Source organism: Medicago sativa, chromosome 6, assembly GCF_051527215.1.
Source record: "Medicago sativa cultivar Bolivia chromosome 6, Bolivia_mono, whole genome shotgun sequence".
Taxonomy (NCBI): domain Eukaryota; kingdom Viridiplantae; phylum Streptophyta; class Magnoliopsida; order Fabales; family Fabaceae; genus Medicago; species Medicago sativa.
Genome location: NC_140754.1, coordinates 73,729,809 through 73,801,897, shown reverse-complemented (window position 1 = coordinate 73,801,897; position 72,089 = coordinate 73,729,809). Strand labels below are relative to the sequence as shown.

Sequence of the window (72,089 nt, the reverse complement as noted above, 5' to 3'; positions counted from 1 at the left end):
CTTCCACCACAACCTTGTGACACTCACTCTTCATCTGAACCAATTTCCTATGAGACTCATGTGCTTTCTCAACAAGATCACCACACTTAAGATCAAACTTCTCAAATGAAACTTGATTTGAGACCAAGAAATCATCTAAAATATTCTGAAGTTGAGTATTGTAATCGATGTTGATCACCTCTTTCTTCCCTTCACCATCACTACCTGGTTGATTCGCCTCATAATGACCACAACTCGAGATTTTGTTGTCCAAAATTTTGATCTTAAAAGATAACATATATTTTTCATACTGCAACTTAGCAATCTCTTATGTGTCATAGAGGAGTACCCTGTCTATCATAGCTGCAAAACTTGGATAAACTTTTCAGTAGCACAGTACAATGAGAAGAAAACAAAGAGCATAATATTTTTTTTATTTTTTTAATATATATATACAAAAATATAAAAGACAGAAATCCTAAATAATAACGTAATTGCCTTGTTGAAATAATTCAACAGTCCCCGGCAACGGCGCCAAAAACTTGATAGGCGATTGGCAAGTGCACCAAATACTATCGAAGTAGTAAAAATATCGATCCCACGAGGACTGTTTTTAACTTCAATAATTCAACTGCGTTATAAAAATAGGATGTATAAAAGTTTATTTTGTTTTGCCACTAGGCAGTAGATTTGGTTTGATTTTAATTAAATCAAGTAACAAAAAATAGAGATTTGATTAAGAAAATAGGAGAGAAAGATGAGATCAGATCCGTCGAATCCTCTAAGTTCCCCTAATTGGTCTACTGCACCTATTTGTTATGAATCCTCTTCTAATTTACGATGATTAACAAAATAGCCCTAATCAATCCCTTGAGTTAGGACCCTCTTCTTAAACTACAGCCCCTAATTCCTTAGGTGGTCTAATAATTCTTGAAGGTTTTACCGAACGTTAACCTATTATCACTAACAAACGATTATCTATTGCTAGACTAACCCTGTTTATTAGAACAATTCAATTAGGTCTAAGTCGAAAGTCATGGTCAGTGGTCATTCGTTCTCACAAAATCAAGTTATATGTGATCAAGATATAAAAAGCATTAAGAACAATTGAATTGAATAAACTAGAATTGAATTCATAAACAAAATAAAGTTTCACAGCAACATGTGTCAATTAGGGTTACAAAGATTCATCTCGGATCTAATCTCTAAGAGATTTAGCTACTCATAATCGAGTTTACAAATAGCATAATCAATGAAATAATTAAAACATACATGAATTGGTAAAAGGTTGAAGAAATCGCCCTTCTAGCCGTCTCCGATGTCTCAAAATCGCACTTTGCTCTCCAAAATCGTCACTCCTTTTCTTCTGGCTGAGTGCAGTATTTATAGAGATTTTGGGCATGACCTAATCAAAATCGCGCCGCGCAGTTGTAATTGGCGCGCCGCGATTTCCCTCAAACAGGGACATATGCAAATGTGTCTCAAAAATCGCGGCAAGGCTGTATTTTGGCGTGGCGCGATTTGGTCTGGCAGAACTTCATTTTTCATCTTTTTGCACCCCGGAATAGTGAAAATTGCATGAGAACTCTAATAAAATGTAACAATAAGTCCTAAAAATTACGTAATGACAGCATGTCATCAGTATCTATTCAGTAAAGAAGGAGAAATGTTTTTTTTTGGTACCAATAGAAAATGATAAAATATAATGATGCAAATAAAGGAAGACAAGTCAACAAATAGATGTGGAGAAAATATAATGATGCAATGAGCAATGTTTTTTTTGGTACCAGTAGAAAATGATAAAATATAATGATGCAAATAAAGGAAGACAAGTCAACAAATATAATGATGCAAATATAATGTTGCAATTACATTAGGACATGTGGACACAAGTTTTATGCGGATAGGTACACATCAAGGAGAAATTCTAACATGGTCGCAGGACCAAAGAAAAAGTGTTTGGTCACACACACATAAAAAAATATTTTTTTATTGATAAGGAGAAAATTGATAAAAAAGATGATTGAATATTTTGAAGAGAATCTTTTTATGTGTGCGTGACCAAACACTTTTTATTTGGTCATGTGACCATGGAAGAATACCTCTGAAAAAGAATACTCAGCTCATCAATTAAATGAAAAAAAAAACTAAATTAAAAATACTGGCACGTGACCTTGACGGTTGAGAGAACCTTTGACTATTCTGATTCACATTAAGGGTTTTCACTCATTCTCATTCAATCACGCTCCCTGCTATCGTTCCAATTGATTTACATTGAGAGAACCAAAAAACTAACAATTTTAGAATTCATCAAAGTTAAAATAGATTACAATTCGGTCGTTACATTTGAAGAACGTGGTTGATAAAACATTGGGTTCTCGATTTTTTGATGAAGAAGAAGGGTTTAGAAGTGGAACGTGATTTAGAAAAGAAGACATTAGGCTTTTTAATGTCCAATAGGGCACAAGCCAATTCTAAATCTAGAAGTCCTAGTTTATGCATAGAGCAATGAACTATCTTGCGTGAAAAGGTCCTTGTTTCCTCATTACCTACTTTCCATTCTGCGAATTACTTTTGAGTCTTTCAGTTGATGTTTCAAATGAAGATCGATTTTAATGAGGTAACTCAGAGAATCTGAGAAAACAATAAGCATCTCAAACACTAGATGCATAAAGAGACTTTAAAATGTAATCAGAAAGTACTTTTCTAGAGAGAAAGAAGCTGTTGGTTAATTTAATGCTTCACTGGTTGTGTGAAAGTACTTTTCTCATAATCTCATTTACTTTGCTCGTTTGTTTTGATGTCAACTATACATGAAAAATTGTATAGCACTGGTCATGAGAGACCGAGAAACAAAAATAAATAATTATTAGCATTATCAGATCAGATATAGAGAAGTAATAGAGATGCACCTTTTCCCTTAATTTCCATTGTATAATAATAACTGTTTGGTTTGTATTTCAAAACTGAACCTGTAAAACATATGCAAGTCACTATAAAGATGACTATGGACAAGCAATAAAAAGTCACTATTTAGTTTCCATCGCTATTTTTACTTTGCCAAAGAAAACAAAACGACGAGCACCAATGAAAATCCCACATCAATAAACACAAAGAGCATCACACTGTTTATATATTCAAAGTGCTTAATTTCAATCTCTGACTATTGTTATTAAATCATCATCATTCAAGCAATTTTTTTTGTCTCCATCACGATTTTTTATCCGTTTTAGAATATTTCTGTGAGTAAACTTTAAAGAAAAAAAAATACAGTCATATTTTTGTTTTTTGCGAAAAAAATGAGTCGTTTAAAAAAATTTCAGTCATGTTTAGTATATTATTGAAATCTTTTTTGCAAAAGTTTACATTTTGAAAACTTAAAAGTTCATATTTTGTTTCAAAATTTTAAATCTTTGTTAGAGAGATTGTTATAATATTATAAATATCTTTGTAAACCTAAATTCTACCATGCCATTTTATGCACTAGGTGATTTCTTTGCATTTTATCATTTTTCTTCAGTAATGGCTATTGTTAATTGCTTGGTTTCATTAATATATAATCTGGCATGAATGATTAGAATCTTAGTCTTAAATTAATTGTTGTGTCACAATATGTGTTAACTATATGTTGTTGTTATTGTTTGGTTTTTTGGCTTATTTGATCCATTGGTCCCCTAAATAATTTCAAGTTTTCAATTTGGTCCCACAATTAATAAAACGTACGTTTAAGTCCCTCATGTTTCCCTCCGTTTGCCAAATATATCCCGGTTGTTAAGTTTAACTCCAAATGTCTACGGTAGACCTTATTAATTTTGTTAATTTTAGCCATTCGATCTATTTATCATTAAAGAGACCGTTAGATCTTCATAAAAAACAACTGATTACCAAACTGCCCTTGTCATATCTCCATCTTCTTGTTCATGATCTTCATAAAAAATCCATGATCTTCATAAAAAATCCAGCAACAACATAGCAACTCAGATTAAACAATAGCAGCAACAACAGCATCACCATCAATTCAACAGCAACACGTTACCCAAAATTCGGAATCATCATCAATTCAACAACAACATCTATCAAAATAATTCATTTGCACTTCTATCTTTTTTATTCTTTCTTTCTTTTCAATTTGTTCTTTTTCACACGTAAAACTAAAATATGCAGCATACATGGAAAGATTATACTACATGGAAAGATTATACAAAGGGATAAGAAAGGTATTTACAACATTAAAATACATTACTACCATGTAATTATTCTTAAAAATGGTGGTTGGGCCAAACAGAACCCCACAAAACCAGCTTGTGAGGTGAGGATTGCCCCCACTTATAAACAAATTGTCAGGCCAACTCCTAACAGATGTGGGACTCTTAACAATTATTTAAAAGCAAGACTGCAAAATATAAGAAACAAAGTTAAAATAAAAAAGAACCCATTTATTCACACACCAAGAACCACCCCTGCAGAAGGTAACTGATCTATCCTTCCACAAATTGGAACATTAACAACAACCTTGATTTTAAATCATTCATGAATGAACACAAACTTAAATTTCCAAAAACTTAAATTCCCCAGCTTCAATAAAAAAAATCTGAAACTGTTATTTTCCGGTGCGGCGGAGTCATTTTCCGGCGCGGTGGTTGCTGGAGCAAATTCATCCTATCATGGTTTTTCTTTGTGGGTTTTGTAGAGAATATGAAGGAGAGTATTTTTATGGTGGTGGTTTGTCACGAAACAATTTGTGGTGGTCTAGATCTAAAATGAAAGTGACGGTTTTAAGATCTTCATCTTCTCTCTTCTTTTGCCTCAGATCTTCATCAATATCCTCTTTTCTTATGTGAATTGAAAGGATTGTGTGATAAAGAGAAGAAAAACGCGAGAACAAAGTTGAGTTTTTTTAGATGATGAGAGACTTTGGAGAAGGGATGAAGATGAAGGTTTTTTAGTTTATGGAAGGGATTACGTGATTGGCTTTGAAGAGTTTATGAGATCTAGTTTTTTTAAAAAAATAAAGTTGAGTTTTTAATATTTAATTTTCTGGGTTTTATATGGATGAAGATGAAGGTGTATGAAGATAACCATGAAGATGAAGAATAAGAAGAGGAGGAAGATGAAGAAAACGAAAAAAAGTTAAGTGTTGATGGTTCAACGTAAGATAAAATACACCTACGTGATCCAATGGTCCTCCTTTTAAAAAAAAAATCAAACGGTTTAAATTAAAATAATTAATAAGATCTATGGTGAACCACTTCTAAGGTTGGTCCACAATAGACATCATTTTAGTTAAACATAGCTGTGAGGATTTATTTGGCAAACGGAGGAAAAAGTGATGGACCAAAAGGTATGTTTTATTAATTGTGGGACCAAAATGATAACTTGAAATTATTTGAGGGACCATTGAATCAAATAAGTCTTGTTTTTTCCACTTTTCAAGAATTGTTTAATTCATAGTTTAGTGACTGTATTTGTTCCCATTATATGTGGTTCAAATTGGATTATATGTCAGTGTTCGAACATCGTTGGTGAACAATTTGTCAGCACCTCTACAAGCGCGCTCTGAACTTATGTGTTCTGATTTTGGTGAGCCTACGGATCCCAATTTCAGTAAACTTTGGTTTTTCAAATAAGTATGAATTTTAAGAATCAGTACTCTACAATTTTGTATACTTGAGGATGAAATCTATCAAAGTAGAAATGGTATTGTTGAGGATTTCACTTGGAGAACTGAATACATGCCTGCTTAATGCTCTCCAGTTGTATATCTTTGTACTAACCTGATTGATTTCTTATTTCTCATTTGCAAGTTTTTGTTGTCAATTATGGAACCAATCTCTATCTGATTTTGGTTTTCTTGATCAGTTTCTAGTCGGTTATAGCATTTGTTGTAAAAGACCTATGAGTATGAACAAGAGGTTGTAGAAAGAAATAACTTGTTGAGTGATTGGTTTGTTTGATGTTTCATCTAGTTGAGTGAAAGTACTTCAGTTGCATATATATATGACATATTGATTTGAAATTGTAACACCCACACTAAACGTATCTAGAAAGTTTAGCATGTGCGTTAAGTTTAGTAGTGGATACATTAAAATTTACAACAATAAAACTTCGAATGAAATTTCTTATACAACAATACGCGTTCGTACAATATAAATACAACATATCTTGTCTAAAATGTAATAAATGCATGCTTGAAATCCATAATCGTCCCACTGTGCGTATGAACGAGCACTTGCTGAAATATCCATCTGTTTACTACCTTGACGTCCAACTTGTTTATCTGAAACAAATAAGGATTGGGAAGAGACATAATGTCTCAGTGAGTTCTACCTAATCTTAGGCTATAGGTAACCTCGGGGGAAAACCTACGGTCACCACGTGTCTACAATACAACCTGACGATTGATTATACGTGTGTGGTCATGCTTTCCTAGACGGTCGCGCATACTAAACCCGTCATAGGTACTTCTTAACCTGTACTTGTCTAATAACATCTCGTGCTCTAGACCATTATCATAGTCGTACATGAATTCATTCTTTCATAAACATAATCATAGTCATATCATACATAATCGTGTGTAAGTTCATTCATTATGTTAGAGTTGAACAAACATTCATTATCTTGATTCATTTTACGGAGAGCCCCGGGTGGAGTAACCCCGTGTACAATCCCATACATGACCGATGAAAACCTAGCTAAGGCACATCGGACTCCCTCAGTGTCGTGCGGGTCCCTTATGGCTTGAATCGTTCCCCTTGGAGAACCTCTCGTATCCCCCTGACGTGGATAAAAAGAGACACGAACACCTACATCTTGATTACTCAGTGACGTGCGGGTCCCTTGCGGCTTGAACCATTCTCATCATGAGAACCCCTTGTATCCCCCTAGCGTGGATAGCAAGAGACATGACACCTACGTTATATATATTAGTCTTGGTCTTATGATTCATGAAGGTTAAACCTATTCATGCTTGCGTGTTTACCTCGGAACCTTGATCGATCCGATTAGCGGTAACTTCATACTTATTCATTCATGTACATTCTTAATCATAGTGGAGAGAAATTAACTTATCAATCCACAGCTTAACATAATTGTTCACGTAATTGGCATACTTGGGAATTCATGCTATCTTTTTTACCTCGGATCCTTAATCGATCCTTTAGAGGTAAACTATATGTTTGCTTAACTTCCTATGTGGATAGATATCTAATCGTTCACATCTTAGCATATATAAACTCATGCATATCTATCTAGTTCTCGACAAGCTATGCCGAGGCTCTATGTTCAATCCCTTCTTGAATATATCACTACCCGGACATACTGCATATCATATCACTCTTACGTTTCATTTATGAACAACCATTGTTATTGATTTGCCATGCCTTTCCCTTGTTTAAAACCTTGTTTAAATTGTGCTTTAGGCACTTGGAATTGAGGGATTCTTATTTCATTAAAAGATTGCAAGAAACGGGGCTTGAACGACATTTTTGGACCAACGGAACATTTCGGAACATTTTCAAAAAAATGTTGTCTAAAGCTGGGAACATTTCAGAACATTTTCAAAAAAGTGCTGTCTAAGGCTGTTCTGTGGCTGTTCGCTTAAGCGAACGCTAAGAGAACCTGTAAGCGAACCTTTTCGCTTAAGCGAACCCTAAGCGAACCTGTAAGCGAACAGCTCTGGTGGTTCTGCCACTCCTTCGCTTAAGCGAACATTCATCAGTCCAGAAGTGAAGAAATGGTATTTTTGACATAGAAACCTCAATTTCAAGTGTCCTAGCCCATCCTAATCATCCAGAACATCATAAAAACAGTCTATATCATATGCATGATATCAATTAACAATACTTGATCATAAATAATACAAAGGGGTTCTATAACCCTATTTTCATAAACTAGTATAATTCGTGATTTCTTCACAAGATTATACAAACCAAAAGGTAGGTAATCTATCTATGGAACTCACCTAAGCAAGATTCTTGCATTAGCATCAATTCCAAGCTTAACTCCTTCTTGCCCAAACTCAAACCCTAGTCCTTGAATCTTCTCATGAGGAAGGGATTGGTTATACACTTGTCCTAGCTCCCAAAACATCTCCTTGATCTTGGAGAAACATTGCTTGACCTTGATCTTGATTAGAAAAGGCTTAGAAAGGATATGAGAAGAGAGGGAGGCGATGAAGTCTAGAGAGAAGGAGGAGAAATCCCAAACTCTCAAACCTAGAGAGAGAATGACAAGTGAAGAATGAATATTTTGGGTCCAAACATGCTTATATACTCCTTGCGTGTGAATACCCAAAATGCCCTTCGTCTTAACCGTGTTTAATACGACACTGATACTTTATCTTTATTAAGCTGACATCTCATAAATAACTATTTCCGTCATACTTTCTTTCCGAAATATTAATCCTCTGGCACGATCGACTGGTAATATTCCGATACTGACACGCGGGATATTACAGAAATACTCTTTTTTCTTTACTTGGCTCATTTGTTTTGATGTCAATTATGTATGAAAAGGTGTATTGCACTTTGCTTGAGAGATTGAGAAACAAAATTAAACATATGTAATTCCATATAAAGATTACTATGGACAAGAGATAAGTCAACTCATGAGAATGGTTAGTTTGCTTCAAGACAAGGAACAAAATCTCGAGGTTTGACAAAAGAGAATTGTGACTTAACACAAACATTGGATTCTATGGAAAGTAATAAGATTAAAATGAATAAGAAAGTCCCACATCGACCAAAACAAATAGTGTGACAATATTTATATATTTCAAAGAGCTTCAATCAATTGTTTGATCAAGTGGAGGTGAAAGTGATCTTCAAATATCACATCACCCTTCTTCTTTGATCATTTTTTATTTTTGCGTTGGAAATAAAAGAAAAACATTTTAATTGTATGAACCATGAATTTACAAAAGAGACCAAACAACGAGGTAGACATGAGCCGTAGAGTTTATAATATTACCGGTGAGATGACCTATAAATCATCAATATTCTTAAGATTAATATTTATTTACTTCATATGAGTCACCTATCAATCCTTAAACTACATTCCAATTATATGCAACATTTAATTCCCAAATTAGTGTAGTCTAGTCTAGAAAAACTGGAAAGAAAATTAGTCGGCTATCAAACCTTGAAATACATTCACACACTCCAAATTTAATGTTGCGTACCAAACTCCAGCCTGACCCTTTTTTATGGCATGAAATTATATATGATAACAAAATAGATGAATCATATTACTTGCTATTTGAACTAGATCCAGGATAATACTTGGGTGACATTGTCGTTGGTGACATTGATGACATTGGCCAACCACAATGTCACAAGTGTACAAAGAAACAAAAAATATTGTGAAAGAGAAAGAAGAAAGACACTTGTCATGAAGTCTGTTATTTGTTAGAAGAAAGATACTTGCTAAAAAATTGTTGGTCCTATTGGTTTTGTCATGAAGTCTGTTATTTGTTCATTTCTGGAGATTGGAAGTAGCCTTAGTATGCCTTTCTTAAGATCTGGAAAACCAAACAGCTTCTTGGCACACCATGATAATAGTGATGATCCTAGAAAAAAAACAAAACCTGATGTTGATAGTGTCAACACATCCTGCTTAATCTGTATCTGCATATCCTAGAATTTGTAATTTTGAATTTATTGTGATAAAAAGGCCTAATCAAGGATTTTGCTTCAAGTATCAGATGACTCTTCAGGCAGCATTGTATTGTACCATAGTATAAGCATGTAGAAATTTACTTAGTCGTTGAGTGTCTAATGTTATATAAGGTCTAGTAGCGTTTGTTATATCCTAATTTTGGACCTAAAAATATTTGCTCAAAATGTTTTTATCTCTGATATGTGTCTTTGACCTTTGAGAAGATTTACCAATTTGCTACTGTTTACCCTGATATTTTACTCTGCTGTATCTGCATATTTCTACTGTCTGTGTTTGAAAGTATTTTCAATTGTGATTTTGTCTGTGTTTTTTCTGCATTTGAAACCATCCAAAAGGTTTTTTCTTGCATTCCAAGTTATTTGAAATTGCCTCTGAGTAATTGCATATTTTTTCCACATTTTATTTCAATGTTATTTGCAAAAATCATGAAAAAGGGTATTTTAGTCATTTCCTGCATTCAAACTCATTTTAGTCCCTGTAAATTGTCTCTGAGTCTTTCCAGTTAGTTTACATAAATCTTGTTTTAATTCCATGTTAAAATACCATTCAAAAATCGCATTTGAGTCATTTTGGATCAATTTAGTCCCTAGGGGCATTTTGGTCATTTCACCCAAAATTTTGATAGAGATATATTTTAAAATACCTCATTTTGTATTTGTTTCATTTTAGTCCTTTTGTTGATTTTATTTCTTTGGTTTCACTTTACGTTTATTACAAATTACTTTGTTAAAACCAATTTTATTAAAATTTTTTGCATTTTAGTCCTCAAGTTTTAATAATTGCATTTTTAAGCCCTTTTCTCCATTTGCAGATTAGTCCTTCAGTTTTCTTATTTTGCAGAAAGGTCCTCAAGTCCAATAAATCCAAAGCCGAGTCACTCAAGTCCAGGGATAGGTGGCGCACTCCTATTGGCTCAAAAAATCACAGTTGTCCTATAAATACCGTCCATCTCATCACATGTGTCAGAGGGAGAACCCATTAGTCACACGCCACATCACAAACACTTCCCATTTTCTCTCTCCATTCGGTTAAGATCAAAACCCAGAGAAACACCAAGAACGTGAAGAACAATCCAAAACCCTAAAATTCCAGAATGCAAGTTCAAGATCAAATGCAACGAATTCGTGATGATTCTCAGTGATTCATTGAAGAATCTTCATCATCGAATCATCTTCTCTGCAATTCAAGTGCGAATCCACCACTGTTAGTGGCGAACTCAAGCACGATCACAGAAAATAATCAGAGAAGAAGAAGAAGAAGAGGGATCGAAGGTGAAAGATCTAACCAGAGAAGAAGAAGAAGAGGAATCACCGATTTATTTTCGGTTCAAGCACTTACCAGAAGATTTCGAAGCTTTTCTAAGGATCTTTCGATTCAAATCTCCGATTAAAATCAGGTAATCACAAAGAACCTCTTTATTTTCATCGCAAAAGCTCAACGAAGGTTCGTGAGAACAAATAAACGGTGAATCGAAGCAGATAAACGAGCTTCAGAACTTGTTCTTTCGAAAAACTTTGAAAAAGATTGAAAAGATCTGAAACCGAATTTCCAGATGTAGATCTACAACGTTTCACCGTTTATTTTCCAGTTTTGAGTTCATATTTGTGTTCGTAATGAAAAATAAGTGGATTAGGGTTTAGAATTAAGAAGATCCGAGTTGTTTGAGGTGGTGCCGGAAACTGGAAATCATGCCGGAGAGGATGAAGATTCCGGCGGACCTATGAAGATCCCGGCCGATCTTCATCTTCCCCGGCCGTTTCTTTCCAGAAACCGGCGAAGGGGAGAGAACCGGTGAGAAGAAAGAAGTGAGAGCTTCTCTCACTAGAAAATGCTAGAGAGAGAAAGGGAAGAGAAAAGTGAGGAGACCGGTGTGGAGAGGGTTTTATAAACCTCTCCTTCGCCTCTCAACCGTTAGATCTAGGTTGGAGTGGATCTGGATCAATCCAATGGCTGAGAGCTTTCCCAGTGATCCAGATCCATTATGTTTGGGCTTGGGCTTAGTCTTCTACTGGATCTCGTTGCCTTCTCTGTTTTCTTGCTATTTACACTCTGGATCTTGCTTGTTACACCTTCTGCATGTCAAAACTTTGCACAAAAATTCCTAATAAATTCCTATGAATTCTTGATAATTTTCTTGGTGTTTGTATGATATTTTTGCATGATAAAATTTGATAAAAAAATATGTGTATTGATTCTTGTTACTTGTTTACTTTTTTGTTAATTTTTTGAGAAATTTTGCTATGTCTTTGACCGTGATACCTTAATGCATGATATTGGTACTTGATATGTGATTTTGAGATGTGTTTATCACTGTTTTTTGTTTTCACTCCACTGTTTTGGAATTGACTTGGTAGCTTCTTGTTTTACAAGTCATGTGAACTTTTTCTTTTATGTGAAAATAAAATGTAAATGTGCCTAAAATGAGTCATAATTTTTTTTTGGCTTGATATTGCTTTAATGATTTTTATGTCATGGCTGAAAAAGAACCTTTGAAAATTGCTATGGTATGAAAATTATAGGTCATGTGCTTGTGTGAAATTTATGATCAATTTTAGGCATACATTGTCATTTGTTGTTAGTATTTTTTTTGCCATTATTTAGTGCTATTTCACTTGCCAATGCTCTCTACCGTATTATGCCATACGATGCACTAACCATTTCATGCATTTTCTCATAGCATTTCATCTTCAATTGTGATAACTTTAGGTTTCTTGCACTTTAAATCTTCTTGCAAAATTTAGAATGTAAAATTAGGGCTTTGTAATTTTTTTATTTTTTTTTACTTCCATGTCTTTAAATTCTTGCAAGACTTTAGCTTGTACTTAGGGCCAATGTAACTCCAAAAAGAAATAGTGAAAATGCACCGACACAAGCACCGACACAATGCACACACGGTGTATGGATTTTTTGCCGCTTTACGACGTAGTTGTTTAGGAAGCGTGAAACTTAGAAAAATTCCTATTTTCAAGAAAACAAATAAGCATCACTCAAATTCTTTTCCAAAGAAACTTTGGGATCAAAATCCCATTGTATTTCCTTTCCAATTTTCTTAATCAAAAATCCAAATGAATCTTAATCTCTACTTTGATTAATTCTTTTGCAAATAATTGAACCAACCTCACTATTTTCCAATCACAAGCCTTAAGGCCTCTTTTCTCTTCTTCAAACTTGTATTTTTAAAAAGTAAAATCAATCATAACCCACCAAAAACAATCTTTGAGAATGAACTACGATTGGTTTTGATCCCTTAAAAGGGTACGTAGGCAAGGAGCCAATACTCCTCCAAATCAAATAAAACAAAAATCCAAACACATTCTTCTCCCTCCAATTCTTAACCTAGCAAACCTTTAGGTGTGAATAGCATTTTCAAATAAATAGCATTTAAAAGTAAAGCGTTAGATGTAGAAAGTAAAGACGGTTCCTATAGGATACTATAGTCGTTATGGGTGCCTAACACCTTCCTATAACGAAAACAACTCCCGAACCTCGTTTCTCAAGGGTTTTCTCCTCATTTTGCCCTTCCCAAGAAAAAATGGAGATATCAAAGGTTAAAAAGGTCCAAGCTTAATCAATGCTTGACACCCGAAAACCAAGATAAAACAGCGTTAATATATAGGAGCTTTCCTATTAGTTTTCTATATAAAGTGATGTCTACATGTGGATCACTATTATCTTGGTGTAGTTTTACTGAATGATCAAGATGAGTATTCAATGGTTTAGTTCCTAAAAGATCAGTATCTTCTTATAGGTCTAAGCAATACTATCTTTGTGACATTGTAATGCTTAGGGTGGAATGAGCTACTTCTAATCCCAGGAAATACTTTTACTAACCAAGATCTTTAACTTTGAAATCGATGTATAGTATATGCTTTATCATGATAATCTCAATCATGGATGTTCTTGCAATTATGAAATCATCTACATATACCAATAATGTTGTGAATCCATTTTCAATTTCCAAAATGAAAAGAGAATTATCTGCACTAGACTGATGATAACCTTCCTGTAATAGTAGAGAAGTTAGCTTTTCATACCACTTTCTGTTTGATTGCTTCAGTACACATAGACTTTTGTAAAGCTTGCATACATTATTTAGTTTGGTAAAAGTTACTCCTTCGGGAACATCCAAGTAAATATCCTCTTGTAGATCACCTTGCAGGAAAGCATTATTTACATCCATGTGTTGCAAATGCAAGATATGAACAGAAGCCAAAGCACGAAAAATTATGACTGTTGTTAATTTTGCAACTGGTGAGAATGTGTCGAAGAAATCAAAGCCTTCAATTTGATTGTATCTCTCAATAGTACCATCAACTCTGTGATTGATCTTATGGACCCATTTGCTTCCAATGTGTTTGACATTTGATGGCAAATCAACAAGTATCCAGGTGCCATTTTTACCAAGTGCCTCAAATTTAGCATTCATAGGATTACACCAATCTTAAGATTTGCAAGCTTCTTGATAGGTTTTAGGCTCAATAGTTTGAGTAATAGAGATGGGAATAGCTTTATGTGAAGTGGATAAATTTGAAAAAGAATGAAAAGAAGAAACCGATTCAGTTGAATGAGTAGAGGAAGTATCGCATACATAGACTTTCAAGTAGGATGGTGCATTTTTATGTCGGGTAGGTTTTTGAGGTAAAGATGGATCAAGTGAGGAAGAATTATCAATATTATCATATGAAAGAATGTTACCTGATGGTTATTTTCAGATGTTTTATCAAAATTTTGATTTTCTTAAAGAGAATTAGTGTGTTTAAATTTTCATTTCAAATTGTGGAATAATAATAATTACAAGTTAGAGTTTTACCAAAAGGTTGATAGGGAAAAATGGATTCATGGTAGTGTCTCTAGACACCATAAATTTCTTAGTATTGATGTCAAATAAGACTGATCTTTTCATAAATGCCTTATAGCCAAGAAAGACACAGTTCATTGCTTAAGAAACAAGTATAGTTATGTGATTTTGTAAAGTTGAAACAAAGCCTAATGAACCAAAAACTTTCAAATCAATTAAATTTGGTAAATTTGTATGAATGAGAAAATAAGGTGACTTATTATCAAGAATAGGAGAATCAAATCTATTACTGATAAAGACAACATATGACCAAATTTGGTAAATATAGCGCTTCCTATAAAACAAGGATAAAACACAGTTTATACCGGAAACAAAGAAAATGAGAATAGAAAAAAGCCTTAACCTTGTTCTTGGAAGCTTTTTAAACACAAGACTTAATGTTAAAACAACTAACAACCATGTTAATCCCTGAAAGAATTGTAGAAACCACAAATCAAAGAGGTAATGCAGTTTAACCTTGTTGCAAATTATTTGAATATCTTGACCGATGAATAAGACCTTGACATGGTTTAATAAATAGTATGCATAGCAACACATCAAAGCCATGCATATCTCAACAATGATAAATTGTTCCAAAATGTATCTAAAAATGTAATATTCTAAAATGTCAGAACATAACAATAGGATCCAAAATTAATTAAAACCAGTAACAGTTGCATGACGCTCAGAGTTTGGCAGCTGGGGAAGATTCGACAGTGTAGTTCATCTCAATTCGCCATTGACATTGTAAATAGACCAATAGTTCAGCTCAAAGCCCATGTATAAGCTCTTCAAAGTATCGCATCTCTATATTGGTTTTTCGTTGTCTATATTTTGGATGGTTTAAATAGTGTGTTGAAAGATCCAATGAGGCATTTGTTTGATAAAATAAAAGAGGCTATTATGAAACCATGAGTAGGCTATGAAACACTGACACAAACACCGAGCAGGACACTAACACAAAAACATGACACCAGTAAAAATTTAAACAAAATGAATTAATTAAACTAATCACATCTGTTGATGTCATGTCAGTGTCCGACACGTCTTCCATAAAAAGTGTAGGTGAGTAGGTCATCGTGCACTTCTATTTCTATTTGAATTGTGGTTTGAAACAATCATAGAACAAATGGAATTGAAGTACTAACTCTTATTATGAGAGAAGGAATGAATCAATAATATTCTCATTAATTGAAGAAAGAGTGAAGAGTACAACTTATATAGAAGCTAGGTGGTACATTAGAATACAATGAGGAAGAGCATGGAGTATTAGAACTCTGCTAACTAACTGTAACTAACTAAAACTAGTTAACTTGCTACACAAGTTAATACACTAACTACTCCTTATTCTTGTGTTTCTCTTCATGATGTGCTAACTCTTATTACAATGAAACTTTCTATTACAATAATGGTAACATGTTTGACCATTTATCTCATTTACTTCCAGATTTTTATGTATTCTTTCAAATATTTGATACAGGAGAATTGTATTGCACTGGTTTGTATTGCACTGGTTTATAGGGATTAAAAAAATAAAATCAAAAATTATTATCATTATCAGATACAATTACATGATAAAAAAAATAAAGACAAAATTAATCGTAGAACAATTATGAAAAAAAATAAACAACAAAAGAGATTAATGATCTTGTCGTGGGTTTGATATGGATATGCTATCTAATGAAAAAAATAATTAATTATTTTGATGATGGTCAATGATGAGAAGCCACATTAAACTGATATTCATTGGTGTATGTATAGAGCAATCAGTCTCAAATTTGGTTTTGGTTCTTGTCAATATATGAATCTTTCAGTAAAATATAATATTTAGTTTTGTGTTGTTTGCTTGCAATATATATTTCTTCTTCTAAAGCTTAAAAAAACAAGAAAAGTGCACTAAAAATAATCCCACATCGACCGAAAAAAAGTAGTAGATAGTGTTTGTATAGGTCAAAGTGTCTTCAAAGCTTAAGTTGATTGGGAGGTTTTGTTAATGAGTGATGAGTGATTGATTTAATTTAATCTTATGTATTATTAATGTAAACCTCTCCTTCAAATATTTATCTAATTAATCAATTTTACAAAAACCTATCGTCAGTTTTTTATTTAATTAATCAATATTTTATGTCCAAGACTCATGTTTAAAATCGCGATGGTTGACGGTAAAATAAATGTATTTCATTTTTTTTTTCATAAATCAAAATATATAGTTTGAAAGGGGACACTAAAAATAATCCCACATCGACTGAAAAGAGTATTAGATAGGGTTTGTATAGTTCAGAATGCCAAGTTAAACAAGTTTAATTTGATGGGTAGGTTGTGTGAATGAGTGATAAATGATTGTTTTGAGTTGTATACTTAATCTCTTATATTATTAACCCTAATTAACATAAACTTCCTAATTAAATTTTTATCTACTTAATCAATGTTTTATGTCGACGTTAAATAATACAAAAAAATTGAGTTTGAATCTAGCTAAACAATTGAGTTTCAAAATATTGTTTATGCCTTTTTCCTAGTTAAAATAATTCACTTTAGTACATAGTTCCACTTTAATATACTCATGTTTTCGATTAAATCACCAATTTGCCCCCTAAAATTGTAGAGGTTTGTACATTTGCTCAATGAAATTTGTGAATAGGCAAATAGCACCATGGTTTTAAATTATGTCGAATAGCTTGATCCTTTGCAAACTTATGTCCATTTTTTTGTCAATTTAAAATCAATGTTAATCGGAATCTATTAAAGTTGTTGGATCAACCATTTTTAGTTAATTTTTTTTTTCATTTCACTTTTGTAGGAGCAGAGGGAACTTGATTTTGAAAAAAAAAAATATGTGTTATTTAGTGTTGTTTTTCATTTTTCTTTCAATTTCTTTTTTTCTGCATTTTTATATTATTTTTTTTTAAGAATCAACAAATAATTCTGTTAAGAAGTATAAACTATAAATTTGTTGCATCATTATGTCTGTTGTTATGTATACAATGCTGAAAATACTTGACGTTTTTGTGCTATGCTGCAATGATCTTTAATATGGGAGGTTTACTTGTGAATATGATGTAAGATGTTATATAAGAACTTTCTGGTTAATCTTTGCTTATTGTTGGAATTCATATCCAATGAAGAATGTAATATTCAATTTTTTGCCTGTTGATCTTCTTTGTCTAAGGATATGGTGTTGCCTATTGAAGAAAATAGTGAGATTTTGAATGGTTTATGTGGTGACATGAGTGTTGTATTGTATATATAATCTATGAGTTTCAAGATGAATGTGATTCGAAGGCCTCTGCTATATTGAACAAGTACTTGGAGTATAGGAAGCTTGCTCAGATGATATGCATGCAACAACATTTTCTTAGCTACATACCCACTTCCAGTATTAGTTCTTTTCTCACAGTATTGAGTGGTGTCGTAGTTTGCTGAGCAATGAATATCATGAAGTATTACAACTGAAAATTAGAGACCCGGACATTGGTGCAATGTTGTTCTTTGGTGGTGTTGCTTGAGGTATATTTTCATTGGTGGTTTTGCAAACTTCGGTATTTGTCTATAATCTCATTTTTTTACTGTCAAACAGTTGAATAATTTTTATCATTGTAGGTTGGTAAGAGAGAACCATTTGAATTGTTTTTTCATAATTAATAATTCGTGTTACATATGCATCTCCAGGACTTACATTCTTTGTAAAATGTTTGCTTCATTTAGGAGTCTTTATACTAAGTTGATTGGCTTCTTCTTTATCATTTTCATGTTTTTGTTGTCAATTATGGAAACTAGCATGACAAGAGAAAAACCAAACATATCGTGCTTACTCTCACCAATTCTGCCTGAACTAGAAATCAATGTTACAGAATTACAGTAACACGGTATATGTCATTCTCAAGATGAAATCCAATGTGCTTTAGAAAATTGCAACATAAACAATAAGCAAATTAGTGCTGGCAGCCCAACTTCAGCACATATCGTGTTGTAATGGTATCAATTAGAGGGGAAGATAAAATTGTGCTAACCAAATATTTTAAATGATCACTATCATTAAATCATTAACTGAAATTTCTGTCATTCACAAAAAGAACATATCACTAATATCTTTTTTGTCTATTTACTGCATTGCATTGCTATAACGGTCCCAAAATGATGTGTTAAGCTTACTGAGCAAGAAAAAAGACACTAAAAAAAGTCCCACATCAACCAATAGATGCACTATGACATTATTTATAAACTTCAAAGTGTTTAATATAATTTGAAGTTGTGTTGACCTGATTTAACATAAATTGTTAAATTTATGGTATAACTTGACTTTTAAAAATTATTATTTTTAACCAATTTTTTAACTTTTAATGCAAGATTGCTTTCTTAATTTAATATTATCATTTTGTTTTTGTTTTTTAAATTTTTAACCAATTTTTTAACTTTTAATGCAAGATTGCTTTCTTAATTTAATATTATCATTTTGTTTTTGTTTTTTTAATATTATCATATTTATAATCGTATATAAAACTTCTTCAACTTTTACATATTTTTTTTTTAAAACACAAAACGATCTTTATTCATTTATATATACTATATTTAAAGAAATGGTTAAATATGTTTTTGGTCATTATAAATATACCAACATTTCGTTTTAGTCCCTTTAAAAAATTTCTTCAACTTTTAGTCCCTAAAAAATTTTCAATCATTACTTTTGGTCCCTCCTTTAAAGTATACTCATATTTAGAATTCATATTTTTAAATAAAATTTTGCAGAATAATGTATAATAATTATAAGGGAAATGTTAACTTGTGCCCTTGGGGCATAAGTTAAGAAACCAAATATAGAAGGTTTTTCCCGAAACTTGTGCATTCAATGTACTAAAAATTGCAAAAGTTATATTTTTAATATAAAATTTATTTTTAATTTCCATTTTTAACTCCTTAACTTGTATCCTAAGGACACAAGTTAACATGTCCCTAAAATAAAAGTGTAACAAACATGATATGAGTATATATATGTCCATATTTTTTTTCCTTTATCCTTTAAAAAGTGTAACAAACTAGATGAGTATATATGTACTTACTTTTCCATTATTCCAATTATACACTTAAACAATTTTGTCTATCTTAAAACTTATTCGTTCTCATTAAAAATAAATAAAAATTTAGATTATATTTTTTTGTTATATTGTTGTTGTCGTTGAAATAGATAGTTAGTTTGATTTGTTATAATTTGAAAGCAAAAAACGTTTATATTTTTACTTTTAATCAAAATCAAAATTACATAAAAAAAACACCGTACATAATTTTCAAACGCAAGTGCAATAAAAAGAGTGGAAAGACGATCATATGAGTGTTCGTCTTTTCGCTAGTATTGATAGAGTGTGTCATTCAACATCACTAAAAACTAAAAGGATGAATATGTTACCGAACTCACAAAATCCACATATTAATAGTATACAACGACAAAATGCTTATATATAATAATATGATAAAATTAAAGTGACATGAATACTCATGTCTCCGGATCTACAACGTTGACACCGAAATCATGGTTGAATAGTCGATCTTTCGATAAAAACCAAATGAACATCACAGCAAGATGGAAAACCAAATAACATCGCACAAGACTGTGATAACACAATAATTATTTCAAACTTTTAGAATAGAAATAACATTCTAGCAAACTTAAAATTCCTTTTGATTTTTATTTCCATTGTTTATAATGCAAGATTGTTTTCTTAGTATTATTATGTCAGAATCTATGTTTGATTATAGTCGCGGTCACCATCGTTGACAATAGATATGATTTGCAGCGTCCCCCTCCCGATGTGGCCATTCTACAAGTCATGTGCTAACTGGACAGCCACACAAGTTACGTTGCCGTTTATACGCTTCCATTGCAAACAGAAATAGCTTATGTTGAGATAAGAAATCAAGGATCTGAAATAGCATATTATATATTATTTCCCACAAACCTATTTCGGTCCAAGCTTGTTCAAGATTTTTATGTATTCTTTCAAATATTTGATACACAAGAATTGTATTGCACTGGGATTGAGGGATTAAAAAATAAAATCAATAACTACTATCATTATTCTCTCAAAAAAAAAAAAACAATTATCATTATCAGATACAAAGACATGATAAAAAAAAAATGAAGACACAATTAATCGTAGAACAATTAAGTGATATAAAATCAAAATGAAGACATAAACCACTAAAGAGATCAATGATCTTTTCGTCGTTTTGAGATGGATACGCTATCTAATGAAAAATTGGATTAATTATTTTGGTGAAAAACCATGTTAGACTGATATTGATTCGGTGTATTTATAGAACAATCTGTCTCAGATTTAGTTTTAGTTCCCGTCAATATATGAATCTTTCATTAAAGTTGTAGATAATTTTTGTTTGTATCCTAATCCCTCTTTGGTAGCTAGAAAAATTCTATTGTGAGCTATTTCTATTTAAGAATCGCTATTATAGAAAAGAACCATGATTGATCGTTGTGAAAACAACTTTGATATCCAAGATTTGAACCAAATTGTATTGCAATATTGTGGCTATCATCCAAATTATCAACAATACAATCAACATCCATAGACGTTGTGCAACAATAATTTATGATCCACATTCAAAGAAATTATGAAAAATTAAGAAAATTGGTATGTCAAACATAACAGTGTCATGCAACAGTTGATCAACCAGAAAAGTTTGTTGTGAAAAAAGAGAGAAAATAATTGAACAGACGAGGGTGAAGGAAAACAAGGTTGTCGAGTTCGAAAAAGTACCCTCCTTGGTCCACTGGACAGAATACACACGATTATAAGGCCAGGAGTTACACATTATAGTCACCTGAAAACAATAAATAACACGTCTAAAATAATTAAAAATCATAAACATGTTTAATTCAAAGCTACGATCATACGAACCTGACAATGTAATGTCACATCCACTAGATGAAGGAAATTAATACCATTTGCACTTATAATCTGTCGATGATAATAAAAGATTGTGTCAAAATAATAATAATAGATATTGGAGTACAATCTTTAATCTATTTAAACTCATTCATATTCCTTTAAAACGTACAATTTTAAGAAGTATCGTATGATGACAGAAATTCATAGTTCTAGTTGTACTTCGACAAAGAAATAGCACAAATAATACACATTGAAGGCATGTACAACAATTATGAGAACGCTAAATGTCAAGCATTGTAGAGATGGATAACAAAGCTTTGAATTGAATCGAACTCGGAATAGAATGAGCTCCTGACGCCCGCATAAATGAAGTTGAAGCTGATCAGATCAGGCTTGCTGCTCAGGGAGTGTTTATTCAACTTTCAGTTCTAGCCCACCTACTGTATTCAGCATAAGAGTGATCATTGCTTGAGATAGAATGGTTGAGCCCATACTCACTCGTTCCACCGAACTCACCGCTCACAGTGCCGCTATCCAACGCTAGTTTTCTGAAGTTTTTTATTTCAGCATTGTATGCCCCTGCATCATTAAGTTTCTGAAGTTTTTTATGTCAGGTTTACGATGAAGCCACATTCATACGATTAGAACTGAACTGGTGCAATGACACAAGGTTACATTGTATATTATGAAGTATGTATCTTAAATATTATCAGAAAATAAAAATCTATCCTTAGCTAGTCATATAAAAGAAAAGGGTACCTGAAATGAAAAAGTAGTGAAAAAAGATATGAGCAATATTGAACCAATGTGTTTCTAGGCATAAACCACTAAAGAGTTCAATGATATTTTCGTGGGTTTGAGATGGATATGCTATCTAATGAAAAATTAGATTAATCATTTTGATGATGGTTGAACCGGTGTAGCCGTGGAAGTATAAAACCAGTCTCAAATTTGATTTTGGTTCTAGTCAATATATGAATCTTTCACTCAAACTGATTGAATTTGGTGTTGTTTGATTAAACTGTTCAAAATGTAAATGCTCATATGGAGTTAAGAGATGAACTAATGCAAGAAGTTAAGAGATAAACTTACAGGGATGACTAATTGAATTCTACAATTCAAACCATGTCCTATATGATCATTGTGTCTGAGATACTTTTATGGAAACAAAAATATGTAGCTTTTATATTCAAATATATTTTTCCGTAACTTTCTTTATTGAAAGAATATCTTTCCGTAACTATAATTAATGATTAATGATACGTGTTCCATAAAATTGGCATAAACTAAGAGTTCATCTTCTAAGAGGCAATGGATAGATGCTTGGTCACAGTATAAGATTATGAGTTGTTATTAATTTATTCTTTTAAGTTTCATCTCGACTAAAACTTAGAGAAGCAAAAAATGGGGCATTAAAAATAGTCCCACCTTGAGTAAAATAAATAATATGATAGTATTTATATAATTCAATGTTACAACATAATTTGAATTAGAGAATGGTGTACTATGAATGACTTGATATCTTATTTATAGTACCCACAACTCTTCCTTTTTTTTTTTTCTTCCTTATTTATAGTACCCACAACTCTTCCTTTTTTTTTGGGTGAACTTAGGTTTTGATCTCAAAATTGACGATTTTACCCCCCTAACTTTTACAATTTACCTTTTTTTCCTTCTCAACTTAAGCTCATGCTGCAAAAGTCAGGGACCCTTGATCTTGACTACGTCAGCGCATACGTAGACACCTACTTAAGTGACTTATACATCATATATGTACTTTTATTATTTTTACACTAAACCTTATTTTCATCTAACATTTTTCCTTCTTCAGGTTTGCCAAACACCAATTATATATATAAATATATATATATATATATATATATATATATATATATATATATATATATATATATATTTCAACCACTTTCTTCTATTTCAATCGATTTTTCTCTCTCATACGCATGGGCCACGAAACAAACCCATGACCACATGTTTAAAGGGACCCAAAATAACAACACTCCGATCATAACCCTCTCCTCCTCCGTTTTGGTGGCCTCCCTTTAGCCAGAGGGCCTAGGCCTTTCCGTTTTGAGTTCGTAGGAGGAGGTGGTGTTTCTCTATCTTTAAAAGATTAAGGCTGCCTGAAAGTGTTGGCTTTCTCTTGGAGTTTGCTTCTTGAGTGTATCCCTACAATGTCGAATATTGCAAAGTTTCACCTATTGGAGGCGGAGAGCTCGAAAAAAATTATATTTGAAGGTGAGAAAAACACAAGAAGGGGGTTGAATTATTTTAGCTATTTCTTGGTTTAACTAAGTTTAATGTTCAGCTTCTGATAGAGTTCAAAACTTGAACCAATGTTCAGAGTTAAGTGCAGCTAATATAAAAGATATATATATATATATATATATATATATATATACACACACACAGAGAGATAGAGAGAGAGAGAGAGAGAGAGAGAGAGAGAGAGAGAAGCTAAGCAATTTATTCTGGTTACTTCCACAATCCGGAAGTAGTCCAGTCCCTTTGTCACTTACAAGAGATTTTTTACTATAATCACACAAGATTACAATTTCTCAAGCACACAAGCAAGAGACTTCTAACAAACAAAGATTACAAAAAAATTGTTTGGTTGAACGCTTAATATACAATCAGAGGTGTTTACAAATACAAAGCAGTTCAGACTCTAGACTCAAGAATTTCTAAGATATGAAAGTTTGTAAGAAATTCTAAGTGTTTGATATGAAAAGTATTTGACAGGATTTTAGCACTTGTAAAATTGTAGAGTCTTGACACTTAATCTTTAAGTCTTCAATTATTTATATTGATAAAGAGACGTTGAAAGAGTGTCAACGCATCATAGAGTCGTTTGAGAGGCTTGATCCATATTCATTGATTTGCTACTTGATTTGGTTAATGTCCTATGAATGAATGAATTTGACTCCTTTCCTCTATGAGGAATTTACTGTTCTTTTCCAAAAGGCACAGTTGTAGCTTCGTACAATTGCATATGGGAATGTTGGAGAGGTAGTGGTCGTACATTTTGTTCTTCTTTGTACCTTCACTAAAAATGACATTCAATGACATCTTTAGAACCATTGTGCTTGATCTTTAGACTAATTCAGACTTGATCTTCAACGCTTCAGCTCCTTTGTCCTTAAACTTGTTCAGATCCTAACCTTCAGAGTCTGAAAGATCTTCAGAGTCTGACTCCTTCAGATTCTAACTTGCAACATACCTTCTCATGAAAATACTTGCTCTTCAATTTATTCTTTTATAACTAATACTTTGATTAAGACATAATAAATTTTAGTCTAATGTCCTGCACAATTGAACTTTTAATACCTTGTTATCATTAAAACGAGGCATGGTTTAAAACTCATTTTGTTCTAACAATCTTTTGTGGACATGTAGACGAAACAAAGACACATCTCTCTTTTATGTATTGTGAGATGATTGCAATAGTTTAGTTTAAGCTATTGAATTCGTTGCAATTTAATTTTATAACTCCACCGAATTTGTTTGAACATCTTAATTGTTGGACAAATAAGGTAAGTTTTAAGAAGCTTCGTCACAGACTCACGGTGATTAGTTAATTTGGCATGCTTCAATTTGGTTTATTAGAAAAGCGAAAAATGATCGTCTTTCAATAGCAAAAGTAGGTTAAAGGCTGCTCTGTGATTATTTTACGAATTTTGCTGGAATCCAAGAGAATGTATATATAGATGATTTGGGGTGATAAGGTTGTGTTATGTTTTTTTTTTTGACAAGAAGGGTTGTGTTATGTGGAAAGGAACGGTTACATTTAATCGATAAAGAATGCCTTTTTTGTGCCTATTGGTGCTCCTACTTTGTTACACAGAGGTTTTGTATTTTATGTCCCTTATCCGACTTGTCTTGAGTGTATTGGGTTTCTTTGAATGAAACTGGCTGTCAGTGGCGGATCTTGGTGGGAGCCCATGGTAGCCATGGCTCCCCCCAGATATCTAATAAATACTATATTATGCATAATATTGCATAAGTTTCGCCTGTGTTGTGGTGGAAATGCAATGTCATTTGAAACTTGAGGCCATGAGTTCGTTCGAGTCTTCCTGGCTCCTTTTTTCTATTTTTATAACACATTTTTATTTTTATTCAAAAAAAAGTGTATGCAGGGAAGTGTATCAGGGAAAAAAATGTATGCAGGGAAGTGTAAAAAGTGTATGCAGGGAAGTGTATCAGGGAAGTGTATGCAGGGATTCAAACCATTGTCCCTCAGGCAGTAAATAAGCACAACAACCATCCTCACCAGATAACAATTTGTATTTACTCATGAAAACACTTATACATATATATGTTATGAATATTTGGCTCCCCATATAAAATTATTCAAGATCCGCCACTGCTGGCTGTTAAAAACAAAATTGACACAAATCAGTAGGGACTACAAAGTATTTGAATAGTCACATAGTAATTCATTACCTCACAACTAGAGTTGTACAATCTAGCTGGTTGCCTTTGTGAATGGGGATAGAGATTCTATAGTTTTACAAAGAAAAGTGCTATAGTTTTAGAAAACCTTCGTATCTTAAACTCTCATAATCACCCAGACTAATATAATGAAAATTTGCACTAGAATGAGTCCCATATCGACGGTAAAGAGTACTATCATACTGTTTAAATTCCACAAGGTGCCTTTAAATTCCACATTGATTGCAAGGTTGTGTGTATAAATATTGTTAAGAATCCACACAATCTTTCTTCTTAATGTTTTTGGGTTAAATATGTTTTTGTTTTTTAACAAATCAATTTTTTTTGTTTTTTTTGGTGATATCAATTTTTTATGGTTAAGAAGAAGAAAATAAAAAGATAGAAAATTTGCATTAGAAAGAGTCCCACGTCGACAAAAAAGAGTAATATCATACTGTTTAAAATCCTGTATTGGTATTGTTAGTGTTAGTATTAACGAATGTCTTATTTGCACTACAAATAGGTTGTGATTTAAATGTAATGGATCAGATAGGTTGTGATTTTAAATGTAATGGGTCACTATATTATTTGCACTACAAATAATCTTATTATATTGACTAAATTGAATTAAACTTTCTTCAAGAATTAGGTGCTGAATAAATATATGAAATTTAGATTTTTCCATTTATCATTGTTGAGGAAAATTTTGATTATACAATGAATGTATTTTTTTCTATTTTGAAAATTTAGTATTTGAAAGAGAAAAATTTCAAAATCTAGTTTCCCAACATATAGTTATGCATATACTAGGTGTTCCAAAAATTAATCTAGCAAGAATGAGGTGTTAAATAAGTGTACGAAATTTAGATGTGTCCATTTATCATTGTTGAGGAAAATTTTGATTCTACAATGAATGTATTTTTTCCTATTTTGAAAATTTAGTATTTGAAAGTTATAAATTTCAAAATCTAGCTTCCCAGCATATAGTTATGCATTGACCATGTTTTATGAAAGTTAAAAATTTAAAAATCTAGTTTCCCAGCATATAGTTATGCATTGACTATGTTTTATCTCTGCTCATTGAAGCTATTTCGAATTACTGAAATATGTCATACTGAAATATGTTTCTATCTCTGCTCATTGAAGCTAAAATGCAAGAATTATATGCCAAAACATAAGTTCTTGTTGATGCCCTCACATTTTTGTGTCCTTGCATTGAGTATCATCCCAAATCTGAACAACAAAGGAAAAAATTCTCTTATTTTCAATTATCAAATACACGGATTGATAAGCAATTAATGATAGGTAAGATAATAAGGTACCTAAACTTGGCAAAGGTACCCTCCTTGGTCCACTGGACATAATTACACCGTAATAAGGTCCCAAGTCACACAGCTTAGTTACCTTAATAGATAAGGAGTTAGAGGTCTTGGGTTAAAAGAAATATATTACAATGACAAAAATTCCTAAGAAATATCAGTATATCACGAATAATACACATTTGATGCATGTACTAAAGTGATAACAATTATGAGAATGTTGAAAGTCGAGCATTGTAGAGAACAGAAGGAGCTCATAGTGCCTACCCAAATGAATGAAGTTGATTCACCACTTACGTTGTTATACTTTTGGCAAGGGCTGCTGAGAACAAATACCCATATGCACAAACAGAAAGAGCGAGGAATTGCAGCGATATATTCACAGTTTTCCTCACCTTGATCAATTGAAGTTTGTTGCTTCATATCATAAAGAACTAAATGATCACATAGTTGACAGCAGAATTCCTTGCAGCATAAGATTTTGTGAAAGTGACTCAAAATTGGAGTTTTGAATTTGTCAAAATCGGGGCTCGAATGGTGCTGTCTGGGGCCCGAATTCTGCTGTGGTTTTTCAGCCTGTTGGTACGTGAAAAATTGATGGCCGAAGAGCAAAATTGGGGCTGAAAACAAGGGTTTAGAAACAAACAACAAACTAGGGTTTGTATAAAGTTTGCTCTTGGCAACAAACAATATGGTTGGGTTGATTCACCTTGGGAAACACTATTAGGATTGAGTCTGTTGGTCACGGGAAGAGATTGGGACTTTAGGTAGAAATAGAAGGGAGACTTATTATTGGAACCCATTGATATCTCTTTTGTAAAGTTGCTCACTCCTCCAGACTATGTCATAATATGACCGTACTAGGTAAACAAATTTTGTGTGTTCTATCTTTTTTTTCTCTCGTTATTTTCTACTTTTGCTTGTGTTTATAACTTTCATATACTTTGTTTGGTTGCTTGATTATTACTTGCTCCACACATCAAGTATTTTATTGGTGTGATTTTTTTTTCGAATTCACAACAATACTAAATCATCTTTTAGAAGAAAATTAAACAATGTAACCTTAAATGCAATTTACAATATAAGTTATAGGAGCATATATGTGATCATACTCCATAATAAAAGCAGAGTTTGTTAAAAGAACACGAATCAAATATTTTTATTTCAATTGCGTTTGATAACTAGTGGAATTCGTAGTATCGACACAAATTCTTTTCAATTGCTACAACTTCTAAATCAAAATTCAAATTATACAACTTTGGCAACTTCAAACTACGTACTCCTTCCGTTCACATTTATAAGCAAAAAATTACTTTTTTAGGTACATTGAATAATTAATGTATCTGGTCACATTTATAGGTCAGATACATTAATTATTCAATGTACCTAAAAAGTAGTTTTTTTTGCTTATAAATATGACCGGAGTGAGTACAATGACAGAGTCATGTAACAACAGATTGTGGATCACATTATAAACCTCAAAAATCACAGCGACCAGACATATCATTAATTATGTATCTCCAATATTAATCACACAATTAAATGCACGTATAATTAAACATACTATCCTTTTGTCAGAAAAAAGTTATCCTTAGCTACTTATTCAAAACAAAAAGGGAACCTGAAATTAAAAAGTAGTGAAAAAGGATATGAGCAATATTGACCCAATGTGTTTCTTGGCGTATAAACCACTAAGTTTAATGATATTTTCGTGGGTTTGAGGTGGATATATATGATGTCTAATGAAAAATTAGATTAATTATTTTGATGATGGTTGAACACTTGAACTGATGTAGGTATAAAACTAGTCTCAAATTTGGTATTTGTTCTAGTCAATATATAAATCTTTCACTCAAAACTGATTGAATTTGGTGTGGTTTGATTAAACTGTTCACGGATGAGTTAAGAGATAAACTTTCAGGGATGAGTTGACCAATTGAATTCTACAATTCAAACCATGTCCTATATGATCATTGTGTCTGGAGATACTTTTATGGAAACATAAAAATATGTATCTTTTATATTTAAATATATTTTTTGCATAGCATTCTTTTTTGAAAGAATATATTTTTGTAACTATAAGAAGCAGTTTATTATAAAATTGGCATAAACTAAGTTCAACTTCTACGAGTCAATGGATAAATACTTGCTTACTTTGAAATTCTGAGCTGTTATTCTTCCAAGTTTTATCTCGACTGAAACTTAGAGAAGAAAAATTGGGGTACTAAAATTAGTCCCACCTCAAGTGAAATAAATGGTATGATAGTATTTATATACTCCAATGTTCCAACTTATTTTGAGTTTGAGAATTATGTTCTATGAATGAGTTGTTATTGATTGTATTTATAGAGGATATTTCACTTATTTATTTTCGGGTAAATACAGACTTTGGTCCCTTAACTTATTTTTGCGTTTCATTTTGGTCCCTTAACTTTAAAATGTATCAAATTGGTCCCATAAGTATCATCCCGTTTACACTAGTGGTCCCTTCCGTTAGTTTTTTTTCAAAAAACGTTAACTTTGGCCAGGTAAGCTTCCACGTGGGCAAAACGTTACAATTCTTGGAGGTTAGAGAGAGAATGAAGAAAACGTAGAGAGAGAAGGAGAAAGAAAAACCAGAGAGAGAAGTTGAAGAAATCTGCAAAACGAAGAAGAAAAAGCTTGAAACGAAGAAGATTCGGGAAGCAAAGCGAAATTCCAGGTTAGTTTCATCATCTTCTTCGCGAATCTCATGGGTTTCGAAAAAAAAAGCCTGAATAGGGTTTCAAAAATGTCTAGGGTTTTGAAATTTCAATGAATTTTTAACTGATTAAGGCTAATTTCATATTCTTCTTTGCGAATCTCAAGTTAAAACATGTTTATTTGCGTGATTTGTGTTGTGAAAATTTGTTTAGGGTTTTCAAAAATGTCAATGAAGTTGTTAAGTTCTGTATGCATGGATTTGGTTTATGTATTGTTTATGCCTTATGAAAAGTCGATTTTTGTCTGTTGTGGTGAAAATGTATATGTTAAGTTAGGGTTTTGTAGTGTTGTGTATTTAGTGGTCCTGCCTTTTTCGAATATTGTGCATAAAATTGATTAGGTTTTTTTCCCTTTCTGTTATTAATGGTAACAAACAGATGGACCAGATATTTGAGTGTGTGGTACATCATGCTGGGGAATTTAGTAGCTTTATGGACCCTGAGTATGTAGGACCAGAAGAAACATTAGACTGTGACCCAGATTTTTTCTCCTACTTTGCTTTGTTAACAACCTTAAAAAGAATAGGTTATGTTAGTCTTAAATCTCTGTGGTATTTTGATCCTAGTTTAGAAGATGGGATGGTTCCCTTGAATAGTGATGCTGGTTGTAGAAGGATGCAGAGTATTGCATATCAATATGGTAAGGTTCATTTGTATGCTGTCCACCCTATGTCACAACCTGATATAGTAGCCCTTGACCCATTGATAGAATATCCTTGTATGGCCCAACCTGCCCCACAAGTCCCACCTGTTAATGAAACAAATGAAGAGATTCCCACTAGTGTAGGTCCCACACCTAAAGATAAAAATGCTGATAGTGGTGTAAATGGTCCCAACTGTGATGTGAATGAAACTGGGCCTGAGTTGGACTTAAATAACTTAGGCCCAATGATGGATGAGACTGATTTGTTTGGTGAGCATGAGAGTGGGGCTGGATTGAATGAAGGGGAGAATGGACCTGTATTGAATGAAGCACAGAAGGGGCCTGAAGTGAATGAAAATGAGATGGGGCCTGAACTGAATGAAGCTGATAAGGGACCTCAAGTGAATGAAGGTGAGAAGGGGCCTGAGTTGAATAAAGGTGTGAATGAGGCTGGGCTAGGTAATGAAGAGGGTAATGAAATTCTTGAAAGTGAGGGTGAGGATAGTGCCCTGGACATACATTTTGATGGTGAGGAAGTTGAGTTGGATATAGGTGGAAATTTAGACAGTGATGGTGGGAATGAAGTTAATGGAGCAACTACTTCCTTAAATAAGGAGTCTTTATTTAATGAACAAACTGTGAATGCTGAAACTGTGAATGGTAGGGGAGATGTGAATGATGCAAATGTGCAAGGTGAATTTGTGCAAGGTGAGGGATCTGGAACTGCTAAGAAGGGGAAAAAGAAGAAGGGAGGTTGTAAGGAGAGGACAGGAAGAGGAAGAGGAAGGCCTAAGAAGAAGAAAACAAGTGAAGAGCCTGTCTTTGAAGATGACATAATTAAACAACTTAGGAGATCTGCTAACAATGAAGGAGAAGTAGGCCAATCAAGTGTTGTGGGGGACAAGGGATTAAGTGATGTTGAAGAATACAACTCTGATGAGCTAGTGAGTGGGTCTGACAGTGATGAAGATGGTGTAGGGAACCCAAAATTTCCAGTTTTTAAGATGCCAGATAGTATGAAAAAATATGAATGGGAGGTGGGAACTTTATTTATGTCAAAGGTTGATTTTCAGCATGCTGTTAGAACTTTTGCTGTAGAGAATGCTAGGGATTTGAAGTTTAAAAAAAATGACTTAAAGAGAATGAGGGTAGTTTGCAAAGGTGATGGTTGTGAATGGAAAATGTTTTGTGGTAGGATTGAAGGTGAGGAAACGTGGCAGTTGAGGAAAATTGAAGGGGAGCATACATGTGCACCAGAGTGGAAAGTAAAGATGATGAACTCTAAATGGTTAGGATCTAAACTACACACAAGGGTTAGAGAGAATAGGGACATAAGTATAAGTACAATTATGCAGAGGGCTCAACAGAGGTGGGGAATGAGTGTCAACAGATGCAAGGCTTATAGGGCAAAGAACTATGCAGTTGAATTTGTTGAAGGTAGCTTTAGAGATCAATATAGAAGGTTACATGACTATGGTAAAGAATTAATTAGGTCCAATCCAGAATCATCAGTAACCATTACTAGTACCCCTTATATAGGTTCTGAGGCTGACTTAGAATCTCCTGATGCCATAGTTTGTCCTCACTTTCAGAGAATGTATGTGTGTTTTAAGGGGTGTAGGGATAGTTTCTTCAAGTGCAGACCTATAATTGGCCTTGATGGGTGTTTCCTTAAGACCCCTTATGGTGGAATGCTATTGGCTACAATTGGAATGGATCCCAATGACCAAATACTTCCAATTGCTTATGCTGTTGTTGAAGGAGAGAATAAAGATTCATGGACATGGTTTCTGGAGCTTCTCATAGCTGATCTTGGTGGCACCAGACTTTGCAAAACATACACTATAATAAGTGATCAGCAAAAGGTAAAGTTAACTACTGACTTTTATTGAATATATTCAAATACTTAGTTATTAGTTGCATATATTAATTGTAATTGTTGTATTTTGTTTAACAGGGACTTTTGCCAGCAATTGATGCTTTGCTTCCTGAAGTTGAGCAGAGGTTTTGTGTCAGACACCTCTACAACAACTTTAGGAAGAGATTCCCTGGGAAAAAGTTGAAACAATTGATGTGGAGGGCAGCAAAGGCAACATACAGAAATGCATTTGAGAGGGAGATGGAGGCAATTAAGGACATAAGTGTGGAAGCTTTTAACTACCTGTGTGAGATTGAACCAAGGCATTGGACTAGAGCAATGTTCAAAGGTGATTCAAAGTGTGACACACTAGTGAATAACATATCAGAAGCATTCAATGCTGTTATTGTTGTTCCAAGGTCCAAGCCTGTGGTTTCTATGTTGGAGGATATCAGAGTGTATGTGATGGAAAGGTGGCAGCTCAATAGGGAGAAAATTGCTAAGTATGCTGATGGTGAAGTGCTGCCAAATATCAAGAAAAAACTTGAAAAGGAATCTTCTTATACTAATAATTGGGTAGTAAGGTATGAGTTACTTAATACATCACTTTTATTTACATTCATCTGGTGAAATATGGTGTTAATATGATGTTAACCTTAATGTAGGCAAGGTGGAGATTATGATTTCCAAGTTACACATATGTCAAATACTGGAGACAAGTTTGCTGTAAACTTGTTGAACAAAGTGTGTGATTGCAGGAAGTGGTTGTTGACAGGACTGCCATGCTGTCATGCCATTGCTTGCATCAAATACAAAAATTACAAGATAGCTGACTATGTGCCATCTATATTCAAGAAAGAGCAATATGCAGAATGTTACTCAAACATTATTTATCCAATAAATGGCCAAGATCTATGGGAGACCACAACAAGCACAGATCTTCAACCACCACTTGTGAAAACACAACCAGGTAGACCTAAAAAGAAGAGGAGATTAGATGCAAGTGAGCTGATGAGAGATGACAAACAGATGAAGAGAGCCAGTTATGGAATTAAGTGTAGTAGGTGCAAGCAAACTGGACACAACAAAAGCACATGCACACTACCACCACCACCACCACCACCTGCATCAGAGACTCAAGCTACTACTCAGACACAAGCAGCACAGGTCCAATCTCAGACTCAAGCTACTACTCAGACACAAGCAGCACAGGCTTCTCAGTCACAGACACAAGATTCTCAGCCACAGACAGGTCAAACACAACTTCAGAAGAAAATGAGATCACCAAGGAAGAGAAAGAATGTGAACCAATCACAACCAGGTCAGACACAACCTTCTCAGCCACAGCCACAAGCTTCTCAGCCACAGACACAACCATCTCAGGCACAACCATCTCAGCCACCAAATAAAAAAAAAAAATGAGATCACCTAGGAAGAGAAAGAATGTGGACCAAGTTGCTGCAACTCAACCAACACAATCACAAAAGAAAGGCAAGAGGTTGTCAAAGAAGGCAGGGGCAGGTTCTGCATCTCAGCCTTAGAAATTAAGCATGCTGAATGACTTTTTGAATGTAATTAGTGCCATCAAGCACTTTTGACAGTCTTTTTGAATGTAATTAGTGCCATCAAGCACTTTTGACTGTCTTTTTGAATGTAATTAGTGCCATCAAGTTCTTTTGACTGTCTTTTAGGTTAACTGATATTAAGTAGCTCATTAAGCACTTTTTAACTGTTAAGCACTTAGTGCTGTGACATTGCTACTGCTTTGCTGTAATGCACTTATTAATATATGGAATTATGTGCAATTAAGCACTTTTTTATGCCTTATAGCAGCCTATAATACAGTTTCTGTTATAGCCCTTTTCTAAGTTCCAGTTTCAATTCAACATAAATGTAGCAGAACACAGTTTCTGTTATAGACCTTTTATAAGTTCCAGTTTCAATTCAACTTTTTAATACCAATTCATGTCATACTATTCAAGCTCAAAAAGGTTCCTGTCAACATTTTATGCTTAAACAGAACACAAAACATCAATAAAACACAATTCATTAAAACTATTGCATTCATTCATTCATCAAACACTTCACATTACATTCATTCATCAACACATTACATTCATTCTTAATCAACCTAAACATTCATTAATTCATAACAAAACCAACATACAACTGTGTCCCTATTTCAAATAATTTCCACTCATCATGGATGTGGTTTTGCAAACTAACATTGTTCCTAAGACCAACACAATCCCAAAGCATACAAATCCAAAAATTAAAGCCATTATCAACCATTTCCTTGTTCTTGATAAATCAATCTTCAACTTGTTTTTCTTTTTCTTCTGTTTTTCGATCTTCATTTTCTGTTTTTCAATCTTCAAATCCCTTTCATCCATAACATCATCTTCATCAACTAACTTAAAATAACTGCATCCTTTGTCACTCGAATTCCTATAGTTTCTACAACCCCAGAATTTCTTACCACAATTAGGATTCAATGCGTCAGTTACAGTTCGAATTACAACTGTTTCTCCACACCTACAATTTGGTGTTGACCTTCTTCTCAAACTTGACCCAACAGATCCAGATGCATACGAATTCTCGTGAGCCCATGGAGATTTTGTTGTCTGGTTCGACATTTCAGGAGAAAGGGTTGTGTGATTCGAAATTCTGGATGGTTTTATGGAGATTGAAGAAGAAAAATAATGGTGGAAGAAGAGAAAGGAGGAAAACGATGGAGAAGAAGAGGAAAACGATGGAGAAGAGATTGGTGGAAGAAGAGGAAGAAGGAACACTGTTGAACAAGAGCCCTAGTTTCCACCAATCACTCATACATGTAATCTGCCATGTTATCTACTGATAGGCCCACATGGAAGCTTACCTGGCCAAAGTTAACGTTTTTTGAAAACAACTAACGGAAGGGACCACTATTGTAAACGGGATGATACTTATGGGACCAATTTGATACATTTTAAAGTTAAGGGACCAAAATGAAACGCAAAAATAAGTTAAGGGACCAAAGTCTGTATTTACCCTTTATTTTCTTCAAGGGTGAATTAGATTTTGATCATTTCTTCAAGGGTGAATTAGATTTTGATCACGAAATTGACAATTTTGCCCCCCAACTTTTAAAGTTTACCTTTTGTGTATCTCAACTTTAGCTCATGCTGCAAAAGTGAGGGCCCCTAAATCTTGACTAAGTGAGCACATATGTGGACACTTACTTAAGTGACTTATATATCAAATATGTATTTTGTTATTTTTACATTTCTTCAAGGGTGAATTAGATTTTGATCATTTCTTCAAGGGTGAATTAGATTTTGATCACGAAATTGACAATTTTGCCCCCCAACTTTTAAAGTTTACCTTTTGTGTATCTCAACTTTAGCTCATGCTGCAAAAGTGAGGGCCCCTAAATCTTGACTAAGTGAGCACATATGTGGACACTTACTTAAGTGACTTATATATCAAATATGTATTTTGTTATTTTTACAATAAACAGAATAGTTTGTAATAGGAAAAAGAATACTCAGCCCATCAATTAAATGAAAAAATAAAAACGTAAATTAAAAATACTGGCACGTGACCTTGACGATTGAGAGAACCTTTGACTATTCTCATTCACATTAAGGGTTTTCACTCATTCTCATTCAATCACGCTCCCTGCCATCGTTCCAATTGATTTACATTGAGAGAACCAAAAAAATAACAATTTTAGAATTCATCAAAGTTAAAATAGATTACAATTCGGTCGTTACATTTGAAGAACGTGGTTGATAAAACATTGGGTTCTCGATTTTTTGATGAAGAAGAAGGGTTTAGAAGTGGAACGTGAATTAGAAAAGAAGACATTAGGCTTTTTAATGTCCAATAGGGCACAAGCCAATTCTAAATCTAGAAGTCCTAGTTTATGCATAGAGCAATGAACTATCTTGCGTGAAAGGGTCCTTGTTTCCTCATTACCTACTTTCCATTCTGCGAATTACTTTTGAGTCTTTCAGTTGATGTTTCAAATGAAGATCGATTTTAATGAGGTAACTCTGAGAATCTGAGAAAACAATAAGCATTTAAAACACTGGTTGTGTAATCAGAAAGTACTTTAAAATGTAATCAGAAAGTACTTTTCTAGAGAGAAAGAAGCTGTTGGTTAATTTAATGCTTCACTGGTTGTGTGAAAGTACTTTTCTCATAATCTCATTTACTTTGCTCGTTTGTTTTGATGTCAACTATACATGAAAAATTGTATAGCACTGGTCATGAGAGACCGAGAAACAAAAATAAATAATTATTAGCATTATCAGATCAGATATAGAGAAGTAATAGAGATGCACCTTTTCCCTTAATTTCCATTGTATAATAATAACTGTTTGGTTTGTATTTCAAAACTGAACCTGTAAAACATATGCAAGTCACTATAAAGATGACTATGGACAAGCAATAAAAAGTCACTATTTAGTTTCCATCGCTATTTTTACTTTGCCAAAGAAAACAAAACGACGAGCACTAAAGAAAATCCCACATCAATAAACACAAAGAGCATCACACTGTTTATATATTCAAAGTGCTTAATTTCAATCTCTGACTATTGTTATTAAATCATCATCATTCAAACAATTTTTTTTGTCTCCATCACGATTTTTTATCCGTTTTAGAATATTTCTGTGAGTAAACTTTAAAGAACAAAAAAAATACAGTCATATTTTTGTTTTTTGACGAAAAAAAATGAGTCGCTTAAAAAAATTTCAGTCATGTTTAGTATATTATTGAAATCTTTTTTGCAAAAGTTTACATTTTGAAAACTTAAAAGTTCATATTTTGTTTCAAAATTTTAAATCTTTGTTAGAGAGATTGTTATAATATTATAAATATCTTTGTAAACCTAAATTCTACCATGCCATTTTATGCACTAGGTGATTTCTTTGCATTTTATCATTTTTCTTCAGTAATGGCTATTGTTAATTGCTTGGTTTCATTAATATATAATCTGGCATGAATGATTAGAATCTTAGTCTTAAATTAATTGTTGTGTCACAATATGTGTTAACTATATGTTGTTGTTATTGTTTGTTTTTTTGGCTTATTTGATCCATTGGTCCCCTCAATAATTTCAAGTTTTCAATTTGGTCCCACAATTAATAAAACGTACGTTTAAGTCCCTCATGTTTCCCTCCGTTTGCCAAATATATCCCGGTTGTTAAGTTTAACTCCAAATGTCTATGGTAGACCTTATTAATTTTGTTAATTTTAGCCATTCAATCTATTTATCATAAAAGAGACCGTTAGATCTTCATAAAAAACAACTGATTACCAAACTGCCCTTGTCATATCTCCATCTTCTTGTTCATGATCTTCATAAAAAATCCAGCAACAACATAGCAACTCAGATTAAACAATAGCAGCAACAACAACATCACCATCAATTCAACAGTAACACGTTACCCAAAATTCGGAATCATCATCAATTCAACAACAACATCTATCAAAATAATTCATTTGCACTTCTATCTTTTTTATTCTTTCTTTCTTTTCAATTTGTTCTTTTTCACACGTAAAACTAAAATATGCAGCATACATGGAAAGATTATACAAAGGAATAAGAAAGGTATTTACAACATTAAAATACATTACTACCATGTAATTATTCTTAAAAATGGTGGTTGGGCCAAACAAAACCCCACAAAACCGGCTTGTGAGGTGAGGATTGCCCCCACTTATAAACAAATTGTCAGGCCAACTCCTAACAGATATGGGACTCTTAACACACCCCCCTCACACTCAGGATTACACATTTGAGGCGTGAACATAAATGACGGGTGGCCCGATAACGGAAACCTGATAACAAGTGGCCCAAAGAATCGTGAAGAGGCTCTGATACCATCTTAAAAATGGTGGTTGGCCCAAACACTGTTATACCCTAATTTTGGACCTAAAAATACTAATCCAATTCTTCCTTTCTTGCATTTTAAGCTATTTGAACTGTCTCTAATCACTTACATCTTGCTCTGCATTTTATTTCAAGGTTATTTGCAAAATTTACATGCAAGGGTATTTTAGTCATTTCCCATGTCAAAATTTCTTTCAGTCTTTTAAAAATTTGTTTGAGTCTTTTCATTTGGTTAGAATAAGTCTCTGTTTCATTCTACGTCAAAATCCATTTCAAAAATTGCATTTGAAGTCATTTTGAGTCAGTTTTGCCCCTAGGGGCATTTTGGTCTTTTCATGTGTCAAAACTCTGTTTAAACTGTTGAAACTGTCTCTGAGTCTTTTGATTTTGTTGGTATAAGTTCTTGCTTTAATTTCCTGTTAAAAATCCATTTTTTAAATTGCATCTGAGTCAGTTTCAGTCGTTTTAGCCCCAGGGGCATTTTGGTCATTTCACACGAAATTTTGGCAGAGAGAGGTTACTTTAAAGTACCTCATTTAAGCCATTGGTTCGTTTTAGTCCGTTTTGTCAGTTTTAATCGTTTCACTTTACGTTTGGTCAAATTTATCATTTTTTTTATCCAATTTTATTTTTATTTTCTTTTAAGTCCTCAAAATTCCAAAAATTGCATTTGATCCCTTAAGTCATTTTATTTTCTTTTAGGTCCTTTTCTTTATTCGTTTTTTTAAAAAGTCAAACTTTTTAAATCTTTTTGGTCAATTACACTTTAGTCCAGAAACTTAACAATTTTGCAGATTAGTCCCTTAAAGTCCAGAAATTGCACAAAGGCCCTCAGGCAAGTTTTCAGTCCAGTTTCGAATCAGAGCAGGTCCAGGGACACATGTCAACAAGCCATTGGCCACCAAGGCCACATGGCAGCCTATAAAAGGAGCCAGTTCATCAATACAGGGCCAGGATCAATCATTCAACGCCAACTCATCAGAAAATCACAGAAACGGATTATCACTTTCTCTCTCTATTCTGTTACGATCAAAATCTCAAAAGCTCAAGAACACAAAGAACACAATGAAGAACCCTAGAATTCCAGAACGAAGAATTGAATCGAATTGAAGCAACTCCACTGCAATTCTCAGAGATTCGCATTCGAATCTTCATCATCGAATTGGGGAAACTGCAATTCAAGCACAATTTCAAAGAAATTGTGCGATCACAGTTCGAAGAGAGTGAGAAGAAGAGGAATTGAAGCAAGATCACAGTTCGAAGAAGAAGAAGATCAAAACACCGATTTATTTTCGGTCTCGAAGTTCACCAGAAGAAGCCGAAGCTTGCTCAAGGATCTTACGTTCGAACCTCCAAACAAATCCAGGTATATTCATGAAAAAACCTTCTCGTTTTTGCTTCAAAATCATCATCGAAGGTTTGAAATCAAGAATAAACGGTGAATTGAAGAAAGATTTTGAAAAAGATTCGAAGAAGTTCGAACGAAACCCTAGAAATATGAATCGTCCAAAATTCACCGTTTATTTCATCAATTGAGGTTCAAATCCATAATCAGTGAAGAAAGTAGTTTGAATTAGGGTTTTGTTTCAGAAAAATTCGAAAAGAAAGATGAAACCCTAAAAAACCGTAAAGATCCAAAATCAAACCTGTGTAAACACGTAGATCGAAACGTTTTGAGCATCTTTCTTCAAAGAACTTATAGATCGAAACGTTTCGAACTCGTTCTCTTCAAAAATGTCAAGATCAAACGGTTTGAACCACTTTCTTCAGAAAGATAGCAAGATCGAAGTGATTCATGTTCATTCAGTGTTAAATTGAGTATTGATTCATAGTTTGTGAGCCAAAAATCATGTTTGATGTGTGAAAGCCATGAACGGCGCCGTTAGGGTTAGGGTGAGAAGAAGAGAGAACGAGAGAAATCTGAGAGAAGAGAGAGAAACGAATGGTGATAATGGACTGGACCGGTCCAATAGCCTTTGTATAGGTGACTGAACCGGTCTGGTTCAGTTTTGGTTCACCAGCTTTATGTCCTGGCCGTTAGATCTAGGGGTTGATCCAGTTGGATCAATCCAACGGCCTTCGTTGATTCCTGAAGGATCCAGGATCCATTTCCTCCTTGGGCTTGGGTTTGAGCTTGGTTTTCCTGCGAATTTCCCCTGTTTTTGCTATTTTTGTCACTACTTCTTGCTCTTTGCACACCTGCATGCTCAAAAACTTTGTTAAAAAATTCCAATTAATTTTTCATGTGTTTTGACTAGTTTCTTGACTTTCATGTGATAGTTTTCATATGTTAAAATTGGTTAAAAAATAAGGTGTAATTTTCTTGCTATTTTGTGACATTTTGTGCTAAAAATGAGTGAAGATTTGCTTGATTTTAATCCAAATTGCTTGGTGAATTTTGGTGACCTATGCCACTTGATTTGAGGGAGTTTTAGCCACTGTTTGTGTTTGATATTGTTGCATAATTGTGAATCTTGGTTAATTGCTTAGGTTACAAGTTACTTGTGTAAATAAATAACGCAAATATGCTTAAAATTTGTTCTAAGATGCCAATTAAATCATGTTGCCTTAATTCCCATTCCAAGATTTGATTCTAAACCTTTAAAATGTATTGGAATGTGAGAATTATAGGTCATATGGTTCTTGCATTCTATGAACAAATTTTAGTCATGTTTGCACTCTTCTTGCCTTTATTTTGGTTTATTTTCTATCCTTTATGATCTAATATTTCTCTTGCTTTATTTCCTTTGATATTGTCATGTGCTACTAACTCCTTTCATTTCATGTTTCATATTCATCATAAGCATCTCCATTTCATCCCATATTCATCTCTATTTCTTTCTTGCAATTTAATTTGTACCAAAGTTAGAATGTAAACACTTAGGAGTTTTGTAATATTTTTCTTTTATGCAATTTTAATTTCTTGGCAAAGAGGCCATAGAATGTATCTAGGATATGATGTAAAGGACAATAGACTCTAATAATGTACACCGACACGAGCACCGACACATGCACACACATCACTATATAGCTAGAATATGCATGTTTAGATGTATGTTTAGGATTGTATGTTTAGATGAATGTTTAGGCTCTACACTTAGAAAAAATCATTTTCCAAAAACTTGAACAAACTTCACTCAAACATTTTTCATAATAAACCTTGGGGTCAAAACCCCATTGAATTTTCCTTTTATTTTCTTAACCAAACTTCAATGAAAAATAATCATATTTGACTTCTTTTGCAAATCACTAATTCAACCTCACAATTTCCTAATCTCATGCCCTTGAGGCCTCTTTCTATTCTTCAAAACTCCATTTTCAAACTTAAAATCAACCAACAAAAAACAAAAACATTTTTGGGAAGAGAACTACGGTGGATTTGATCCCTTAAACGGGTACGTAGGCAAGGAACAAAATTCCTTCAATTCAACTAAAATAAAAATCCAAAAGCATTCTTCTCCCTCCAATTCTTCATTTAGTAACTTTTAGGTATGAATAACACTTCCAAAATAGCATTTAAAAATAAAAGCGCGCGCGTAGAAATTAAAGACAGTTCCTATAGGATACTATAGTCGTTATGGGTGCCTAACACCTTCCCGTAGCGAAAACAACTCCCGGACCTCGATTCTCAAGGGTTTTGCTTACTTTTTCCCTTCCCAAGAAAAAATGAGATATCACCGGTTAAAAAGGTTCAAACGTAATCAATGTTTGACACCCGAAAACCAAGATAAAACAGCTGGCGACTTCACTGGGGAGATTCGAGAGTTACGCCTAGTCTTTATTTCCACGCTTGCGCTTGTATTTTTACTTGCTTCTTTTACTTGCTTTCCTATGTGAATAAATGTTTAATTTCTTGCAAACGTGTGGGGTGAGAATATCAAAAGTCCTGCACCCGGGCTGAGTGAACTTAGGATTTAGGAGGGATATAATCGACAATTCATTCCGGGGGTTGCCTCGTGTTTTGGATTATGCGATCAATCCCACATAGCTGAGGCATTTTGGGGGTGATGTTGTCGGCGCGTGTTGTCGCGTTTAGGCACTTTACTTCTAATTGTTCTATGACGCTATGAACCGTAGATAACCAAACCCATCCATGGCCATTTTCTAGGACGTAGTGCGGAGGCTAAACCGAGTGTTGTCTCGAGTTTTAGTCGTCACGCGATACTACACTCAAGTTAGACCTTCCACGGATAATCATGGAGCGAGTGTTGTCTCGTGACACCATGATATACGTCGGAGAGGTTGCAACTTGGGAACCTTTTTAGAACCCGGTTACTATATCCTAAAGCCCTAGTTTCACCGGACGCCGTGTCCACCCATGACTCCTCGACTTTGAACTTCAACCCACCTTGTTTTCACCGAGCTTGAACATAATCATGCATTCATGCATACATGCATACATGCATAAACTTTTTCCATGCATTGTTATCGAAGGGCTTAGACAAGTTGAATTTGTAAACATTGTAGGGATGAAGATGACTAAGTCCTACAAGTTCAAGGAAGTGGATTTGGCTAGTTTGAGAGATTTGGCACTCAAGGTTGATGATCCGACTGGGTTCCGACGTCGTTACGGGGCTTTACTTCCTATTCTTCATACTAATGTGGATGAGAAGCTTGTGCACACTCTAGTGCAATTCTATGATCCGAAGTATCGGTGCTTTACTTTCCCCGACTTTCAGTTGGTGCCTACTCTAAGAGGCTTATTCTTCCTTGATGGATCTGTCTATTGCTAAAGGGGTACCTTTCTCAGGACGTGAGCCTCCTCTTACTCCATTGGTTATTGCTAGGGATCTCTATCTCAAGACCACCGATGTCTCCAAGAAACTTGTCACTAAGGCACGTATCCGAGGGTTCACTTCAGAGTATCTTCTTGGGAAAGCCAACCTCAATTCCACTTGTCAGGACACTCTTGAGGCTATTCTTTCACTTCTCATCTATGGGCTTATTCTCTTTCCGAATCTTGATGGCTTCGTGGACATGAATGCTATTATGATCTTCCACTCCAAGAATCCGGTCCCTACTTTGCTAGCTGACACATACCATGCTATTCACGATCGTTCCGACAAAGGTCGTGGATACATTCTTTGCTGTGTGCCTCTCCTCTATAGGTGGTTTATTTCGCACCTTCCGAAGTCTTTCCACGACAATCCGGAGAATTGGTCTATTTCACAGAGGATTATGGCTCTCACTCCTAATGAAGTAGTTTGGCTCACTCCCGCTTCTAGAGTTAAGGAAATCATCTTTGGGGAGGAAAGTTTCTTAATGTACCTCTTCTTGGTACCCGGGGTGGAATCAACTACAACCCGGAGCTCGCTTTGCGACAATTTGGTTTCCCGATGGAAGATAAGCCTATCAATCTTGCTACAGCTCCTTACTTCTTCCACTACTCCAATGCTCCCACCGGCATTAGAGAAGATTTCATGCAGGCTTGGACTAAGCTTCGGAAGAAAGAGGTGAAGCATATGGGTGTAAGGTCCGGTATTGCTCATGAGGCCTATACGCAGTGGGTGATAAACCAAGCTGAGGAGTGTTTTATCTTGGTTTTCGGGTGTCAAACATTGATTACGTTTGAACCTTTTAAACCGGTGATATCTTATTTTTTCTTGGGAAGGGAAAAAGTAAGCAAAACCCTTGAGAGTCGAGGTCCGGGAGTTGTTTTCGCTACGGGAAGGTGTTAGGCACCCATAACGACTATAGTATCCTATAGGAACCGTCTTTAATTTCTACGCGCGCACTTTATTTTTAAATGCTATTTTGAAAGATGTTATTTAAACCTAAGAGTTTCTAAGTGAAGAATTGGAGGGAGAAGAATGTTTTTGGATTTTTATTTTATTTGAATTGAAGGAATTTTGTTCCTTGCCTACGTACCCGGTTAGGGGATCAAATCCACCGTAGTTCTCTTCCAAAAATGTTTTTGTTTTTGTTGGTTGATTTTAAGTTTGAAAATTGGATTTTGAAGAATAGAAAGAGGCCTCAAGGGCATGAGGTTGGGAAATTGTGAGGTTGAATTAGTCATTTGCAAAACGTGGTCTAAGTTTGATTATTTTCATTGAAATTTGATTAAGAAAATGAAAAAGAAAATTCAATGGGATTTTGGATCCCAAGGTTTATTAAGAAAGTAGTTTGAGTGATGTTGTTCACATTTTTTGGAAAATTGGTTTTTTCTAAGTCTAAGGCCTAAACATACATCTAAACATACAATCCTAAACATACATCTAAACATGCATACTCTAACTATATAGTGATGTGTGTGCATGTGTCGGTGCTTGTGTCGGTGTACATCATTAGAGTCCATTGTCCTTTACATCATACCCTAGATACATTCTATGGCCTCTTTGCCAAGAAAATTAAAAGTGCATAAAGGAAAAATATTACAAAACTCCTAAGTGTTTACATTCTAACTTTGGTACAAATTAAGTTGCAAGAAAGAAATAGAGATGAATATGGGATGAGATGAAGATGCTTATGAAATGATGAAACATGAAATGAAAGGAGTTAGTAGCACATGCCAATATCAAAGGAAATGAAGTAAGAGAAATACTAGAATATAAAGGATAGAAAATAAGTGCAAACATGGCTAAAATTTGTTCTTAGAATGCAAGAACCATATGACCTATAATTCTCACATTCCAATACATTTTTAAAGGTTTAGAATCAAGTCTTGGAATGGGAATTAAGGCAACATGATTTACTTGGCAATTTAAAACAAATTTTAAGCATATTTGCATTATTTAACTACACAATGACTTGTAAGCTAAGTAACCTACCAAGATTCACAATTATGCTACAATGTTAAACACAAACAGTAGCTAAACCCTATGAAATCAAGTGGTATAGGTCACCAACATTCATCAAGCAATTTGGATTAACATCAAGCAAATTTTCATTCATTTTTAACACAAAAATACCACAAAATAGCAAGAAAATTAGCCACCTTATTTTTTACCAAATTTATTATGTAAAATTAACACTAAAAGGTCACAATGTCATCAAGAAATACTCATGAATTTGGTTAGGAATTTTTTAAGAATTTTGATCACAAGAACATGTAAAATTTCACAAGGTTTAACAAAGGTAACAAAAAAAGCTACATATTCTTTATCCAAGTTCAACACATAACAGCATCACAAGAAGGTCAAGAAACTAATCAAAAACACATGAAAAATTAATTGGAATTTTTAACTAAGTTTTTGAGCATGAAGGTGTGCAAATAGCAAGAAACAGTGACAAAAATAGCAAAAAAACAAGGAAACACGCAGTGAAACTAAGCCCAAACCCAAGCCCAAGGTGGAAATGGATCCTGGATCCTTCTGGAATCACAGAAGGTCGTTGGATCGATCCAATTGGATCAAACCCTAGATCTAACGGCCAGAACACAAAACCAGAAAGTCAAGGCTGAACCAGACCGGTCCAACTGCCTATATAAAAGGCTATGGACCGGTTCAATTCATTCTTCTCTTTCACTTCTCTCTCTTCTCTTAACCTAGTGAGAGAAGCTCTCACTTCTCTCTTCTCCCCCGTCGTCTTCTCCGACGAACACTACGACGGAGGTACGGTGGCTGCCGGTGGCGCCGCCGTACCTGAACACTTTTTCTGAAAAAAAACATGTCGTCGTGTTCGTCTTGAACTCCTCTCCATGATTTCGAAACTTGTTTTTGGAAATTAGGCATGGATTCGAACAGATCTACACTTGAACCTACAACTTAGGGTTTCGAAAATTTCTTCTGATTTCGTTGAAACTAAACCCTATCCTGGCTTATTTTACATGCTGATGATGAATTTATGTTTTAAATCGAAGAACAAACGGTGAACTTTCATGATTTTTGAAATTAGGGTTTCGTTTCCACTTTTTCGAATCTTTTCGAAGTTTTCACTTCGATTCACCGTTTAACTTCACTTTTAATCCTTCGATGATGATTTGAAGCAAGAACGAGAAGGATTTGTGTGTTTACCTGATTTTGTTTGGAGATTCGAACAATTAGATCCTGCGAAGCTTCTGGTAAGTCTTGAACTGAAAATAAATCAGTTATTCTTTCTCTTTCTGCTTCACTGGTTCAGAATTCACTTCGATCCTCTCTTCTTCTCACTCTTGATGCCTCACTTTCTATGATCGTTCAGGTTTGTCACCTAGGTGATGAACTTGAGCTTCGAATTGCAGAAACAAGAGTTCGATGATGAAGATTCTTCAATGAATCTCTGAGAACTGCTTCAAATTCATCGCCATTGATAGAAATTAGGGTTTGTGTTCTTCGGTGTTCTTGAGTTTTTTGGAGGTTTTGATCGTAACAGAATAGAGAGAGAAAATTATGATTTGTTTCTGAGACTTTTTGATGAGTTGGCGTTGAATGATTGATTCCCCTCTGTAATTGGTGATGTGGCCTCTATTTATAGGCCAAGTGTAATATTCTGGACCAGTAGCCTTGTGACACCTGGATTTGGGCTTGAAATGGCTCGGCCTTGGCTGGATTTTTGACAAAGGACCATCCTGCAATTTTGAGAATTAAAAGGACTGACCTGCAAAATAAAAACTTAAAAAGAGATGACCTGGACAAAAAAAGGACTATCTTGCAATATTTGGAACTTTGGGACTAAAGTGCAATTTGACCAAAAAAAAGACTTAAACGAAATTTGACCTAAAATAAAAAGAGTCTTAAAATAAGATAAAAATAACATGAAGGACCAAAGTGCAATTTTTAGGAACTTCAGGACTTAGAAAAAAAACTAAAAATAAAATTGGAATAAAAATGGTAATTTGACTAAACGTAAAGTGAAACGTCTAAAATTTGACAAAACGGACTAAAACGAACCAATGGCCTAAATGAGGTACTTTAAAGTAACCTCTCTCTGCCAAAATTTCGTGTGAAATGACCAAAATGCCCCTGAGGCTAAAACGACTGAAAATGACTCAGATGCAAACTTTAAAAAATGGATTTTTTACAAGAAATTGAAGCAAAAGTTTATTTAAACCAACTTGAAAGACTCAGAGGCAATTTTTAAGATTTGAACAGAGTTTTGACACTTGAAAAGACTAAAATGCCCCTAGGGGCAAAACTGACTCAAGATGACTTCAAATGCAATTTTTGAGATGAATTTTGACATGAGATTGAAACAAGGACTTATACAAACCAAATTAAAAGACTCAAACAATTTCCACAGATTAAAATGAGTTGAATGCAGGAAATGACTAAAATACCCTTCTATGTGAATTTTGCAAATAACATTGAAATAAAATGCAGAGAAAGATGTAATTGATCAGAGACATATCAAATGACTTAAGATGCAAGAAAAGAGGAATTGAATTGGTATTTTTAGGTCCAAAATTAGGGGATAACAGCTGCCCCTATTTAAGTTTCTTTGTCCGGAGAGTCTAGAGACGAAGTCTTAGAGTTGACGGGACGAAGATACTTAAATATTAGCATTTGCACTGTTTTTGGACATAAAAATACGTTTTCAGAGTTGAAAAACATGAATGTTACGCAATATGTTGATTATGAATGCAAGACAAACAACTGGAGTCTATGGAACCTGTCATGTTACTGAGGATTCAGATAGAGACTGACAGGGTAGACAAACCAGGGATAGGAAATAAGGTACAAGCTGTTCTTTGGGTCGAACTAGTCACTTGACCAAGAGATACAAAACAAGAGATAGGTGCAAGCTGTTCTTGGGATTGAACTTGGCACTTGACCGGAAACATAGACACATAGGCAGATACGAGCTGTTCTTTGGATCGAACTTGACACTTGGTTGAAGATACAAACAGATAGGCAGACACAAACTGTTCTTGGGATTGAACTGGCCGTTTGGCTGGAGACATAGACAAAAGGGTTGATACAAGCTGTTTCTTTGGATCGAACTCGCTTGTTGGGTTATCACCACGTCATGTGGGAAGGTGCAAACTGTTTTTTTAGATCGAACTTGCCGTTTGACCGAAAGCATAGGTATACAAGTAGGTACAAGTGGTTCTTTTTGGCTCGAACCTGGCACTTGACCGGTAACAAGATACCAATTGAAAGTCTGGCTTAACAAGATACCAACTGAAGGTAAATTGTTATTGACTTGATTTGGAAATAGACATGACCATTTTTGTTGGCCCAAGAGTAAATTGACAGTGAATTGACATTGATTTGAATTGAAAGTTGCCATTGAAAGAGAGTTTGAAAGTTGAGATTGAGCAGAGACATAGACATAGACATTGGATTGAGAGTTGAAATTGAAAAAGATATTGGAAATTGGAATTGGACTGAGACATAAACATTGACATTGGATTGGAGAGTTGCAATTGACATTGACATTGGATTGGAATTGGAAATTGAAAATTGAAATTGACATTGACATTGAGATTGGAGATTGACATTGACATTGAGATTGGATATTGACATTGGCATTGACATTGAGATTGGATTGAAATTGGAGATTGACATTGACATTGTCATTGGATATTGACATTTGACATTGACATTTGACATTGACATTGAAATTGGAATTGAAATCGAAATTGGAATTGAGATTTCTTCGAATTTGACAATTGACGTTGAAATCGAAATTGGAGATTGCATCGAATTTGACAGTTGAATTTGAATTGGAATTGGAATTGAGTTGAAAATTGAAATTGACATTGAATTTGACAGTTGACAGTCGGGTATGCAACATGTATGCATGGTATAGAAAAATTGTTGGATGTATGAGCACACAAGATGCATGGTTATGCATGTATGAATGCTTGGAATGCATGATTGGCTTGCAGTTTGACAGGGAAGCTTCACAAAGGCAGATGAAACATTGGAAGATTGGGCACGTAGTGGCTCGTGCTGCAACATATTCACCGGGGAAAAAACCTCTTTGGCGAGATCGTCGTTGAGACGTATCGAAACCATGGCTGAGGGTAATAAAACTTGTAAAGGAGGACCCTTGGAAGGTTCTTGGATACAGGTCGCCGTTGCTAGGCGTGTCAGTGCTGGGTAAACATTGGATGTTCGCATCTGTGGTCAATGCTTTTTCAATACTCTTTTCATTTATCATTTTCAAACCCCATTTTTGCCTGAACCGCCCTTTCGGGTTTTCGATTCACCGGGGGATAAGATTCTTTTCATTGCCCCATTTTTGCCTGAATTGCCTTCAAGGTTGTCAATCAGCGGGGTGCTCATTTTTGCCTAAGCCGCCCTTTCGGGTTTTCAACTTAGCGAGCTTTTCATTTTCACTTTTTCACTTTTTCATTTTCATTCTGTTTTCTCATTCTTGCCATTGACCACAGATCATCCCGGGGAGTAACCTGCTTGTAACATGTATTGAAATAGACATTGACATTCATTCATTCATGCATGTTTCATTGAAATGTACCCTATTGCTCAGGTTTGCTTTCAAAATAGACAGAAAAAGATTTTTCAGTTTTCAAAAATGTTTGTTTCGGACATTGACATTATCAAAATGGAAAGGAAATATTTTGTATATAGCATTGAAAGTAGAGAGAAAAATAGAGTTTCAAACAATAGCACAGGTTCAAATTGATGTAGAAGAGTGAGAGTCAGCCAAAGGCATGACTTCACGGATTTACAAGGCTTGGAAAATGGTAATTATATTGGTTGGTGATACATTGAACACGATGACCGCTACATTTCATAGAAATTTTGAATTCACAAGTACAGAAGCTTCTGATGAAGATGATCACTGACAGTTGCAGATGCCCCAAGGGGTGATGGTGATTTGCCAGATATAGTTACTTGTCTTTTATTGACAACCTCATTTTTGCATGAACCGCCCTTTCGGGTTTTCGGCTCATCAAGGCGCTCATTCTTGCCTGAGTTGCGTACAATCTCAGCGAGCTTTTTCATATTCATTTTTTTTTTGTCCCTAACTTTTGCCTGGATCGCCCTTTCGGGTTTTCGATCCACCGGGAAGCGCATTTTTGCCTAGGCCGCCCTTTCGGGTTTTCGACCTACCACGCTGTTCTTTTCTTTCTAGACGAAGTATTTCTTGACTATATCGGCATTAACAGGATTTGGTAGTTCAACACCATCCATGTGTGTAAGAATCAAAGCACCACCAGAGAAAGCCTTCTTGACAACATAAGGACCTTCGTAGTTAGGTGTCCACTTGCCCCTTGGGTCGGGTTGCTGGCTTATCCTTCTTTTCAATACAAGTTCGCCTTCCTTGAATTCTCGCGGTCGGACTTTCTTGTCAAAAGCATTCTTCATTCGCACTTGATACAACTGTCCATGAGTCATAGCATTCATACGTTTCTCTTCGATCAGACTCAATTGATCATAACGACTTTGACACCATTCAGCCTCAGTTAATTTTGCTTCCATGATTACTCGAAGAGATGGAATTTCTACTTCCAGAGGGAGAACTGCTTCCATACCATATACCAAAGAGAAAGGAGTTGCCCCAGTTGAACTGCGCACTGTAGTACGGTAACCATGCAAGGCAAACGGTAGCATTTCGTGCCAGTCTTTGTAAGTAGTGACCATCTTCTGAACAATCTTCTTGATGTTCTTGTTAGCGGCCTCAACTGCACCATTCATCTGAGGTCTATACGGAGAAGAGTTGTGATGTTCAATTTTGAATTCTTCACATAAAGCTTGCATCATACTATTGTTCAGATTGGAACCATTGTCAGTAATGATTTTGTTGGGAACACCATATCGACAGATGATGTTATTCTTGATAAACTTGACGACCACTTGCTTGGTCACATTGGCATAGGAGGCAGCTTCAACCCACTTGGTAAAATAGTCAATTGCCACTAGAATGAAACGGTGCCCATTGGAAGCCTTCGGTTCAATTCTTCCGATCATGTCAATGCCCCACATAGAGAAGGGCCATGGGGAAGATATAACATTGAGGGCATGTGGAGGCACATGAATCTTGTCAGCATAAATTTGACACTTGTGGCATCTCTTAGCATGTTTGTGGCAGTCACGTTCCATGGTTATCCAGTAATAGCCGGCTCTTAACAGTTTCCTTGACATAGTGTGACCCGAAGCATGGGTCCCAAAAGTGCCATCATGTACATCATGCATCAATTTCTCAGCTTCTTGCTTGTCAACACATCTCAACAAGACCATGTCATAGTTCCTCTTGTACAGGATTTCCCCGTCCAGAAGGAATCTGCTAGCCCATCGTCTCAAAGTCTTTTTATCCCTGTTGGAAGCACCAGGTGGATATTCACGATTCTGCAAGAATTGTTTGATGTTGTAATACCAAGGCTTTTTATCATTCACATCTCTATCAGCTTGATCTGGCATATTTTCAATAGTAAACACATGAGCGGGCCTATCAAGACGCTGCACTTTGATTACGGGCGCATCATTCCAGTGATTGACACGAAACATGGAAGACAGAGTAGCAAGAGCATCAGCCATTTGATTTTCATCCCGAGGGATATGGTGCAGCTCAACCTTGGTAAAGTATGTCAACAGACGTCTTGCATAGTCACGGTATGGGATCAGCTTCTCATGATGAGTCTCCCATTCACCCTTTATCTGGTTAATAACAAGTGCAGAATCTCCACAGATGTCAAGGTGCTTAATTCTCAGATCGAGGGCTTCTTCAATGCCCAAGATGCATGCTTCATATTCAGCTATGTTGTTTGTGCAGTCAAAGGTTATTCGAGCGGTAAAAGGAATGTGGTGCCCCTGCGGAGTTACAATGATGGCCCCAATTCCTTTACCATAAGCATTAACAGCACCATCAAACACCAATCCCCACTTGCTATTGGGATCCGGCCCTTTATTGATCAGTGGTTCTTCACAGTCTTTTGCTTTCAGATACATGATCTCTTCATCAGGGAAATCAAACTTAATCGGCTGGTAATCATCAAGAGGTTGACAAGCAAGATGCTCAGCAAGAATACTTCCTTTGATTGCTTTCTGAGCTTTGTACACAATATCATATTCAGACAACAACATCTGCCAACGTGCAATCTTTCTAGTAACAGCAGGTTTTTCAAAGATGTACTTGATTGGATCCATTCGGGATATCAACCATGTTGTATGATTCACCATATAATGACGCAGGCGTTTGGCAGCCCAGGCTAAAGCACAACAAGTCTTTTCAAGCATTGTATACCGAGTCTCACAGTCGGTGAACTTCTTGCTCAGATAGTAGATAGCATGCTCTTTCTTACCAGTCTCATCTTGTTGACCGAGAACACAACCCACAGAATCATCTAACACTGACAGATACATAATCAAAGGCCTTCCTTCCACTGGAGGGGCAAGGATAGGTGGTTCCAACAGGTATTCTTTGATGCTATCAAAAGCTTCCTGACATTCATCATTCCATACGACAGGCTGATTCTTTCTGAGCAATTTGAAAATTGGACCACAAGTAGTAGTCATGTGAGATATGAATCTTGAAATGTAATTCGGACGTCCGAGAAAACCTCTGACTTGCTTTTCAGTTTGAGGGGCCGGCATCTCTCTGATGGCTCGGACTTTGTCGGGATCAACTTCAATGCCTCTCTGGCTGACAATGAAGCCTAGCAATTTCCCAGATCTTACACCGAATGTACACTTGTTAGAATTCAATCGCAGCTTGTACTTTCTCAATCTTTCAAACATCTTTTTCAAATACACAACATGATGCTCTTCATCACTTGACTTCACAATCATATCATCAACATATACTTCAATCTCTTTGTGAATCATATCATGAAACAGAGTGGTCATACCCCTTTGATAAGTAGCACCAGCATTTATCAAGCCAAACGGCATCACTTTATAACAGAATGTCCCCCACGGAGTGATGAAGGACGTCTTTTCTCTATCTTCAGGAGACATCCGTATCTGATTATAACCAGAGAAACCATCCATAAAAGAGAACACTTTAGATTGAGCGGTACTGTCAACAAGCACATCAATATGAGGCAATGGGAAGTTATCTTTTGGACTGGCTTTGTTCAGATCTCTGTAATCAACACACATTCGAACTTTCCCATCTTTCTTTGGCACTGGCACAATGTTGGCAATCCACTCAGGATATTCAGCTGTCATGAGGAAACCCGCATCAATTTGCTTCTGTACTTCAGCCTTGATCTTAAGAGCCATGTCTGGACGAGACCTTCTCAATTTCTGTTTGACAGGAGGACATTCAGGTCTTGTCGGTATCCGATGTTCCACAATCTTGGGATCTAAGCCCGGCATATCTTCATAGGACCACGCAAAGACATCTGGATAATCATGGAGAAGTTGAATGATCTTCCTTTTCACTTCTGGCTCAAGTGCAGCACCAATCTTGATCTCTCGCTTGTTCTCTTCAGTACCCAGGTTGATAAGCTCAATTTCTTCCTGGTGAGGCTGAATGGCTCTTCTTTCTTGCTCAAGCAGTCGAGTGATCTCATACGGTATCTCTTCATCATCATCCTCATCTTCAGCTTCATATACAGGGAATTCAAAATTTGGAGGAACCATAGGGTCACTGTGTTCAACGGGTTTATTATGGTTCAATCTGCATAATATGATTGGGATGATTTTAGAAAAAGTTTTTCATGCAGATTTTTGAAATTAATAAGAAAAATACAGATGTTTTGGTTTTTTCTGGCATTACCATTATTTCCAAGAAAAAGGCACTAAAAGGTAAAAAAACAAAGAGTCGTGAGAAAGACGACAACTTTTATTGATAACGGCAATGCCGAAACAAACACGCCCTTACAATGATATCACTTTCGCCTTGGGCAGAGCGAAAGGATTGTTATTTTGAACACAAAGAAAAACATGAGCAACAAGACACATTACATGGAAGCATGCATGACTAAAGGAACATCAATGGCTTCCCAATTTCTCACAGTGCCTCCTGGTATAACAAATGTAGGCACGTGACTTCCTTCAGCAGCATCTTCAGTAATAGCGTTGATGAACCCAGCACTGTAGAAAGTTCCCTTTGAAACAGCAGATGTTGGAGAGAATCCAAGGCCCTCTTTACGCTTGTTTTCCAGAATCTGAATTACTTTGCCCCAGCCAGCAGCCTGCCCTGCTTGAACAGCCTTCTGGGCGTCTTTTAGTGAAGCCATGCTAGTACCAGCCCTTCGGGGTTCTGCACCCTCAACGGTCAAACCTTGAAACGACGTCCCTTCAGCGGACCCTGCTTCAACACAAGAGAACGATGATACCTGGCTAACTAGATATGCCTCCTCACCATATACAGTGACAACCTTACCGTTCCTCATGAACTTGAGCTTCTGATGCAAAGTGGAAGTTACCGCTCCAGCGTCATGGATCCATGGTCTTCCGAGGAGACAACTGTAGGAAGCATTGATATCCATGACTTGGAAAGTAATTTGGAATGTCTCGGGACCAATGGTGATTGGCAAGTCCACTTCCCCGAGAACATCCTTGCGGGATCCATCGAAAGCTTTAACCAGATAGCTGCTACCCCTCAGAGAAATTCCATGATGGCTCAATTGCCTTAGTGTGGATTCAGGCATTACATTCAGAGACGATCCAGTGTCCACCAATACGTTGGATATCATATCAGACCCACAGTGCACCGAGATATGTAGAGCCAAGTTGTGGCGTTTCCCTGCTTCGGGGAGCTCATCGTCACCGAACCCCAAGCTGTTGCAGGCAGTAATATTACTTACTATCCCATCAAATTGATCCACAGAGACTTCGTGGTCAACATAAGCTTGCTCCAGTATCTTCATTAACACCTTCCTGTGAGCTTCTGAGCTCATAAGTAGAGACAAGATGGATATCTTTGATGGGGTTTATAGCAGCTGGTCAACAATCTTATAGTCACTTTTCTTGATAAGCCTCAGGATTTCGTCCAGATTGGACTCTTCAATAGATTGGCCTGCTGGGCCGGTGTTCTTGTCAACAGGAGGAGCAACTGGTGGTGCTATCGTGGCAATAGGTGTAACCACCTTCTTTTGAAACAAGGGTGGACGGACTTTTCCACTTCTCAGGGTTGTAATTTCACCGGCAACATTGTCAACTGTAGCTGGGGATACCAGAGGCACCTCCACCCCGTTTTCAACCATGGTTGCATTGTATTTGTAGGGAATTGCTTTGGTAGAGGTATAAGATACCGGACCAGGTAGCCTGATCACCAAAGGCTCAACATTCTTTGCCTGAGATACACTTTCAACAGGAGAGTCATGGAACACTGGCACAATCACACATACATCACTGGCAATCAAGTACTTGTCATCCATCAGGCTCTGAATATCACTTTGCACCACACAACAGCCCATGGAATTCTGAAGACATCCTAAGCAGGAAGCATGATCATGATTGAACAAAGAAGCCTGGCAAAGTTTGACATGTAATGGCACCAAGGGAGTAACAACATTGCGGACATCCAACATGGGCTCATCTTGAGGAACGGGGACCTCTTCAAAAGCCTCAATCATATTAACAGCAGCATGGTTTGGGAGTGGATTGTCAAGAACATGAGGAACACTATTCTCAAAAGTCAACCGTCCCTTTTCTATCAGGTCTTTCACAATATATTTCAGAGCAAAGCAACCTTCAACATCGTGGTCTTGAGCACCCTGATGGAATTCACATGTTAAGTCCTGTCGGAACCTGGGAGGCAATGGATTAGGCGGAGGCTTGCCTGGTCTAGTGACGCAGTGTCCCTTTGCCAGCAGAGTTGGGAGCAGCTCACCATACCGTATTGGTATTGGTGGAAAAGAAGGTTTGGGTCGGGGACCCTGTTGTTGCTGCCGTTGCTGTTGAGCAGGAGGCTGTTGTTGTGTTTGCTGAGGGATAGCATTGACGGGCATTGGTGGTTGACCCGGTGGTAGAGGATATTGCTGATAAAATGGTGGGAAGAAAGGGTGTTGAGAGTATTGCATGTAGTGATAAGGCAGAGGTAATTGTGTAGCAGCTGCAGATGGGTTACCAGACACCATTCCTACGTCAGATTCTTTCCTCTTGTGATGACCGTTACCGTACTTCTTTGGTGCACTGTTTGAAGATTCACCCTTCTCAAGGACAATAATACCATCTCGGACAGCCTCCTCTAGGCGAGTTCCCATTGTAACCATATCAGAGAAGTTGTTCGGAGCAGAGACTATCATTCTTTCCTTATATTCCTTCTTCAGAGTCTTCAGGAATGTCTGCGTTAATTCTTCCTCATCAAGTCGAGGAGAAACACGGGCAGCTGCCCCTCTCCACCTCTGAGCGTATTCACGGAAGGTCTCATCCGATTTCTGAGATAGGGCTTTAAGAGAGTCCCTATTTGGCCTCAGACGGGTGTTGAACTCATATTGACCTTCAAAAGCAGCAGCGAGTTCCTCAAAGGTATGGATGTTGTCTTTGCTCAGACTAGTGTACCAATCTGCTGCATCATCTGTCAAGCTACTCTGAAAGCAGTGGATCATCAGTGCATCATTGTCGGCGTAGTTAGCCATCTTTCGGACATACCGGATAACATGGTTATGTGGGCAAGAAGTCCCATTGTACTTGTCAAATTCTGGCTCTTTGAATTTCTTAGGAACCTCAAATTGGGATACCAAGCATAGATCACGAGCTTTAGCAGGAGCACCATTGTTTCCCCGGCTAGCCTTGACCTCACGGAGTTCTCCAGCCAACTCCCTTAACTGTCTCTTCATAGCTTCCATTGCGGGATCTTGTCCCCGTGGAGTGTCAACATCAATCACCTGTTGCACAGTGTGTACAATGGGGTCGGTAACAACAGTAGTTACCTGAGGCATAGCAGTAGACACATGAATCTGTCCTTGACCAGCAACACCAGAGACACCAGCAGCAGTATTAGGAGAGTAGTAAGCTGAGAGGCCATAAGGACGGCCGTTGGGCATAACAAAACGAGCATCAGTAGCCACAGTAGACAGTGGGATAGAGGGAATCACCTCAGCAGTAACTGGAACAGAAGTGGCTGGTTGTTCTTGTGAAGCCATCATAGCGGACATAGCGTCATGAGCCTTGGCCAAGTCTTCTTTCATAGCGGCCAATTCGGCACGGAGCTGAGCATTTTCTTCTTCAAAGTTAGCCATCATCCTTCTCTTGTGAAATCTTGTCTGATGAATTCTATCTGGTTGGTAGACTTTGCGAACACGAGCCACTTTTCAGACTGCGGCGGACAAAACCAGGAGGCAATGAGCACGAGAGAAGTTTTTTGTGACCAATGAATGCATATGATGCATGGAATGTGTTAATGCATATGCAAAAAAGACTCTTTTTGTGTTATCGAAGGGTTTTAGACAAATTATAAACTCGTAAACATTACTAAACAACAATTAACATAAACGGGAATCAATCAACCAACATATAGTTTTACAAGGCAATTTCAACATAAACAAATGGAAATAACAACGGGAAATGGAAATCCTCAAGCATAGGAAGTGGAAGCGTCGTCCTCAGAGTCGGACTCATAGCTGCAGTATCGTGCGTAGAAGTCACGGGCACCCCTAGCCCTCTTGGAGTCTCTCATGAGCAATCTATCTTTTTCCTCAATCTCTCTCTTAACCTTAGCTAACTCTTTCTTCAGTGTCAAGACCTCATGAGTCTGCTGCTCATCCTTTCCATCCAAAGTCATGATCAAGTTCTCAGCCTCATAGTATCTAGCCCTCCACTGATGCTTCTCCCGACTCTCCATAGCTAGATGCTCCTGATACATCTCCTGGGTAGGTGGGAGTAGAGGCAAAGGCATGGTAGGAACAGTTGCAGACATATATCTCATAGAGGGGTAAGGCATACCAATCTCCTCAGCTTGGTTTATCACCCACTGTGTATAGGCCTCATGAGCGATACCTGACCTCACACCCATATGCTTTACCTCTTTCTTCCGAAGCTTGGTCCAAGCTTGCATGAAATCTTCTCTAATTCCGGTGGGAGCATTGGAGTAGTGTAAGAAGTAAGGGGCCGTAGCAAGATTGATGGGCTTATCTTTCATCGGGAAACCAAATTGTCGCAAAGCAAGCTCCGGGTTATAGTTAATTCCACCCCGGGTACCAAGAAGAGGTACATTAAGAAACTTTCCACCACCAAAGATAATTTCCTTAACCCTAGAAGCGGGAGTGAGCCAAACCACTTCATTAGGAGTGAGAGCCATAATCCTCTGCGAAATAGACCAATTCTCCGGATTGTCGTGGAAAGACTTCGGAAGGTGCGAAGTAAACCACCTATAGAGGAGAGGCACACAACAAAGAATGTATCCACGACCCTTGCCAGAACGATCATGAATAGCATGGTAAGTGTCAGCTAGCAAAGTAGGAACCGGATTCTTGGAGTGGAAGATCATGATAGCATTCATGTCCACGAAGCCATCAAGATTCGGAAAGAGAATAAGCCCATAGATAAGAAGTGCAAGAATAGCCTCGAGAGTGTCCTGACAAGTGGTATTGAGATTGGCTTTCCCAAGAAGATACTCTGAAGTGAACCCTCGGATGCGTGCCTTAGTGACAAGATTCTTGGAGACATCGGTGGTCTTGAGATAGAGATCTTTAGCAATAACCAATGGAGTAGGAGGATTTTCAGGTCCTGAGAAAGGTATCCCCTTAGCAATAGATAAACCCATCAAGGAAGAATAAGCCTCTAGAGTAGGCACCAACTGAAAGTCTGGGAAAGTAAAGCACCGATACTTCGGATCATAGAATTGCACTAGAGTGTGCACAAGCTTCTCATCCACATTAGTATGGAGAATAGGAAGTAAAGCCCCGTAACGATGTCGGAAACCGGTCGGATCCTCAATCTTGAGTGTCAAATCTCTCAAACTAGCCAAATCCACTTCCTTGAACTTGTAGGACTTGGTCCTCTTCATTCCTACAATGTTTACAAATTCAACTTGTCTAAGCCCTTCGATAACAATGCATGGAAAAAGTTTATGCATGTATGCATGTATGCATGAATGCATGATTATGTTCAAGTTCGGAGAAAACATGGTGGGTTTGAAGTTCAAAGTCGAGGAGTCATGGGTGGACACGGTGTCCGGTGAAACTAGGGCTTTAGGATATAGTAACCGGGTTCTAAAAGGTTCCCAAGTTGCAACCTCTCCGACGTATCTCACGGTGTCACGAGACAACACTCGCTCCATGATTATACGTGGAAGGTCTAACTTGAGTGTAGTATCGCGTGACGACTAAAACTCGAGACAACACTCGGTTTAGCCTCCGCACTACGCCCTAGAAAATGGCCATGGATGGGTTTGGTTATCTACGGTTCATAGCGTCATAGAACAATTAGAAGTAAAGTGCCTAAACGCGACAACACGCGCCGACAACATCACCCCCAAAATGCCTCAGCTATGTGGGATTGATCGCATAATCCAAAACACGAGGAAACCCCCGGAATGAATTGTCGATTATATCCCTCCTAAATCCTAAGTTCACTCAGCCCGGGTGCAGGACTTTTGATATTCTCACCCCACACGTTTGCAAGAAATTAAACATTTATTCACATAGGAAAGCAAGTAAAAGAAATAAGTAAAAATACAAGCGCAAGCGTGGAAATAAAGACTAGGCGTAACTCTCGAATCTCCCCAGTGAAGTCGCCAGCTGTTTTATCTTGGTTTTCGGGTGTCAAACATTGATTACGTTTGAACCTTTTAAACCGGTGATATCTTATTTTTTCTTGGGAAGGGAAAAAGTAAGCAAAACCCTTGAGAGTCGAGGTCCGGGAGTTGTTTTCGCTACGGGAAGGTGTTAGGCACCCATAACGACTATAGTATCCTATAGGAACCGTCTTTAATTTCTACGCGCGCACTTTATTTTTAAATGCTATTTTGAAAGATGTTATTTAAACCTAAGAGTTTCTAAGTGAAGAATTGGAGGGAGAAGAATGTTTTTGGATTTTTATTTTATTTGAATTGAAGGAATTTTGTTCCTTGCCTACGTACCCGGTTAGGGGATCAAATCCACCGTAGTTCTCTTCCAAAAATGTTTTTGTTTTTGTTGGTTGATTTTAAGTTTGAAAATTGGATTTTGAAGAATAGAAAGAGGCCTCAAGGGCATGAGGTTGGGAAATTGTGAGGTTGAATTAGTCATTTGCAAAACGTGGTCTAAGTTTGATTATTTTCATTGAAATTTGATTAAGAAAATGAAAAAGAAAATTCAATGGGATTTTGGATCCCAAGGTTTATTAAGAAAGTAGTTTGAGTGATGTTGTTCACATTTTTTGGAAAATTGGTTTTTTCTAAGTCTAAGGCCTAAACATACATCTAAACATACAATCCTAAACATACATCTAAACATGCATACTCTAACTATATAGTGATGTGTGTGCATGTGTCGGTGCTTGTGTCGGTGTACATCATTAGAGTCCATTGTCCTTTACATCATACCCTAGATACATTCTATGGCCTCTTTGCCAAGAAAATTAAAAGTGCATAAAGGAAAAATATTACAAAACTCCTAAGTGTTTACATTCTAACTTTGGTACAAATTAAGTTGCAAGAAAGAAATAGAGATGAATATGGGATGAGATGAAGATGCTTATGAAATGATGAAACATGAAATGAAAGGAGTTAGTAGCACATGACAATATCAAAGGAAATGAAGTAAGAGAAATACTAGAATATAAAGGATAGAAAATAAGTGCAAACATGGCTAAAATTTGTTCTTAAAATGCAAGAACCATATGACCTATAATTCTCACATTCCAATACATTTTTAAAGGTTTAGAATCAAGTCTTGGAATGGGAATTAAGGCAACATGATTTAATTGGCAATTTAAAACAAATTTTAAGCATATTTGCATTATTTAACTACACAATGACTTGTAAGCTAAGTAACCTACCAAGATTCACAATTATGCTACAATGTTAAACACAAACAGTAGCTAAACCCTATGAAATCAAGTGGTATAGGTCACCAACATTCATCAAGCAATTTGGATTAACATCAAGCAAATTTTCATTCATTTTTAAGACAAAAATACCACAAAATAGCAAGAAAATTAGCCACCTTATTTTTTACCAAATTTATTATGTAAAATTAACACTAAAAGGTCACAATGTCATCAAGAAATACTCATGAATTTGGTTAGGAATTTTTTAAGAATTTTGATCACAAGAACATGTAAAATTTCACAAGGTTTAACAAAGGTAACAAAAAAAGCTACATATTCTTTATCCAAGTTCAACACATAACAGCATCACAAGAAGGTCAAGAAACTAATCAAAAACACATGAAAAATTAATTGGAATTTTTAACTAAGTTTTTGAGCATGAAGGTGTGCAAATAGCAAGAAACAGTGACAAAAATAGCAAAAAAACAAGGAAACACGCAGTGAAACTAAGCCCAAACCCAAGCCCAAGGTGGAAATGGATCCTGGATCCTTCAGGAATCACAGAAGGTCGTTGGATCGATCCAATTGGATCAAACCCTAGATCTAACGGCCAGAACACAAAACCAGAAAGTCAAGGCTGAACCAGACCGGTCCAACTGCCTATATAAAAGGCTATGGACCGGTTCAATTCATTCTTCTCTTTCACTTCTCTCTCTTCTCTTAACCTAGTGAGAGAAGCTCTCACTTCTCTCTTCTCCCCCGTCGTCTTCTCCGACGAACACTACGACGGAGGTACGGTGGCTGCCGGTGGCGCCGCCGTACCTGAACACTTTTTCTGAAAAAAAACATGTCGTCGTGTTCGTCTTGAACTCCTCTCCATGATTTCGAAACTTGTTTTTGGAAATTAGGCATGGATTCGAACAGATCTACACTTGAACCTACAACTTAGGGTTTCGAAAATTTCTTCTGATTTCGTTGAAACTAAACCCTATCCTGGCTTATTTTACATGCTGATGATGAATTTATGTTTTAAATCGAAGAACAAACGGTGAACTTTCATGATTTTTGAAATTAGGGTTTCGTTTCCACTTTTTCGAATCTTTTCGAAGTTTTCACTTCGATTCACCGTTTAACTTCACTTTTAATCCTTCGATGATGATTTGAAGCAAGAACGAGAAGGATTTGTGTGTTTACCTGATTTTGTTTGGAGATTCGAACAATTAGATCCTGCGAAGCTTCTGGTAAGTCTTGAACTGAAAATAAATCAGTTATTCTTTCTCTTTCTGCTTCACTGGTTCAGAATTCACTTCGATCCTCTCTTCTTCTCACTCTTGATGCCTCACTTTCTATGATCGTTCAGGTTTGTCACCTAGGTGATGAACTTGAGCTTCGAATTGCAGAAACAAGAGTTCGATGATGAAGATTCTTCAATGAATCTCTGAGAACTGCTTCAAATTCATCGCCATTGATAGAAATTAGGGTTTGTGTTCTTCGGTGTTCTTGAGTTTTTTGGAGGTTTTGATCGTAACAGAATAGAGAGAGAAAATTATGATTTGTTTCTGAGACTTTTTGATGAGTTGGCGTTGAATGATTGATTCCCCTCTGTAATTGGTGATGTGGCCTCTATTTATAGGCCAAGTGTAATATTCTGGACCAGTAGCCTTGTGACACCTGGATTTGGGCTTGAAATGGCTCGGCCTTGGCTGGATTTTTGACAAAGGACCATCCTGCAATTTTGAGAATTAAAAGGACTGACCTGCAAAATAAAAACTTAAAAAGAGATGACCTGGACAAAAAAAGGACTATCTTGCAATATTTGGAACTTTGGGACTAAAGTGCAATTTGACCAAAAAAAAGACTTAAACGAAATTTGACCTAAAATAAAAAGAGTCTTAAAATAAGATAAAAATAACATGAAGGACCAAAGTGCAATTTTTAGGAACTTCAGGACTTAGAAAAAAAACTAAAAATAAAATTGGAATAAAAATGGTAATTTGACTAAACGTAAAGTGAAACGTCTAAAATTTGACAAAACGGACTAAAACGAACCAATGGCCTAAATGAGGTACTTTAAAGTAACCTCTCTCTGCCAAAATTTCGTGTGAAATGACCAAAATGCCCCTGAGGCTAAAACGACTGAAAATGACTCAGATGCAAACTTTAAAAAATGGATTTTTTACAAGAAATTGAAGCAAAAGTTTATTTAAACCAACTTGAAAGACTCAGAGGCAATTTTTAAGATTTGAACAGAGTTTTGACACTTGAAAAGACTAAAATGCCCCTAGGGGCAAAACTGACTCAAGATGACTTCAAATGCAATTTTTGAGATGAATTTTGACATGAGATTGAAACAAGGACTTATACAAACCAAATTAAAAGACTCAAACAATTTCCACAGATTAAAATGAGTTGAATGCAGGAAATGACTAAAATACCCTTCTATGTGAATTTTGCAAATAACATTGAAATAAAATGCAGAGAAAGATGTAATTGATCAGAGACATATCAAATGACTTAAGATGCAAGAAAAGAGGAATTGAATTGGTATTTTTAGGTCCAAAATTAGGGGATAACAAGGAGATTGGTATGCCTTACCCTTCTATGAGATATGTGTCTGCATCCGTTCCTACCATGCCTTTACCTCTACTCCCACCTACCCAGGAGATGTATCAGGAGCATCTAGCTATGGAGAGTCGGGAGAAGCATCAGTGGAGGGCTAGATACTATGAGGCTGAGAACTTGATCATGACTTTGGATGGAAAGGATGAGCAGAAGACTCATGAAGTCTTGACACTAAAGAAAGAGCTAGCTAAGGCTAAGAGAGAGATTGAGGAGAAAGATAGACTGCTTATGAGGGACTCCAAGAGGGCTAGGGGTGCCCATGACTTCTATGCACGATATTGCAACTATGAGTCTGAGTCTGAGGATGATGCTTCCACTTCCTATGCTTGAGGACCTCCATTTCCTGTTGTTATTTCCATTTGTTCATGTTGGATTTGTCTTGTAAAACTATATGTTAGTTGTTTGATTCCCGTTTATGTTAATCGTTGTTTAGTAATGTTTACAAGTTTTTAATTTGTCTAAAACCCTTCGATGACACAAAAAAGAGTCTTTTTGCATATGCATTAACACATTTCATGCATCATATGCATTCATTGGCCACAAAGAACTTCTCTCGTGCTCATTTCCTCCTGGTTTTGTCCGTCACAGTCTGAAAAGTGGCTCGTGTTCGCAAAGTCTACCAACCAGACAGAATTCATCAAACAAGATTTCACAAGAGAAGAATGATGGCTAACTTTGAAGAGGAAAATGCTCAGCTCCGTGCCGAATTGGCTGCTATGAAAGAAGATTTGGCCAAGGCACATGACGCTATGTCTGCTATGATGGCTGCATAGGAACAACCAGCCACTTCTGTTCCAGTTACTGCTGAGGTGATTCCCTCTATCCCACTGTCTACTGTGGCTACTGATGCTCGCTTTGTTATGCCCAACGGCCGTCCTTATGGCCTCTCAGCTTACTACTCTCCTAATACTGCTGCTGGTGTCTCTGGTGTTGCTGGTCAAGGACAGATTCCTGTATCCACTGCTATGCCTCAAGTAACCACTGTTGTTACCGACCCTATTGTACACACTGTGCAACATGTGATTGATGTTGATACTCCGCGTGGACAAGATCCCGCAATGGAATCTATGAAAAGACAGTTGAGGGAGTTGGCTGGAGAACTCCGTGAGGTCAAGGCTAGCCGAGGAAACAATGGTGCTCCTGCTAAAGCTCGTGATCTATGCTTGGTATCCCGATTTGAGGTTCCTAAGAAATTCAAAGAGCCAGAATTTGACAAATACAATGGAACTTCTTGTCCACACAACCATGTCATCCGGTATGTCCGAAAGATGGCTAATTATGCAGACAATGATGCACTGATGATCCATTGCTTCCAGAGTAGCTTGACAGATGATGCAGCAGATTGGTACACTAGTTTGAGCAAAGATAACATCCATACTTTTGAGGAACTCGCTGCTGCTTTTGAAGGTCAATATGAATTCAACACTCGTCTGAGGCCAAACAGAGACTCTCTTAAGGCCTTGTCTCAAAAATCAGACGAAACCTTCCGTGAATATGCTCAGAGGTGGAGAGGGGCAGCTGCCCGTGTTTCTCCTCGACTTGATGAGGAAGAGTTACCACAGACATTCCTGAAGACTCTGAAGAAGGAATATAAGGAAAGAATGATAGTCTCTGCTCCAAACAACTTTTCTGATATGGTTACAATGGGAACTCGTCTAGAGGAGGCTGTCCGAGATGGTATTATCGTCCTTGAGAAGGGTGAATCTTCAAACAGTGCGCCAAAGAAGTATGGTAATGGTCACCACAAGAGGAAAGAATCTGACGTAGGGATGGTATCTGGTAACCCATCTGCAGCTGCTACACAATTACCTCTGCCCTATCACTACATGCAGTACTCTCAACATCCTTTCTTCCCACCATTCTACCAGCAATATCCTCTGCCACCGGGTCAACCACCAGTGACCGTCAATGCCATCGCTCAACAAGTACAACAACAGCCTCCTGCTCAACAGCAACGGCAGCAACAACAGGGTCCCCGACCCAAACCTTCTTTTCCACCAATACCAATGCGGTATGGTGAGTTGCTCCCAACTCTACTAGCTAAGGGACACTGTGTCACTTGACCAGGCAAGCCTCCGCCTAATCCATTGCCTCCCAGGTTCCGACAGGATCTGACATGCGAATTCCATCAGGGTGCTCAAGGCCATGATGTTGAGGGCTGCTTTGCTCTGAAATATATTGTGAAAGACCTGATAGAAAAGGGACGGTTGACTTTTGAGAATAGTGTTCCTCATGTCCTTGACAATCCGCTCCCAAACCATGCTGCTGTTAACATGATTGAGGCCTTTGAAAGGGTTCCCGTTCCTCAAGAGGGTCCCATGTTGGATGTCCGCAATGTCGTTACTCCCTTGGTGCCATTACATGTCAAACTTTGCCAGGCTTCTCTGTTCAAACATGATCATACTTCTTGTTCAGAATGTCTTCGGAATCCTATGGGCTGTTGTGTTGTGCAAGGTGATATCTAGAGCCTGATGGATGACAAGTACTTGATTACCAGTGATGTATGTGTGATTGTGCTAGTGTTCCATGACTCTCCTGTTGAGAGTGTGTCTCAGATGAGAAATGTTGAGCCTCTGGTGATCAGGTTACCTGGTCCGGTATCTTATACCTCTACCAAAGCAATTCCCTACAAGTACAATGCAACCATGATTGAGAACGGAGTGGAGGTGCCTCTGGTATCCCCAGCTACAGTTGACAATGTTGCCAGTGAAATTACAACTCTGAGAAGCGGAAAAGTCCGTCCACCCTTGTTTCAAAAGAAGGTGGTGACACCCATTGCCACAATAACACCACCAGTTGCTCCTCTTGTTGACAAGAACACCGGCCCAGCAGGCCAATCTATTGAAGAGTCCAATCTGGACGAAATCCTGAGGCTTATCAAGAAAAGTGACTATAAGATTGTTGACCAACTGCTACAAACCCCATCAAAGATATCCATCTTGTCTCTGCTCATGAGCTCAGAGGCTCATAGGAAAGTGTTAATGAAGATACTTGAGCAAGCTTACGTTGATCACGAAGTCTCTGTGGAGCAATTCAATGGAATAGTGGGTAATATCACTGCTTGCAACAGTTTGGGATTCGGTGATGATGAACTCCCCGAAGCAGGGAAGTATCACAACTTGGCTCTACATATCTCGGTGCACTGTGGGTCTGACATGATATCCAACGTTTTGGTGGACACTGGATCATCGTTGAATGTAATGCCTGAGTCCACACTAAGGCAATTGAGTCATCATGGAATTTCTCTGAGGGGTAGCAGCTATCTGGTTAAAGCTTTTGATGGATCCCGCAAAGATGTTCTCGGGGAAGTTGACTTGCCAATTACCATTGGTCCTGAGACATTTCAGATTACTTTCCAAGTCATGGACATCAATGCTTCCTACAGTTGTCTCCTCGGAAGACCGTGGATCCACGACGCTGGAGCAGTAACTTCTACTTTGCATCAGAAGCTCAAGTTCATGAGGAATGGTAAGATTGTCACTGTGCATGGTGAAGAAGCATATCTGGTGAGCCAAGTGTCATCTTTCTCTTGTGTTGAAGCAGGGTCTGCTGAGGGGACGTCTTTTCAAGGCTTAACTGTTGAAGGAGCAGAGCCCCGAAGGGCTGGTACGAGCATAGCTTCGCTAAAAGATGCCCAGAAGGCTGTTCAACAAGGGCAAGCTGCTGGCTGGGGCAAGGTGATTCAGATTTTGGAAAACAAACGTAAAGAGGGCCTTGGATTCTCCCCAACCTCTGGTGTTTCAACAGGAACTTTCTACAGTGTTGGGTTCATTAATGCTATTACTAAAGATGCTGCTGAAAGTAGTTACGTGCCTGCATTTGTTATACCAGGAGGCACTGTGAGAAATTGGGAAGCCATTGATGTTCCTTTAGTCATGCATGCTTCCATGTAATGTGTTTTGTTGCTCATGTTTTTTGTTTTCAAAATAACAATCCTTTCGCTCTGCCCAAGGCGAAAGTGATATCATTGTAAGGGCTGTTTGTTTCGGCATTGCCGTTTTCAATAAAAGTTGTCGTCTTTCTCACGACTCTTTGCTTTTTACCTTTTAGTGCCTTTTTCTTGGAAATAATGGTAATGCCAGAAAAAACCAAAACATTTGTTATTTTCTTATTAATTTCAAAAATCTGCATAAAAAACTTTTTCTAAAATCATCCCAATCATATTATGCAGATTGAACCATAATAAACCCGTTGAACACAGTGACCCTATGGTTCCTCCAAATTTTGAATTCCCTGTATATGAAGCTGAAGATGAGGATGATGATGAAGAGATACCGTATGAGATCACTCGACTGCTTGAGCAAGAAAGAAGAGCCATTCAGCCTCACCAGGAAAAGATTGAGCTCATCAACCTGGGTACTGAAGAGAACAAGCGAGAGATTAAGATCGGTGCTGCACTTGAGCCAGAAGTGAAAAAGAAGATCATTCCGCTTCTCCATGATTATCCAGATGTCTTTGCATGGTCCTATGAAGATATGCCGGGTCTAGATCCCAAGATCGTGGAACATCGGATACCGACAAGACCTGAATGTCCTCCTGTCAAACAGAAATTGAGAAGGTCTCGTCCAGATATGGCTCTTAAAATCAAGGCTGAGGTGCAGAAGCAAATTGATGCGGGTTTCCTCATGACGGCTGAATACCCTGAGTGGATTGCCAACATCGTACCAGTACCAAAGAAAGATGGGAAAGTTCGAATGTGTGTTGATTACAGAGATCTGAACAAAGCCAGTCCAAAAGATAACTTCCCATTGCCTCATATTGATGTGCTTGTTGACAGTACTGCTCAATCCAAAGTGTTCTCCTTTATGGATGGTTTCTCTGGTTATAATCAGATACGGATGTCTCCTGAAGATAGAGAAAAGACGTCCTTCATCACTCCATGGGGAACGTTCTGTTATAAAGTGATGCCGTTCGGCTTGATAAACGCTGGTGCTACCTATCAAAGGGGTATGACCACTCTGTTTCATGATGTGATTCACAAAGAGATTGAAGTATATGTTGATGATATGATCGTGAAATCAAGTGATGAAGAGCAGCATATTGTGTATTTGAAAAAGATGTTTGAAAGATTAAGAAAGTACAAGCTGCGGTTGAATCCTAACAAATGCACATTCGGTGTACGATCTGGAAAGTTGCTAGGCTTCATTGTCAGCCAGAGAGGCATTGAAGTTGATCCTGACAAAGTCCGAGCCATCAGAGAGATGCCGGCCCCTCAAACTGAGAAGCAAGTCAGAGGTTTTCTCGGACGTCTGAATTATATTTCAAGATTCATATCTCACATGACTACTACCTGTGGACCAATTTTCAAATTGCTCAGAAAGAATCAGCCTGTTGTATGGAACGATGAATGCCAGAAAGCTTTTGATAGCATCAAAGAATACCTGTTAGAGCCACCTATCCTTGTCCCACCAGTGGAAGGAAGGCCTTTGATTATGTATCTGTCAGTGTTAGATGATTCAGTGGGCTGTGTTCTCGGTCAGCAAGACGAGACTGGTAAGAAAGAGCATGCTATCTACTATCTGAGCAAGAAGTTCACCGACTGTGAGACTCGGTATACAATGCTTGAAAAGACGTGTTGTGCTTTAGCCTGGGCTGCCAAACGCCTGCGTCATTATATGGTGAATCATACGACTTGGTTGATATCCCGAATGGATCCAATCAAGTACATCTTTGAGAAGCCTGCTGTTACTGGGAAGATCGCACGTTGGCAAATGTTGTTGTCTGAATATGATATTGTGTACAAAGCTCAGAAAGCAATCAAAGGAAGTGTCCTTGCTGAGCATCTTGCTTGTCAACCTCTTGGTGATTACCAGCCGATTAAATTTGATTTCCCTGATGAAGAGATTATGTATATAAAAGCAAAAGACTGTGAAGAACCACTGATCAATGAAGGGCCGGACCCCAATAGCAAGTGGGGATTGGTGTTTGATGGTGCTGTTAATGCTTATGGTAAAGGGATTGGAGCCATCATTGTAACTCCGCAGGGGCATCACATCCCTTTCACCGCTCGAATAACTTTTGAATGCACAAACAACATAGCTGAATATGAAGCATGCATCTTGGGCATCGAAGAAGCCCTTGACCTGAGAATCAAGCACCTTGACATCTATGGAGATTCTGCACTTGTTATTAATCAGATAAAAGGTGAATGGGAGACTGATGTAAGATTTTTCCTACATGTCATTTAACTATGTACACGTGAGTATATATAGGATCGTTTCCACAGGGAGTTACGTTTAATCATAAGCATTTACACAATCGTTCACATTAAGGGTTTGGATATAATTTGTTTGTTTGTAACACTATATCCATATTTGACACTAAAGTAAAAACGAGAGGGGATCGAACTATTTCGCTTGCGGTATAAGATAACGAGCAAGCATAACAGCAGCAATCTCTCGATCGATTAACAGACTCTAGCTTTATAACCAATATTATTACAATCATTTCTACAATATCCTTCGTGTCCAAAGCGACATCGTTATTTCCAAGTTAGCGTTTAAACATTCGTGTCCAAATTCCTTAAACGATAACAAAGTCGATCGGATAACTTAATCGACCGTGTCCAGCCTGATTAAGTATCCGAAAGCATTAAAATCTTGATTAAAAGTAATTATCAAAGGTTTACAAACTTGTCAAGAGTGATATAACATAAGATAGATTGTTATTCTAGTTCTAGATTCAAGAGTTTGTATCCAAATCATCTTGAATCTCTTTGAAAGCATTAAAAGCAAGAATAACAACAATATTGAATCATTAAGCTAGAACCTTATATATTAAAAGATCAAAAGATTACATAATAGCTTGATAGTTACCTCAATACTACAAAGAAGGTGATAGTTACATATAGACATGTAAACTAATGCAAGGAATGAAGGAAAGATGAAGATTCCATGCCAAGATCCTTGATGTCTCAATGAATCTAGGGTTGAATCTACTCCTTAATCACTTGCTTTGTGTTTCTCTCTATGAAATAGCTCTAACCTCTCTCTAGAAATGTATAAAATGTTTCAATGGAATAGTGAATGGTTCTAGAGAGAGGGAAAACTTGTATTTAAATGGGCTGAAAACGTGCAATCTCGCTTAAGCGAGATACATCTCGCTCAAGCGAGAAGCCTAAATATCTAACAATGGCCAATGAAGTCTTGCCACGTAGCCCTGCTCCTTGATGAAGTTGTATCTCGCGTAAGCGAGTGAGACCTCGCGCAAGCGAAGTTGCTTGAAACTTAAACCGCCTTAGAATCCTGCTTGAGCGACATGGAAGCGAGATAGAAAGCGAGATGCTCATCTGTTCCCTGGAGAAATCTCGCGTAAGCGAGATTCTAAAATTCACAAGCGACCCTGGAAGCGAGATGCAAGCGAAGGTTGAGCTTCTCGCTGGAGGAATCTCGCTTAAGCGAGATGACCTCGCGTAAGCGAGATCTGCTTGGTTCACACAACTTGAGTTTTGGTCCTTGCTTGTCATTTCCTGCATAAATTGGGTAGAATTAGGCATATAAAGCATAAATGGTATAATTACAACAATTGGTTGCTTTTCCGTAGATAACTTGCATAACAAGTCACTAAAAATGCCTCTTTTAACACATGAAATATATTACTTTTGAGCACTTATCAAACTCTCCCCAACTTAGCTTTCTGTTTGTCCTCAAACAAAAGAATCAAAAGGAAACTCACAAGGCTTTGGACAAGCTTTCTAGCACACTACCAAACAATTCAAATCAAATAAAAATTTTCAAGTGGTGATTCAAATGTGAAAGCTCCGGCAAGCATGAAGTTCTCCATTATTCCTAGCACAGCTATAAATGTGAAACAAGTCCTAAGCACAAAATTTACATCATAAACTTCAAAGTATCAACATATCTATCTATGAACCACACCTAACACACTTCTTTGAAAGTAAATGCAATATAATGATAACAATGAATGAGGTAATGAACACACATCCAACAATCATGCTAACATACTATTTAAGTTAGGTGTCCATCCAAATATCATCTCAAAAAGCATAAAAGCATGGATCAAAAGGTCTTGCAAGGGTTATAACTTGGCCGGGCTACAAAAGAAATGTCATATGTGGGGCAATTGATCAGAAAGCCTATCAAAGAGGAACATTTTTTTTGTATCACAACTTGAAATCCATATACTTCCCTACCAAGAATTAAAACCTTTGGTGATTAACAATCAAACTTATAACCTTGACAACTTATTCTATTTTTGATTTTTCTCTTTCTTTTTCTTTTCTTTTCTTTTCTTTTTCAAATGTACAATTTTTTTCTTTGATTCAATGTTGTCAGGTTATTTTACAACTTCACCATAACTTAACATATAATGCCTCCTTTTTCTCCCCAACTTGAATACAACAAAACTCTAATTGAATGTTCCCCTATCCTAAGGCAAGGGACAAAGTACAAAAAGGTTAAGGGTTCAACAAAGTAAAATTATCAAAGTCCTATAAGATTCAACCATGAACTGGATTTTTGAAAAATTTCAGGCAA

At 36.4% G+C, this 72,089-nt stretch overlaps 2 protein-coding genes across 2 annotated transcripts; both read left to right on the top strand.

Moving 5' to 3' along the window:
- The first annotated feature begins 30,321 nt into the window (after positions 1-30,321).
- Positions 30,322-31,545, top strand: LOC146916773 (uncharacterized). The gene is made up of 2 exons (XM_085721730.1): positions 30,322-31,494; positions 31,539-31,545. Exons 1-2 carry the CDS (start codon positions 30,332-30,334, stop codon positions 31,543-31,545), a joined length of 1,170 nt encoding a protein of 389 aa, XP_085577856.1. The 5' UTR covers positions 30,322-30,331.
- On the top strand, positions 31,435-33,929 carry LOC146916772 (uncharacterized). Its single transcript, XM_085717098.1, has 3 exons — positions 31,435-32,407; positions 32,500-32,984; positions 33,066-33,929. Exons 1-3 carry the CDS (start codon positions 31,547-31,549, stop codon positions 33,820-33,822), a joined length of 2,103 nt encoding a protein of 700 aa, XP_085573224.1. The 5' UTR covers positions 31,435-31,546; the 3' UTR covers positions 33,823-33,929.
- The last annotated feature ends 38,160 nt before the right edge of the window (positions 33,930-72,089 follow it).

What these genes read in the sequence shown, in the direction of transcription:
- LOC146916773 (XM_085721730.1), top strand. Translation starts at nt 30,332, where the DNA reads ATGGACCCTGAGTATGTAGGACCAGAAGAAACATTAGACTGTGACCCA.
- LOC146916772 (XM_085717098.1), top strand. Translation starts at nt 31,547, where the DNA reads ATGCCAGATAGTATGAAAAAATATGAATGGGAGGTGGGAACTTTATTT. An exon ending in TAATAAGTGATCAGCAAAAG is followed by an intron (nt 32,408 to 32,499) that starts GTAAAGTTAACT and finishes TTTGTTTAACAG; the next exon opens with GGACTTTTGCCAGCAATTGA. An exon ending in ACTAATAATTGGGTAGTAAG is followed by an intron (nt 32,985 to 33,065) that starts GTATGAGTTACT and finishes ACCTTAATGTAG; the next exon opens with GCAAGGTGGAGATTATGATT.